We start from the raw sequence: 61,564 nt of genomic DNA, 5'->3' as shown, positions 1-61,564 counted from the left end.
TGTGTGAACTCATGAGCATGACCCCAGCAATGGAAAGACCAAACTACAGTGCAGAAACTTTGCGATGGTGGGTATAAGTTTCACCGGCTGAGCTGGTCACTTTCTCTTTTCAGCTCATTTGGAGGGAGGGGCCTCCTCTTTTGGATTAGCTCATCGAAAATCAAAATAATCTTGAATCTTGAGATCAATTATCATAAGGGTGATCCTGAGATTTTACAAACATCAAGAATTTGCACAGATGTGGAAGAGCTCCTCTCTGTTGTTATCTCCTAGAAAGGTAAAGGTACAATAAAAATGTCAAAACTTGGCATAGAGGAATCCTGAATGTCACTTTCTTTGAAAAATGGCACACTTGGATGCCAAATCCAACCATCTTAGCCGAACATCCTATGTCGCACTTTTTTATTATGTGGCTCGCCGAAGAGCTTAGTCAGCAAAGAAGAATCAAAACAACATCATTTTGCCTCTTATTTGAATTTTAATATAATTGTTAATTAAATTAAATTGAAAACTAAATTTAGAAGAAAAGGGGGAGGAATTGCATAACAGCCCTCACCGTTCTGCAACTCCTCCCCTTTTAAAATTTATATTATTATAAATTTGGTTTTAAATTTAATTTAAGTAATATTTATATTAAAATTGAAATTTGAGATAAAAACGAGTCGTTTTTGGCTTATATAGCCACATTAGCTTGCAAAACGATCTTCTTTACACTTGTGTCGTAGGAAAAATGTCACGTTAGCATTTTGGCCAGGTTTCTCATCGTTGACACTTAACTAATTTATTCTACTTCAATTTAGGCACTTAAGTATATATTTTCAAACTTTTGGCACTCGAATACCCCTCATGCCAAGTTTCAGCGCTCTAAGTATCCTTTTCCCCTCCTAAAAGTCAACGATGATTTTCTTTTTGACAATAAACCCCCGAATGTATACCAAAGAAAGGCATAACCAAATGATGGGATTGGACAGGTTTGTCATTTGTACGGACCAAAATAGATATAAGCACTAAGAATACCACGTTATGAAAAAATGAGATTGGAAAATATTTTTCAAAAAATAATCGCTTACAAAAATAAATGAATAGAAATTTTTTTCATCATCCACAAAAATAGTTAGATATAAATTGTTGTCGATGATGAAAACATTTTCTATTGACTAACTTTTGTAAACGATATGAACAATTATTTTTTGAGAAATGTTTTTCAAATCACTCTGTTTTTGCAAAACGAATGCACCATAAAAATTATTCTATGGGGTAGATCAAGATTTGTGGTTTTAAGCTTCAGCTTATAGTATGAATTGAAAAATCTGCCCAAACACATATCGATATGTCAACAACAACCGCAATTATTCTGAAAAACCAAAGTAAATTGGTATTCTTGACAATTGGGAGTAATATCGAAAAATGAAGGAGAAACAAATTCAACGGGCATAGAGTAAAGGGCATAGGCAAATATTTCGCTCAAGGCACACGCCAAGTGATCGATCGACTGGGTCAGCAGTGATGAAAATAAGTTTCTCTTATTCTTATAATTACCTTGTCCCATAGGTGGATTACATGAAATGAGAGAGCTGATCTCTTACAAACCAAATGCAGGAAACTAATTCCCCCTATAGATCCATAAAGCAAGGAGGAAAACTAATATAGCGAGAACTGAATATATTGCCGAAACAATCAATTGAACGCGTCCCTCAAAACGCTTCACCTCGTCCTCGTACACCTTCATTATTTCCTCATCGTCATCCAGATGAGGGTGATCCACGGTAGCTCTATCCTTAGCTTGGGAATCAGCAATCCCATCTTGGCGAGTTCGGTCCTAAGCAAAGACAAGAGAGATGGGAAAGATCATTCGGCGCAATGGCACTTCTGATTGAAAGACCATTCAAACGGCCGGTCACCATACCATTTCCAATCGGCGGGAGGTCGGTGTAGTGATAGAGCTGACCTCCTCCTGATCCTGAGAGATTTCAGGCAAGAGCCTCTTGAATTCCTCGAGCAAGTCCGGATGGCCGGCGAAAAGACCAGCAACCTATGGACATTAGGAATGATAGATCAAATAATTTTAAACCTACACGGCATGTCTAACTTCATTAAGATTGGTAAACTTTGATATCAAAACAAGAGGTCGCGCGCGCAAGGAAGCCCGTGGAACCGCATTTACCTCATTGTAGACCACCCTAATTGGGTTGTTCCCACGCCAAGCATCCAGAAACGATAGATAAACATTTTCCTCGCTTTGAAAACGTTCCTGTGCCCAAGCAAGACGTAAAAATAAATCATCAGTGAAAAATTTGCATTCAGCCCCATAAGAAAAAGTTGATGCCACCCGATTAGCATAAGCGAAAGGGAGTCTCCGGCCGTTCCTCGATCACCAAAAAAAAAAAAAAAAAAAAAAAAAAAGTTGGTGCCATACCTTGACCTTGATGACGAACCCAATCACCTCTTCGAAACTGACAAGCTTCCTAGGTTCATCCGGTGATATTTTGCATCCGTCCGGCAAGAAAGTATTGAACCCATGAATCAATCTCTCATATCCAGTGAATAATTCCTTTACTCTTGCTACGACCATCATTGCATCGATTCTGCGAGGCACCGAAGAATGGAATGAATAAGGAGAAGTATAAATCATTGATGATCGAATAGTCGCCACAAGGTTCATGATTGTACCTTTGACTCTTGAAATCTTTCATAATTTCCACGAAAGTATTGTACTTTTCCGGTTCATCTCGGAGCGTGTCCTTTAGTTCCCCGAGATATGACATGGCGTCATCAGTTGTCGGTCTCCGCGCGCTACCTTCCGCGTCTCCCTCCACTCCTCCTAGGGGTTGTCCATAGCTTCAGAACCAGAAAAAAGAACGAAGGATCAAATTCAAAATAACATCTTAAAGGGTGCTCTCGTGCAAAACGAACCCACGACAGAGAAAAATGTGAACTTTTAGCTTTCAGCACTATACAGCAGGACTGGCAAAAAAATAATTGAAGATAAAAATAAACTCACTGTTCTTCACGTGAAGGGTGAACAGCAACTCTTGTTCCCTCCATATCTGCATAGAACAAAACCTGAAAAGGCCTTTCTTTTTCCTCAAGCAAAGACTAACACTTAAACAGAAAGCCCCCGAAATTTAAAGAGAAAGCATACCTTGAGCTTTCTCAGAGTGAAAGAAGGAGCAGATCTCTGAGATGAAGAGAAGGACCAAGTGAATGTGATGCTGTTCAATGAGACCTTAGCACAATTTATACGGGTTTTGTCAGCGTGGTTAAGGAAAGTCATGACCATGGATTAAATTTACCATTGGATTCCTAGTAATACTTCATATTTGGCTGGCCTACAGCTTTCGGCTCACATTTTACCTAATTATGATGCATGCAGAGAGATCGCCACTAGACAGTTTGTGCACGACACATTGGTTACATATAAGTAATTACGGCTTTTCTCGTTAATTTGATCATTTTGACAGCTGCATTTATTTATGAAGCCGTAAAATTTCAATAAATGGCTAACTCAAAAATGGAAAATCGGAGGCGATGTGCTGTTATTATTTACGGAACATCTAATACTATTAAGTTATACATAGTAGAACCTTAAATTCGAAAACCGTTAAATTTAAATAAACGGCTTACTCAAGAATGGAGAATCAAAGGTGATGTGCCTTTTATTCTTTATGAAACATCTAATATCGGAGGTGATGTGCTTTTTCAAATTTTTACCACATCATGGTTAATTTTTAAAAATATTTTAAAACACAATATTACTCGTTTCCACATGTAAGATCCTCTAAGCTTCATTTAATCAATAAAGAGGTTCTAACTCCGGCATTTCCTTTTTTCGGCTGTTCGGAACATGCCATTTTCGGGAAAATTCTTAAAGATCCATTCCATTTTTGTCAAGGATATCAAAGAAAAACCCAAAACGCAGCAAAGGAAAGCCAACCTGAGGACACCCAAGATAGATGTTGAAAGATAAATATGGAGAGCCGTGTCTCAATACGAAATGCATCTTGCTGAATGTGGAAGCACCTTAATTATCACCTGGAAAAGATCTCCAATTTGGAAGGTAATCACTTATTGAAAAAAAAAAATCTAAGTTCCTACTCGATTTTCAATATCCATTTAGAAAAGGAAGAGGAAGACCCTGAGTTTGCTTCGAAATGGTCGCATATTATCATATTTAGCAGATGTCAATTCATTTTGCCTTTTTGGAGATTTGGCTTCTCCAAAACGACTTGTCTAGAAAATCCATCTTTGACCAATTTTCACGTCACATTTATGTTATATACAAATCATCCAAGTTGTTTGCCACGTGTGTTTCTATGTCAACAATTTAACAAGAAATTGCTCATGGACCTGGAAGAAAATCCTCCAACTCAGAAGGGAATTCCGCAACTCCTTCTCTTGGAGGATAGGGGACGGCTTTTCTGTGTCTCTCTAGTTTGACAACTGGCACCCTAGGGGTCCTTTGAACCTAATATTCTTGGACTCTCTCATCCATAGCTCCGGACTACATAGGCAAGCGTTGGTGGCTAATCTCTTCTCCACTTCAGGCCAGGCTATCAAGTCGATTTTGGACTCGTGGGAATGCCCCCTCCTGGTCCTTTCTCAAAACCCGAACCATTTTTGCTGGATGGAGAACTTTTCTAGCCTGTTCACTGTAGCGTTGGCTTGGGAGACCATTAGGCAAAAGAAGGCTCCGCTTCATTAGCACGCACTCATTTGAAACAACTCGATTACACCAAGGTACCAAGTCAATCTTTGGCTCATTGCCAAGCGCAGACTTCCTACGCAAGCTCTATTGCTATCCCATGGCAGATTGATTGTGGGGCATGTGCCTTTTGCAATGATACGACGAACTCCATTGATTATCTATTCTTTGGATGCCACATCATTGCTAGCATTGCTTTCTTTTGGGTTACCAAGTGCAATCTATCGTGGTGCAATAGGTCATGGGGGGAGAATCTCTGGTGGGCCATAGATATATAAGTTCAGAATTTTTTGACACGAATTACTTTGGAATTGTAACACAAGTTTACTAGTGTAGGATTTTTTGTATTATTAATCTTTTTTTTAATTAGGCTCCCTTTCATGGCTGATCTTATATTATTGGAGGACAACGTGGTGTTAAACGAATTCGAGTATTTAAAATGTTTTTTCGTCCTTCAATCAATTAATAGTTTCTTAAAATAATGTCGTCGTCATTGAGGTATATATAAGTTCTCTTCAAGATATAAATATAGCTGGGGGAAATATGTATTGCTCCTGTTCTAATCGGATCACTTGTTTTCTTTTCTTTTTTTCCGGTATGAAAAGGTTTATGAAAAGATAGGGCATTTTACAAGCTTAGAAGGCCCTCTAGAAGGGTTATAGATCGTCTACCAAATGGAATTGTCGGTAGCGAGATTTGAAATTGAACTTAATGTGCGAAGGGTTCAATCCTTTCCGAGTCAACCCACTTGATAAAATATTATAAAAATATGATCAGCGCGTGCTACGCCTAACATTACTTGTGATAGTAATGTTTTAGAAGTATTTATAATTCGATGTCAGAAGAAATTATTTTGAGTTAAGGAAACACTTAAATAAGTTAATATATATAAAGTCAAATATAAATAATCAAAATGGAACCTTAGTTTATAAGATATCAAAATTGAATGATCTGAGACAAATACATGGTTAATTCTTTTGCATTTGGTTTACGTAAAAGGATATCGTTCTCTAACAGTGGTTGCTAAATGTGATATCATTAGCTAATACAATATTTAACTACTGGCTGCAACAAATCATGTGCATTTCCTTTGCTTCAAAACTTGGATTCGTTGCCTTTTTTTTTTCTTAGTTATCCAAATTAGGTTCATTATGTTGATCATGAAGTATCGCGCCGCAAAATATATGCGAAAGTCATTTCTTCAGCAGCATGATGTGTCAAAGAACATAAAGAAACTAGAGGCTGCCGATCATTTTGGGTCTTCTGCAAATATGCATAATTTGGTAATCTGCACTTCTTATAAAGATATAGGTTTGAGGATTTGGCCTTTCTTTTTATTTTCATTAATAACCTCGCGACAAGAATTAAAAGTTGAAATTTTTTTTTAACATGAGGTTACTGATGGAGGAGGAAATGTGTACCTTCACTAATCCCGCTCTTAAGTAGTTAACACAACCACCAACCATTGGGCAACAACTAAATGACTGACCGTAATTTGATAAGATGTGGTGGTTTAGAAAGTATACTCTCCACTTGTCAAAGTAAATCACATGGATCAAAAAGTTTCTTTGAAGGCCAGAGAGGAGAGCGCCTTGAGATGAAGACTAATGGTATTTGGAGATTAACGGGCCGTCCCATTTGATGGCCGAGAGGAAGGGCTTGTGGGTTGGGAAAGCATTCCCGTTTCAAATCTCCATTAGTAATAGTAATACCTCAAAAAAGTTTCTTCATGAGGACTGAGTTGTAGTTGTTGGAAACATTTTGTTCCCAAACATTGTCCTCACTCTGAACCTGAGCTTGTCCTCAAAAAGGCTTAAGGGACAAGAAATAGGGGAAGAATTGTCAAGAAGTGAGACTCCCTAATGTCACCTCATGTATTTCTCCCTAGGTAGATAAAAAAGATCCACTTGGGAATGAAGTAAGCCTTCGGCGGTAAAGATAGACAACATGTTAGTATTTGTACTGGCTACCGCAGGGTATGATAATATAGTAGCCTTCTGCGTCTCGAGTGAAGATGTGATTCTCACTGGAGGACCCTTGGAAAGCATTTTGTTCCTAAAGATTGTCCTCACTGAAGTAGATGTCTGTTCCCCTTCGACTCTGAACGATAAGCCTGTTGTGTTAGTGAAGAATGTCCTTTTTTCTTTTTTTCCTAATGGATGTCACGATTGGTTTAAGGCACCGAAGATACATGGGTTTGTGAGAATTTCTTGGCCTCTCTATTTGTTGTTACAATCATGGTTCATGGCTTTGATATATACACGTTAGAAATCTTCGCGACCGACTTCTGGTGATGCACCTCGACCCTCCTCACCGGTCACCCGACTTTTATATGTACTAGAATTGTCTTGCTCCGCCTTCCATTCTCCCCAATTCCATCCCACTTCTAGTGTTGCTTTAGACTTTATAAGAAAAAAATTCTACAGAATGCATTTCAATTATCAAAAGACATTCTTGGGCAACCAATATCATCATCACAAACAACTAAGGGGAAATTACCTAATCAGACATAAACCTATTATACGGATGACAAGCACCCCTAAACCTTTTTATCCTAAATGATGCTATCGATGATAGGGCCCGAACGACTCTCCTAAAAACAACTTCATTTTGAATGCTTTTCCTTCTTTAGTTCATCTTAAACTTTGTGATGAACATTGAAACCCATATTTGGATCTGGAATGTTTTTTTCCCGTTTATTTGTTTTACTAAACCTCGCGTGTTATTATGATTTCTTCTTCTTCTTCTTCTCACATTTGTTTCCGACATTGCGAACTCTCGACAAATCTCTTATGGCCCCCTTCACTCTCTTCTATCTTCAATTTTCCGCTCCTCACCTTGTCGCCACAAATCCCCACCACCCATTGCTTTGGTCTCGACTGACGACCCCTCACCCCCGACTTCCATTCGCACGGCAGTGTTTTACCCTCGGCGTCGTCAAGCCCGAGCCTAAGCCCAGCAGGTGAGGTCAAGCCTCAAATATCAGATATGAGGTCGAGTGAGCCTAGATCTGGGTCGAGCGCCCCCGAGCCTGAGATCCAAGGCTCACCCTTTATACCCGAAAAAAGTATTTGGAATTAGTCTTCCCCACTCGTGAAACAGAACATTTCTTATCTCCTAATTGTCTATTATCAAAATATTCCACTCAATGCACAAGCCAAGTAACTTATTGACTAAAGACATATACAGTACTCATTCTTAGCGTAACATCTGGAGTGATAAAAATGCCTTATTTCATTATCCTTGAAATTCATAAGATGACGATGGCTTACAAACTAATTCAGAACCATAAATGCAGAAGAAAAAGTACTACAGAGAAAACTGAATATATTGATCCAATGTTCTTCCATATAATGTATCCTGTGTAATGATCAATTCATATCAGATCCAGTTGCATCCCGATTGTCCTTTGGCACCTTCTTCATCATGTCCTCACTGTGGTCCAAATTGGCGCAGTCTTGTGTAACTTCATCCTCAGAATAACAGTCCTGTCTCCGCGGTCGGTCCAAAATAAATACAAGAGAGAAAAAAGGAAGAGTATTCTGTGTAACGAAACTATCTAACCGAAAGAAAATAGGAGGCAAAAAGGTCCCTTACCATTTGCAATCGGCATGAGGTCAGTGCGGTCATAGAGCTGAGCTCCTCCTCGAAACCAAAGTTGTCGGGCAAGTACCTCTTGAATTCCTCGACTAAGTCCGGATGGTCGGCAAAAAGGCGAGCAACCTACGGACATTACAAAATCGAAATGATGGACCAAATCCTTAAGCCTCCTCCATTTAGATCAAGATTGGGAAATCTTGTAGTCAAAGAAAGAGATCGTGCATGCGGAAGGAAGCACGTCTAACTGAATTTACCTCACTGTAGGTCACGCCGATGTCCTCCCCGTGCAGGTACCTACTGAGAATGTGATAAAACGCTAAAAAAACATGTTCTTGGTTCCGAAAACATTCCTGCATCCACAAAAGATGCCATTAAACATCATATTGACTCGGTATCACCCTTCCACCCAGAAAAAGGGAAGTCATACCGTACCTTGATCTTGAGGACGAAACCGACGGTTTCTTTGTAAGTGACAGGCTGCTCCCTCACCAGCGGTTCGTCCACCGCTATTCTGGATTCCTCCGGCAAGAAAGCGTTGAACCCACGGATCAATTCGTCATGCCCTTCGAATATTTCCTTCACTCTTTCGATAAGTTCTGCTGTATTGATTCTGCAAGATACCGAAGAAAAAGAAGTTAAATCACTTGAGAATCATGTTGTTTCCGCAAGGTTCTGGATCGTACCTAGTCTGGTGATCTACGAAGCTCTGTATGAACATGTCGTACTTTTCCTGTTGGTCCCGGAGCGCCTGCTTCACCTCCAAGACGTATGAAATAGCCATGGACTCCTCTGGTGTAAAAAACACCCTACCTTCGGCATCTCCCTCCATTCCCCCTCGGGATCGTCCATAGCTTCATATCCAAAGAATGAATGATCGGATTTAAAAAAACATAAATATTTCGAATGATTCCAATAAAAAAATACTTATGATACTACTCTTTCTTATATACTATTTGACATGAATCTATATTAATTTTATTCTATTAAAAATTATTATTTTTTGCTACTAGAAACTGAAAACGGAACGTATAGAAAATTATTTGATTGAATAAATTAAGAGGGCTCTCGTCCAAAACGAAACCACGAAGCGGGGGGGCAAGGTGCAAACTTTTCGGCACCATCCAAGGGGACCGGCAAAAGATCATTTTGAATATGAAAAATGAACTCACCGTTCTCCACGTGGAGGGGGTAGACTAGCACCTCTTTTTCTCTTCATTTCTGCACAAAACGAAAACCGAAAATCTTTTTCTTTTTCCTCAAACAAAGATTATCATCTAAACAGAAAGCCCCCAAATTCAAAGAGAAACCATACCTTGAGCTTCCTCAGAGTGAAAGAAGGAGCAGATCTCTGAGATGAAGAGAAGGAACCAAGAAAATGTGATGCTTTTCAATGAGATCTTAGCTCAATTTATAGGGATTTTGCCAACGTGATTAAGGAAAGTCACGTTGGTGGATTAGGTTTCCCATTAGATTCCTAGTAATATTTCATATTTGGCTAGCCTGCCACTTTTGGCGCACATTTTTACCTAACCACAATGCATGGAGAGAAATTACCACTAGGCGGATCGTGCATGTAACAGAGCATTTGTTACGTAAAAGTAAGCATTTGAGGGTCACCGTTTTTCTCGTTAATTTGATCATTTTAGTAGACACATTTACTTATGAAACCGTTGAGTTTAGTTAGATGGCTTACTTGGAAATTTGATAATCGGAGGTGACGTGCTTTTTATTCTTTACGGAACTTCTAATATCATTAACTCGTACATATTAGAATCTTAAGTTTTGCAAATCGTTAAATTTAAATAAATGGCTTACTCGAAAAATGGATAATCCAAGGGAATGTGTCTTTTATTTTTTACAGAACGTTTGTGCTTTTTCAATTTGTACATATCATGGTTAATTCAAGCTTTTGACAGCATGACATTTTCTGGAGCATTCTCAATGATCCATTACATTGCCTCCCTTTGTTGGAGATGAATATGGAAAGCTAACCAGAGGGCAGCCAAGACAGATTTTAGAGATGAATATGGAAACTCGAATCTCAATTCGAAATGCATCTTGCTGAATGTGGAAGCCTCATAATTATCACGCGGAGAAGATGTCTAATTGGGGAGGTAATCACATTTGGAAATAAATCTTGTCATTATCTACTCAATTTCGATATCCTTCGGAAAAAGGAGCAATACTCTGAATTTTCTTCCAAATGTTCTCATGTTGGATAGATAGGCCACGTACATTTCGTGGACTAAAATTTTTTGCCGTTCTGTTCGGTTTATGTGATTGATATTTCCTATTTTGAAAATCTTACCTGCCATTATATATATAGTGTTTTTAAAGCAAAAATATGTTCAGATTGTAAAGTCTATTTTAAACGGAAGACACTTAGACTATACTTTAGATAGAACACAGTCAGACTTTACACCCAAACGAGACATGAGTTCAAAACATAGCAGATTCATAAGCATGTTTAGAACAAGACAACTTGACAAAACATAACAGAAGCCCCAAACATAATTGACTCAATCTAATTTACTGACAATTGGATATTGAAGACAATAACTTTCTATACGAAAAAGCTTTACTTATAGAAATCAAGATTCTATTTGTATGAGCAATCAAAATCAATTTGGGATTCTACTTCTGTCACTCGACAGGAATCAAATCTTCTAGATATAGATTTGTCCAATTGATAGATTGGAAGATAATCCTCTAGATACTGTCCAACGGCTAGTTTGGAAGTGAATAAATATTTAAGGAGATCAAGGACCAATGAGCAAGTAAGAAATGGAACGTAAAATTTATAATTCCAAAGTCTAAACAAATTTCGATCATACACTTGTCTCTCATGAGCTTAAACATTTGTGATCGTGAGAGAAATACCAAAAGAATAACTTAATAAGATAGTGTAATCTACCACTGACTGTTTGCATTCAAAGTTATAATATCTTGTTGATTACATAGTGGAATCCAGCTAGAAGGTTGTTAGCATGAAAGAGTGAATGTAGACTTGATCTAAGCCGAACCACTATAAATTCCGTGTGCAACATTCTCTTCCCTTAACTCTTCATATTTAAGTCTGTTGCATAGGTTATTTCAGAAATCTGTTCCATCGCATAACAAATTCTGAACGTCTACCAGAAGTCTAGTGGCTCACTTTTCAAACTATGATCCTTATTTAGACTTTGCTCGCAACTTATTTATGCCGCATTCATTTGCCAAGGTTTCTTTTAAATACCTATTCACCCCCTCTAGGTATTCGTACTAGCACTTTCAAATAAGACTCGTATGATAGCTGTAAATGAATAATTTGGGAAATATATTTCTCAAAGTAATTGCTTAAATCACTTACAAAAATAAATGATCGAAAAAAATATGCATCGTCCACAAAAATGTTTAGACATAAATTATTATCCATGATTACAATATTTTACATTGATCAATTATTTTAAGTGATAGAAACAATCATTTTTAGAAAAATGTTTTCCCAATCATTCACTTTCTACTAAATGAAGGGAGCCTAAGTTTAACAAATTAAATTTTGCTTTTGCACATATAAGATTTATACATTATGAACATAGTTACGTTATTAATACAATCCTATTTATTCTTTTACTAATAAATAGTTAAAGTGGTTTCTGAAGTTTTGCTCTTTATTTAACATTCTTAATAACGCCTTATATTTACCCACTATTATATGAAATTACCAATCTTTTTTTCATGTAATTTACCAACTTTTCTCTGATTAACTTTTCTGCTAGTTTTGAATTGTCGACACTCATTTCAGTTACTCACCAGCACTCACTAAAGTACTTTACGTTTACCAACTAATGTATTCAATGATCTCTTTTATTCACTTTTGCTTATCCATCCTTATCTATGATATTTTTTTTGGTCGGTATCCTTATCTATGATTGACTTACCAAATAGTTTGCATTACTTCACTTTCATTTGAATTAGTTACCAACATTTTTTATTATTTTAATTATCAAATTCACTTATTTCTGATAAGAATTTTTTTTAATCTTTTCACAAACTTTTCTTTACGTCTTTTACCCACTAGTGGTAGGGCATAATGTGGTGGAGTTTTAAGAGCGAGAATCGGGAGTGGCAACTCTATGTGTTTATTACGCGAAAAATCAACAATTTAGAAAATAGTTACTTAAAGTGATTGATGGTATATTTCACAAAAATGAATAAACAAAATATTTCTTGACTAGTAATGAAAATATTCTGACACAAATTGTTGCCGATAATGAAAACCTTTTTTTTGTTGACTAATTTTTCAAAGCCATAGAAAGCAATCAAAAGCTTAAGTTAATGAGTTATAAGCCAACCGGGATATATTAATTACTATACGCCACGTCAATTCTCCGATGTGCGATTTCTCTAGCACAACTCACTCACATGTGCATCCCAACACTCTCCCCCTCATGTGTGAGCTAAGTGTTAGGTCTACTCCCTCTTAATCAAGTATCATTCTAGTCTAATTGCATCCTTACAGCCCGCATTGCTATACCACAATACCTACCTGCTCGAAAACCGCAACCAATCAACTCTAATACCATTTGTTGAGATCGCGTAGCAGAAGTCCGATACCTTCACCTGCGGAAATTTCCAAAAGATAGCCCAAATTCGAGTCTGTCAATATATCCGGTTAAACCCACCTTCACTCAAAAGATTAAGCTAATAGGTTATAAATCAACTAGAATACATTAATTACTCTACAGTACATCAATTCTTCAATGTGGAATTTCTCTAATACAACTCACTCACACTTGCATCCTAACACAAACGGATGAGCTAAAGTTCATTACCGATTCTTTCTTTAGGAGATTTGTTCTCTATTCAATGGTTCTTCAAGGACCACTCCATGCTTTAGATGTTCCCATCCAATATTTTTAAAAAAATTTAAGAACATAGCAAAAGAAATCTGCAATAAAAAAAATAATCTACCCATAAACTTTCTCGCATTAACTTAATATTAATTCAGACCATACTACAGTGACAAAAATACCAAAAAGAAAAAAAGAAAAAAAATCTACTCGCTTTTGAAGCTTTGTTTCTTTCATCCATAGCCAATCAGCCTACATACGAGTCCCAGAGCCAAATCCTTGAACTAAGTTGACTATATAGTGTTGTGTGTGAGCTCATGAGCACGACCCCAGCAATGGAAAGACCAAACTACAGTGCAGAAACTTTGCGATGGTGGGTATAAGTTTCACCGGCTGAGCTGGTCACTTTCTCTTTTCAACTCATCTGGAGGGAGGGGCCTCCTCTTTTGGATTAGCTCATCGAAAATCAAAATAATCTTGAATCTTAATTTCAATTATCATAAGGGTGATCCTGAGATTTTACAAACATCAAGAATTTGCACAGGTGTGGAAGAGCCCTTCTCTGTTTTTTCTTTTCTTTTCTTTTCGATGCTGAAAGAGCCCGTCTCTATTGTTATCTCCTAGAAGGATAAAAGTACAACACAAGTGTCAAAACTTGGATACTTAAGTGCCAAACATGTGTCACGGCTAAGAGGTTTCTACAGCTAAAGGGCCGTGCCTTTCCGTGGAGGACCTCCTACAGTCGCTAGGATTCCCAACAAGACTTCTTCCGGAACATTCCAAGGGCGGACGATACGGTAATTGAGCCAAAGTCTAGAACTCTCCTGTCATTAGTGTCGGTAATTGGTAGGTTCGGCGGTGCAATTTGGTCCGCCGGATGAATTATTGATCAATGGATGTAATCTGAGGACCTCTAGTATAAGAAGGGGTGTCATCCCCTAATTTGGATCGATTCAAATATTTCAGTAATACAAAGGCTCATTTCTTTCCAAAGCTTGTCTCTCTAGACACTTTCTCTCTTTACGATCTGGGTCAAGCGAGCGAGTGTGCGATCGATTGAGCAAGGCTTGGCTTATGCAATCCAAAAGAGCCTGAGTCGCCGCACATCACGATCCCAATCAATTGGCCCGTGATACATGAGTGTCACTTTCTTTGAAAAATGGCACACTTGGGTGTCAAGTCCAACGATCTTAACCAAAAATCCTATGTCGTATTTTTTTATTATGTGGCTCATCGAAGAGCTTAGTAAACAACATCGTTTTTCTCTTATTTGAATTTTAATGTAATTATTAATTAAATTAAATTTAAAACTAAATTTAAAAGAAAAGGGGAGGAATTGCATAACAGCCCTCACCGTGCTGCAACTCCTCCCCCTTTTTAAAATTTATATTATTATAAATTTAGTTTTAAATTTAATTTAAGTAATATTTATATTAAAATTGAAATTTGAGGTAAAACGGCATCATTTTTGACTTATATAGCCACGTCGCCTTAAAAACGATCTTCTTTGCACTTGTATCGTAGGAAAAATGTCCCGTTAACATTTTGGCCAGGTTTCTTACTGTTAACACTTAACTAATTCATTCTCCATTTTAGGCACTTAAATATACATTTTCACACTTTTGGCACTCGAATATCCTTTGTGTCCTTTTCCCCTCTTAGAAGTCAACAATGATTTTCTTTTTGACAGAAAACCCCCGAACGTATACCCAAGAAAGGCATAACTAGATGATGGGATTGGACAGGTTTGTCATTTGTACCGACCAAAATAGATTTAAGCACTAAGAATACCTCGTTATGAAAAAAATGAGATTGGAAAACATTTTTCAAAAAATAATCACTTACAAAAATAAATGAATAGGAATTTTTTTCATCATTCACAAAAATAGTTAGATATAGATTGTTGTCGATGATGAAAACATTTTTTATTAACTATAGATTATTGTCGATGATTTTTTTTATTAACTAACTTTTATAAACGATATAAACTATCATTTTTTGAGAAATGTTTTTCAAATCACTCTTTTTTCGCAAAATGAATGCACCCTAAAAATTAGTTTATGGGGTAGATCAAGATTTGTGGTTTCGAGCTTCAGCTTATAGTATGAATTGAAAAACCTGCCCAAATGCATATTGATATGTTGACAACAACCGCAATTATTCTGAAAAACCAAATTAAATTGGTATTCTTGACGATTGGGAGTAATATCGAAAAATGAAGGAGAAACAAATTCAAAGGGCATAGACAAAAGGGCACAGGCAAATATGTCGCTCAAGGCATACGCCAAGTCACCGATCAACTGGGTCAGTAGTGATGAAAATAAATTTGTCTTATTCTTATTATTACCTTGTCCCATAAGCGGATTACATGGAATGAGAAAGCTGATCTCTTACAAACCAAATGCAGGAAACTAATTCCCCCTCTAGATCCGTAAAGCAAGGAGGAAAACTAATACAGCGAGAACTGAATATATTGCTGACACTATCAATTGAACGCGTCCCTCAAAACGCTTCACCTCGTCCTCGTACACTTCCATTATTTCCTCATTGTCATCCAAACGAGGGTGATCCACGGTAGCTCTATCCTTAGCTTGAGGATCAGCAATCCCATCTTGGCGAGTTTGGTCCTACACAAAGACAAGAGAGATGGGAAAGATCATTCGGCGCAATGGCACTTCTGATTGAAAGACCATTCAAACCAATCGGTGGGAGGTTGGTGTGGTGATAGAGCTGACCTCCTCCTGATCCTGAGAGATTTCAGGCAAGAGCCTCTTGAATTCCTCGAGCAGGTCCAGATGGCCAGTAAAAAGACCAGCAACCTATGGACATTAGGAATGATAGATCAAACATTTTTAAACCTACACAGCATGTCTAACTTCATTAAGATTGGTAAACTTTGATTTCAAAACAAGAGGTGGTGCTCGCACAAAAAAGCCTGTGGAACTGCATTTACCTCATCGTAGACCATCCTAATTGGGTTGTTCCCACGCCAAGCATCCAGAAACGATAGATAAACATTTTCCTCGCTCTGGAAACGTTCCTGTGCCCAAACAAGAGTAAAAATAAATCATCAGTGAAAAATTTGCGTTCAGCCCCATAAGAAAAAGTTGGTGCCACCTAATTAGCATAAGTGAAAGGGAGTCTTGGCTGTTCCTCGATCACCAAAAAAAAAAAAAGTTGGTGCCATACCTTGACCTTGATGACAAACCCAATCACCTCTTCGAAACTGACAAACTTCCTAGGTTCATCCGGTGATATTTTGCATCCGTCCGGCAAGAAAGTATTGAACCCATGAATCAATCCCTCGTATCCTGTGAATATTCCTTGACTCTTGTTACGACCATCATTGCATCGATTCTGCGAGGCACCGAAGAATGGAATGAATAAGAAGGAAAGTATAAATCATCGACGATCGAATAGTCGCCACAAGGTTCATGATTGTACCTTTGACTCTTGAAATCTTTCATAATTTCCACGAACGTATTGTACTTTTCCGGTTCATCTCGGAGCGCGTCCTTTAGTTCCCCGAGATATGACATGGCGTCATCAGGTGTCGGTCTCCGCGCGCTACCTTCCGCGTCTCCCTCCACTCCTTGGGGTTGTCCATAGCTTCAGAACCAGAAAAAAGAACGAAGGATCAAATTCAAAATAACATCTTTAAGAGTGCTCTCGTGCAAAACGAACCAACGACAGAGAAAAAAGCAAACTTACAGCACTGTACAACAGGACTGGCAAAAAAATAATTGAAGATAAAAATAAACTCACTGTTCTTCACGTGAAGGGTGAACAGCAACTCTTGTTCCCTCCATATCTGCATAGAACGCATAGAACAAAACCTGAAAAGGCCTTTCTTTTTCCTCAAGCAAAGACTAACACTTAAACAGAAAACCCCCGACATTTAAAGAGAAACCACACCTCGAGCTTTCTCAGAGTGAAAGAAGGAGCAGATCTCTGAGATGAAGAGAAGGACCAAGTGAATGTGATGCTGTTCAATGAGACCTTAGTACAATTAATATGGGTTTTGTCAGCGTGGTTAAGGAAAGTCATGACCATGGATTAAATTTACCATTGGATTCCTAGTAATACTTCATATTTGGCTGGCCTACAGCTTTCGGCTCGCATTTTAACCTAATTATGATGCATGGAGAGAGATCACCACTAGACAGGTTGTGCACGACACATTGGTTACATATAAGTAATTACAGTTTTTCTCGTTAATTTGATCATTTTGACAGCTGCATTTATTTATGAAGCCATAAAATTTCAATAAATGGCTCACTCAAAAATGGAAAATCGGAGGCGATGTGCTGTTATTATTTACGGAACATCTAATACTATTAAGTTATACTACTATTAAGTTATACATACTAGAACCTTAAATTCGAAAACCGTTAAATTTAAATAAACGGCTTACTCGAGAATGGAGAATCAAAGGCGATGTGCCTTTTATTCTTTACGAAACATCTAATATCGGAGGTGATGTGCTCTTTCAAATTTTTACCACATCATGGTTAATTTTTAAAAATATTTTAAAACACAATATTACTCGTTTCCACATGTAAGATCCTCTAAGCTTCATTTAATCAATAAAGAGGTTCTAACTCCAGCATTTCCTTTCTTCAGCTATTTTTTTTTTTTTGTCAGTCCTACTTTATTTCTACACTACACTCATTCTCAGACTTTTGCCCTACCTCTTGAAGGGCGTGGGAGTCGAAACTCACTCCTAAAACTTACAGGTCCCCATCCCATCCCCCTAAGAATGTGGGAATTTGAACCCCTCACCTCCCTCTTCCATGTTGGAAGAATGGCCACTGGGGTGAATCCTAGTGGTTCCTTCAGTTGTTCGGAACATGCCATTTTCGGGAAAAATCTTAAAGATCCATTCCATTTTTGTCAAGGATATCAAAGAAAAACCCAAAACGTAGCAAAGGAAAGCCAACCTGAGGACACCCAAGATAGATGTTGAAAGATAAAAATGGAGAGCCGTGTCTCAATACGAAATGCATCTTGCTGAATGTGGAAGCACCGTAATTATCACATGGAAAAGAACTCCAATTTGGAAGGTAATCACTTATGGAAAAGATATCTAAGTTCCTACTCGATTTTCAATATCCATTTAGAAAAGGAAGAGGAAGACCCTGAGTTTGCCTCGAAATGTTCGCATATTATCATATTTAGCAGATGTCAATTCATTTTGCCTTTTTGGAAATTTGGCTTCTCCAAAACGACTTGTCTAGAAAATCCATCTTTGACCAATTTTCACGTCGCATTTATGTTACATACAAATCATCCAAGTTGTTTGCCACATGTGTTCCTATGTCAACAATTTAACAAGAAATTGCTTGTGGGCCTAGAAGAAAATCCTCCAACTCAAAAGGGAATTTCGCAACTCCTTATCTTGGAGGATAGGAGATGGTCTTTCCGTGTCTCTCTGATTTGACAACTGGCACCATAGGAGTCCTTTGAACCTAATATTCTCGGACTCTCTCATCTACATCTCCAGACTACCTAGGCAAGCGTTGGTGGCTGATCTCTTCTCCACTTCAGGCCAAGCTATCAAGTCAGTTTTGGACTCGTGGGAATGCCCCCTTCCAATCCTTTCTTAGAACCCGGACCGTTTTTGCTGGATGGAGAACTCTTTTGGCCTGTTCATGTAGCGTCGGCTTAAGAGACCATTAGGCGGAAGAAGGCTCTGGTTCATTGGCATGCGCTCATTTGGAACAACTCGATTACACCAAGGTACCAAGTCAATCTTTGGCTCGTTGCCAAGCAGACTTCCTACCCAAGCTATATTGCTATCCCATGGAAGAATTGATTGTGGGGCATGTGCCTTTTGCAATGATACGCCGGACTCCATTAATCATCTATTCTTTGGATGCCACATCACTGTTAGCATTGCTTTCTTTTGGGCTGCCAGGTGCAATCTACCGTGGCGCAATAGGTCATGGGGGGAGAATCTCCGGTGGGCCGTAGCCTTCCTCTCGGGCAAAGAGTTTCATAAATGCATTGCTCGCTTTTCTTTCGGTGCACTCTGTCATATTATATGAAAAAGCAAGAATAGCATTTTTTTTTTAGAGAGCAATCCTTTGCGATCCTAGCTGGGAAGAATCATCTACTTAAAGTGGTCAGAGACAAGGCTATTACCTTCAAGAACGTAGAGGATACAAGGAATAGGAGACTGCAACGCAATTGAGGTATTGATCCAATCATTTTCTCGTCTAGGGAGACTGAATCTCTACAACGTTGTAGCTGATCAGATTGGTGCCCGCGGTTCTTCTGGTGCCGTGGTAGCCCATCTCATCCTTCAAGGTTGCTGACGTCGATTGCAGGGGTCTGCGATTCTCCTGTTCCCTTCCCTGGCCGGTGTGGCGTGTTTGTTTTGGTTGGCAGTTGTTTGCCGTGTTTCTTTTGTGCCTCTGGCTTTGTTAGCTACTGTTTGGCTGCCTTTTACATTGCAGCACCCTTCCCCTCATAGTGGTTCTTTCTTGTTTTGAGAGTAAGTTTCGGTGACGTGATCGCTTTTGTATAGTTGGTTAAAGCTCAATATAATTCTTAATTCTACCAAAAAAAAAAAAAAAAACAAGAATTTACACAAAAGCTAATAGATAGTAAATTTGTCACAGATATATAAGTTCAGAATTTTTTGACACGAATTACTTTGGAATTGTAACACAAGTTTACTAGTGTAGGATTTTTTTGTGGGATTTTTTGTATTATTAATCTGTTTTTTTAATTATGCTCTCTTTCATGGCTGATCTTATATATTGGAGGACAACTTGGTGTTAAACGAATTAGAGTATTTAAAATGTTTTTTCATCCTTCAATTAATTAATAGTTTCTTAAAATAATGTCGTCGTCATTGAGGTATATATAAGTTCTCTTCAAGATATAAATATAGCTGGGGGAAATATGTATTGCTCCTGTTCTAATCGGATCACCTGTTTTCTTTTCTTTTTTCCGGTATGAAAAGGTTTATGAAAAGATAGGGCATTTTACAAGCTTAGAAGGCCTTATAGAAGGTTTATAGATCGTCTACCAAATGGAATTGTCGGTAGCGAGATTTGAAATTGAACTTAATGTGCGAAGGGTTCAATCCTTTCCGAGTCAACCCACTTGATAAAATATTATAAAAATATGATCAGCGCGTGCTATGCCTAACATTACTTGTGATAGTAATGTTTTAGAAGTATTTATAATTCGATGTCAGAAGAAATTATTTTGAGTTAAGGAAACACTTAAATAAGCTAATATATATAAATTCAAATATGAATTAATCAAAATGGAACCTTAGTTTATAAGATATCAAAATTGAATGATCTGAGACAAATACATGGTTAATTCTTTTGCATTTGGTTTACGTAAAAGGATATCGTTCTCTAACAGTGGTTGCTAAATGTGATATCATTAGCTAATACAATATTTATCTACCGGCTGCAACAAATCATGTGCATTTCCTTTGCTTCAAAACCTGGATTCGTTGCCTTTTTTTTTTCTTAGTTATCCAAATTAGGTTCATTATGTTGATCATGAAGTATCGCGCCGCAAAATATATGCGAAAGTCATTTCTTCAGCAGCATGATGTGTCAAAGAACATAAAGAAACTAGAGGCTGCCGATCATTTTGGGTCTTCTGCAAATATGCATAATTTGGTAATCTGCACTTCTTATAAAGATATAGGTTTGAGGATTTGGCCTTTCTTTTTATTTTCATTAATAACCTCGCGACAAGAATTAAAAGTTGAAAATTTTTTAACATGAGGTTACTGATGGAGGAGGAAATGTGTACCTTCACTAATCCCGCTCTTAAGTAGTTAACACAACCACCAACCATTGGGCAACAACTAAATGACTGACCGTAATTTGATAAGATGTGGTGGTTTAGAAAGTATACTCTCCACTTGTCAAAGTAAATCACATGGATCAAAAAGTTTCTTTGAAGGCCAGAGAGGAGAGCGCCTTGAGATGAAGACTAATGGTATTTGGAGATTAACGGGCCGTCCCATTTGATGGCCGAGAGGAAGGGCTTGTGGGTTGGGAAAGCATTCCCGTTTCAAATCTCCATTAGTAATAGTAATACCTCAAAAAAGTTTCTTCATGAGGACTGAGTTGTAGTTGTTGGAAACATTTTGTTCCCAAACATTGTCCTCACTCTGAACCTGAGCTGGTCCTCAAAAAGGCTTAAGGGACAAGAAACAGAGGAAGAATTGTCAAGAAGTGAGACTCCCTAATGTCACCTCCTATATTTCTCCCTAGGTAGATAAAAAAGATCCACTTGGAAATGAAGGAAGCCTTCGTGGTAAAGATAGACAACACATCAGTATGTGTACTGGCTACTGCTGGGTATGATAATATAATAGCCTTCTGCGCCTCGAGTGAAAAGGTGATTTTCACTAGAGGACCCTTGGAAAGCATTTTGTAGATGTATGGGGACTGAGTTGTAGTTGTTGGAAAGCATTTTGTTCCTAAACATTGTCCTCACTGAAGTAGATGTCTGTTCCTCTTGGACTCTGAACGATAAGCCTGTTGTGTTAGTGAAAAATGTCCTTTTTCTTTTTTTCCTAATGGATGTCACGATTGGTTCAAGGCACCGAAGATACATGGGTTTGTGAGAATTTCTTGGCCTCTCTATTTGTTGTTACAATCATGGTTCATGGCTTTGATATATACACGTTAGGAAATCTTCGCGACCGACTTCTGGTGATGCACCTCGACCCTCCTCACCGGTCACCCGACTTTTATATGTACTAGAATTGTCTTGCTCCGCCTTCCATTCTCCCCAATTCCATCCCACTTCTAGTGTTGCTTTAGACTTTATAAGAAAAAAAATTCTACGGAATGCATTTCAATTATCAAAAGACGGCAACCAATATCATCATCACAAACAACTAAGGGGAAATTACCTAATCAGACATAAACCAATTGTACGGATGACAAGCACCCCTAAACCTTTTTATCATCTTCTTATGTAGTCCATTTGACCTAAATTGGCAAAAAATTGATGATGTAGTGGTCTAGTTATTATAGACCTTCCTAAATGATACTATCGATGATATGGCCCGGACGACTCTCCTTAAAACAGCTTCATTTTGAATGTTTTTCCTTCCTTAGTTCATCTTAAACTTTATGATGAACATTGAAACCCATATCCGGATCTGGAATATTTTTTTCCCGTTTATCTGTTTTACTAAACCTCACGTGTTATTGTGATTTCTTCTTCTTCTTCTCACATTTGTTTCCGACATTGCGAACTCTCGACAAATCTCTTATGGCCCCCTTCACTCTCTTCTATCTTCAATTTTCCACTCCTCACCTTGTCGCCACAAATCCCCACCACCCATTGCTTTGGTCTCGACTAACGACCCCTCACCCCCGACTTCCATTCGCACGGCAGTGTTTTATCCTCGGCTCATAGAGCCCGAGCCCAAGCCTGAGCCCGAGCCCGAGCCCGAGCCCAGCAGGTGAGGTCAAGCCTCAAATATCAGATATGAGGTCGAGTGAGCCCTAGATTTGTGTTGAGCCTGAGATCCAAGGCTCACCCTTTATACCCGAAAAAAAGTATTTGGAATTAGTCTTTCCCACTCGTGAAACAGAACAGTTCTTATCTCATAATTGTCTATTATCAAAATATTCCACTCAATGCACAAGCCAAGTAACTTATTGAGTAATGACATATACAGTACTCATTCGTAGCATAACATCTGGAGTGATAAAAATGCCTTATTTCATTATCCTTGAAATTCATCATATGACGATGGCTTACAAACTAATTCAAAACCATAAATGCAGAAGAAAAAGTACTATAGGGAAAACTGAATATATCGATCCAATGTTCTTCCATATAATGTAACCCTGTGTAATGATCAATTCATATCAGATCCAGTTGCATCCCGATTGTCCTTTGGCACCTTCTTCATCATGTCCTCACTGTGGTCCAAATTGGCGCAGTCTTGTGTAACTTCATCCTCAGAATAACAGTCCTGTCTCGGCGGTCGGTCCAAAATAAATAGAAGAGAGAAAAAGGAAGAGTATTCTGTGCAACGAAACTATCTAACCGAAAGAAAATGGGAGGCAAAAAGGTCCCCTTACCATTTGCAATCGGCACGAGGTCAGTGCGGTCATAGAGCTGAGCTCCTCCTCGGAACCAAAGTTGTCTGGCAAGTACCTCTTGAATTCCTCAACTAAGTCCGGATGGCCGGCAAAAAAGGCGAGCAACCTGCGGACATTACGAAATCGAAATGATGGACCAAATCCTTAAGCCTCCTCCATTTAGATCAAGATTGGGAAATCTTGTAGTCAAAGAAAGAGATCGTGCATGCGGAGGGAAGCACGTCTAACTGAATTTACCTCACTGTAGGTCACGCCGATGTCCTCCCCGTGCAGGTACCTACTGAGAATGTGATAAAACGCTAAAAAACATGTTCTTGGTTCCGAAAACATTCCTGCATCCACAAAAGACACTCCATTAAACATCATATTGACTCAGTATTAGCCTTCCACCCAGAAAGACGGAAGTCGTGCCATACCTTGACCTTGAGGACGAAACCGACGGTTTCTTCATAAGTGACAGGCTGCTCCCTCACCAGCGGTTCATCCACCGCTATTCTGGATTCCTCCGGCAAAAAAGCGTTGAACCCACGGATCAATTCGTCACGCCTTCGAATATTTCCTTCACTCTTTCGATGAGTTCTGCTGTATCGATTCTGCAAGACACCGAAGAAAAAGAGGTTAAATCACTTGAGAATCATGTTGTTTCCGCAAGGTTCTGGATCGTACCTAGTCTCGTGATCTTCGAAGCTCTGTACGAACATGTCGTACTTTTCCCGTTGGTCTCGGAGCGCCTGCTTCACCTCCAGGACGTATGAAATAGCCCTGGACTCCTCTGGTGTAAAAAACACCCTACCTTCGGCATCTCCCTCCATTACCCCTCGGGATAGTCCGTAGCTTCATATCCAGGAAAAAGAATGAATGGTCGGATTTAAAAAAAAAAAAACATAAATATTTCGAATGATTCCAATAAGAAATACTTATGATACTACTCTTTCTTATATACCATTTGACATGAATCTTTATTAATTTTATTCTATTAAAAATTATTATTTTTTGCTAGTAGAAACTGAAAACGGAACGTATAGAAAATTATTTGATTGAATAAATTAAGAGGGCTCTCGTCCAAAACGAAACCACGAAGCGGGGGGGAGGGAAGGTGCAAACTTTTCAGCACAATCCAAGGGGACCGGCAAAAGATCATTTTGGATATGAAAAATGAACTCACCGTTCTCCACGTGGAGAGGGTAGAATAGCACCTCTTTTTCTCTTCATTTCTGCACAAAACGAAAACCGAAAATCTTTTTCTTTTTCCTCAAACAAAGATTATCATCTAAACAGAAAGCCCCCAAATTAAAAGAGAAACCATACCTTGAGCTTCCTCAGAGTGAAAGAAGGAGCAGATCTCTGAGATGAAGAGAAGGAACCAAGAAAATGTGATGCTTTTCAATGAGATCTTAGCTCAATTTATAGGGATTTTGCCAACGTGGTTAAGGAAAGTCACGTTGGTGGATTAGGTTTCCCATTAGATTCCTAGTAATATTTCATATTTGGCTAGCCTGCCACTTTTGGCGCACATTTTTACCTAACCACAATGCATGGAGAGAAATTACCACTAGGCGGATCGTGCATGTAACAGAGCATTTGTTACGTAAAAGTAAGCATTTGAGGGTCACCGTTTTTCTCGTTAATTTGATTGTTTTAGTAGACGCATTTACTTATGAAACCGTTGAGTTTAGTTAGATGGCTTACTTGGAAATTTGATAATCGGAGGTGATGTGCTTTTTATTCTTTACGGGACTTCTAATATCATTAACTCGTACATATTAGAATCTTAAGTTTTGCAAATCGTTAAATTTAAATAAATGGCTTACTCGAAAATGGATAATCCAAGGGAATGTGTCTTTTATTTTTTACAGAACGTTTGTGCTTTTTCAATTTTAACATATCATGGTTAATTTAAGCTTTTGACATTATGACATTTTCTGGAGCATTCTCAATGATCCATTACATTGCCTCCCTTTGTTGGAGATGAATATGGAAAGCTAACCAGAGGACAGCCAAGACAGATTTTAGAGATGAATATGGAAACTCGAATCTCAATTCGAAATGCATCTTGCTGAATGTGGAAGCCTCATAATTATCACGCGGAGAAGATGTCTAATTGGGGGAGGTAATCACATTTGGAAATAAATCTAGTCATTATCTACTCAATTTCGATATCCTTCGGAAAAAGGAGCAATACTCTGAATTTTCTTCCAAATGTTCTCATGTTGGATAGATAGGCCACGTACATTTCGTGGACTAAAAATTTTTGCTGTTCTGTTCGGTTTATGTGATTGATATTTCCTATTTTGAAAATCTTACTACCATTATATATATAATGTTTTTAAAGGGAAAATATGTTCAAATTGTAAAGTCTATTTTAAACGGAAGACACTCAGACTGTACTTTAGATAGAACACACTCAGACTTTACACCCAAACGAGACATGAGTTCAGAACATAGCAGATTCAGAAGCATGTTTAGAACAAGACAACTTGACAAAACATAACAGAAGCCCCAAACATAATTGACTCAATCTAATTGGCTGACAATTGGATATTGAAGACAAGAACTTTCTATACGAAAAAGTTTTACTTATAGAAATCAAGATTATGTTTGTATGGGCAATCAAAATCAATTTGGGATTCTACTTCTGTCACTCGACAGCTATCAAATCTTCTAGATATAGATTTGTCCAATGGATAGATTGGAAGATAATCCTCTAGATACTGTCCAACGGCTAGTTTGAAAGTGAATAAATATTTAAGGAGATCAAGGACCAATGAGCAAGTAAGAAATGGAACGTAAAATTTATAATTCCAAAGTCTAAGCAAACTTCGATCATACACTTGTCTCTCGTGAGCTTAAACATTTGTGATCGTGAGAGAAATACCAAAAGAATAACTTAATAAGATAGTGTAATCTACCACTGACTGTTTGCACTCAAAATCATAATCTCTTGTTGATCACATAGTGGAATCCAGCTAGAAAGCTGTTAGCATGAAAGAGTGAACATAGACTTGATCTAAGCCGAACCACTATAAATTCCGTGTGCAACATTCTCTTCCCTTAACTCTTCATATTTAAGTCTGTTGCATAGGTTATTTCAGAAATCTGTTCCATCGCATAACAAATTATGAACGTCTACCAGAAGTCTAGTGGCTCGCTTATCAAACTATGATCCTTATTTAGACTTTGCTCGCAACTTATTTATGCCGCATTCATTTGCCAAGGTTTCTTTTAAACACCTATTCACCCCCTCTAGGTATTCGTACTAGCACTTTCAAATAAGACTCGTATGATAGCTGTAAATGAATAATTTGGGAAATATATTTCTCAAAGTAATTGCTTAAATCACTTACAAAAATAAATGATCGAAATAAATATGCATCGTCAACAAAAAATGTTTCGACATAAATTATTATCCATGATTACAATATTTTACATTGATCAATTATTTTAAGTGATAGAAACAATCATTTTTAGAAAAATGTTTTCCCAATCATTCACTTTCTACTAAATGAAGGAGCCTAAGTTTAACAAATTAAATTTTGCTTTTGCACATATAAGATTTATACATTATGAACATAGTTACGTTATTAATACAATCCTATTTATTCTTTTACTAATAAATAGTTAAAGTGGTTTCTGAAGTTTTGCTCTTTATTTAACATTCTTAATAACGCCTTATATTTACCCACTATTATATGAAATTACCAATCTTTTTTTCATGTAATTTACCAACTTTTCTCTGATTAACTTTTCTGCTAGTTTTGAATTGTCGACACTCATTTCAGTTACTCACCAGCACCCACTAAAGTACTTTACGTTTACCAACTAATGTATTCAATGATCTCTTTTATTCACTTTTGCTTATCCATCCTTATCTATGATATTTTTTTTTTGGTCGGTATCCTTATCTATGATTGACTTACCAAATAGTTTGCATTACTTCACTTTCATTTGAATTAGTTACCAACATTTTTTATTATTTTAATTATCAAATTCACTTATTTCTGATAAGAATTTTTTTTAATCTTTTACAAACTTTTATTTTCGTCTTTTAACCACTAGTGGTAGGGCATAATGTGGTGGAGTTTTAAGAGCGAGAATCGGGAGTGGCAACTCTATGTGTTTATTACGCGAAAAATCAACAATTTAGAAAATAGTTACTTAAAGTGATTGATGGTATATTTCACAAAAATGAATAAACAAAATATTTCTTGACCAGTAATGAAAATTTGCTGACACAAATTGTTGCCGATAATGAAAACCTTTTTTTGTTGACTAATTTTTCAAAGCCATAGAAAGCAATCAAAAGCTTAAGTTAATGAGTTATAAGCCAACCGGGATATATTAATTACTATACGCCACGTCAATTCTCCGATGTGTGATTTCTCTAGCACAACTCACTCACATGTGCATCCCAACACTCTCCCCCTCATGTGTGAGCTAAGTGTTAGGTCTACTCCCTCTTCATCAAGTATCATTCTAGCCTAATTGTATCCTTACAGCCCGCATTGCTATACCACAATACCTACCTGCTCGAAAACCGCAACCAATCAACTCTAATACCATTTGTTGAGATCGTGTAGCAGAAGTCCGATACCTTCTCCTGGGGAAATTTCCAAAAGATAGCCCAAATTCGAGTATGTCAGTATATCCGGTTAAACCCACCTTCACTCAAAAGATTAAGCTAATATGTTATAAATCAACTAGAATACATTAATTACTCTATAGTACATCAATTCTTCAATGTGGAATTTCTCTAATACAACTCACTCACACTTGCATCCTAACACAAACGGATGAGCTAAAGTTCATTACCAATTCTTTCTTTAGGAGATTTGTTCTCTATTCAATGGTTCTTCAAGAACCACTCCATGCTTTAGATGTTCCCATCCAATATTTTTAAAAAAAATTAAGAACATAGCAAAAGAAATCTGCAATAGAAAAAAAATAATCTACCCATAAACTTTCTCGCATTAACTTGATATTTATTCAGACCATACTACAGTGACAAAAATACCAAAAAGAAAAAAAGAAAAAAAATCTACTCGCTTTTGAAGCTTTGTTTCTTTCATCCATAGCCAATCAGCCTACATACGAGTCCCAGAGCCAAATCCTTGAACTAAGTTGACTATATAGTGTTGTGTGTGAGCTCATGAGCACGACCCCAGCAATGGAAAGACCAAACTACAGTGCAGAAACTTTGCGATGATGGGTATAAGTTTCACCGGCTGAGCTGGTCACTTTCTCTTTTCAACTCATCTGGAGGGAGGGGCCTCCTCTTTTGGATTAGCTCATCGAAAATCAAAATAATCTTGAATCTTAAATTCAATTATCATAAGGGCGATCCTGAGATTTTACAAACATCAAGAATTTGCACAGGTGTGGAAGAGCCCCTCTCTGTCTTTTCTTTTCTTTTCTTTTTCGATGCTGAAAGAGCCCCTCTCTGTTGTTATCTTCTAGAAGGGTAAAAGTACAACACAAGTGTCAAAACTTGACATAAAGAGATACTTAAGTGCCAAACATGTGTCACGGCTAAGAGGTTTCTACAGCTAAAGGGCCGTGCCTTTCCGTGGAGGACCTCCTGCAGTCGCTAGGATTCCCAACAAGACTTCTTCCAGAACATTCCAAGGGCGGACGATATGGTAATTGAGCCAAAGTCTGGAACTCTCCTGTCATTAGTGTTGGTAGTTGGTAGGTTCGGCGGTGCAATTTGGTCCGCCGGATGAATTCTTGATCAATGGATGTAATCTGAGGACCTCTGGTATAAGAAGGGGTGCCATCCCCTCATTTGGATCGATTCAAATATTTCAGTAATACAAAGGCTCGAGTGAGCCCTAGATCTGGGTTGAGCCTGAGATCCAAGGCTCGCCCTTTATACCCGAAAAAAGTATTTGGAATTAGTCTTCCCCACTCGTGAAACATAACAGTTCTTATCTCATAATTGTCTATTATCAAAATATTCCACTCAATGCACAAGCCAAGTAACTTATTGAGTAATGACATATATAGTACTCATTCTTAGCATAACATCTGGAGTGAGAAAAATGCCTTATTTCATTATCCTTGAAATTCATCATGACGATGGCTTACAAACTAATTCAGAACCATAAATGCAGAAGAAAAAGTACTATAGGGAAACTGAATATATCGATCCAATGTTCTTCCATATAATGTATCCTGTGTAATGATCAATTCATATCAGATCCAGTTGCATCCCGATTGTCCTTTGGCACCTTCTTCATCATGTCCTCACTGTGGTCCAAATTGGCGCAGTCTTGTGTAACTTCATCCTCAGAATAACAGTCCTGTCTCGGCGGTCGGTCCAAAATAAATAGAAGAGAGAAAAAGGAAGAGTATTCCGTGCAACGAAACTATCTAACCGAAAGAAAATGGGAGGCAAAAAGTCCCCTTACCATTTGCAATCGGCACGAGGTCAGTGCGGTCATAGAGCTGAGCTCCTCCTCGGAACCAAAGTTGTCTGGCAAGTACCTCTTGAATTCCTCAACTAAGTCCGGATGGCCGGCAAAAAGGCGAGCAACCTGCGGACATTACGAAATCGAAATGATGGACCAAATCCTTAAGCCTCCTCCATTTAGATCAAGATTGGGAAATCTTGTAGTCAAAGAAAGAGATCGTGCATGCGGAGGGAAGCACGTCTAACTGAATTTACCTCACTGTAGGTCACGCCGATGTCCTCCCCGTGCAGGTACCTACTGAGAATGTGATAAAACGCTAAAAAAACATGTTCTTGGTTCCGAAAACATTCCTGCATCCACAAAAGACACTCCATTAAACATCATATTGACTCAGTATTAGCCTTCCACCCAGAAAGACGGAAGTCGTGCCATACCTTGACCTTGAGGACGAAACCGACGGTTTCTTCGGAAGTGTCAGGCTGCTCCCTCACCAGCGGTTCGTCCACCGTTATTCTGGATTCCTCCGGCAAAAAAGCGTTGAACCCACGGATCAATTCGTCACGGCCTTCGAATATTTCCTTCACTCTTTCGATGAGTTCTGCTGTATCGATTCTGCAAGACACCGAAGAAAAAGAGGTTAAATCACTTGAGAATCATGTTGTTTCCGCAAGCAACTGGATCATACCTAGTCTCGTGATCTTCGAAGCTCTGTACGAACATGTCGTACTTTTCCCGTTGGTCTCGGAGCGCCTGCTTCACCTCCAGGACGTATGAAATAGCCTTGGACTCCTCTGGTGTAAAAAACACCCTACCTTTGGCATCTCCCTCCATTACCCCTCGGGATAGTCCGTAGCTTCATATTCAGGAAAAAGAATGAATGGTCGGATTTTAAAAAAAAAAACATAAATATTTCGAATGATTCCAATAAGAAATACTTATGATACTACTCTTTCTTATATACTATTTGACATGAATATATATTAATTTTATTCTATTAAAAATTATTATTTTTTGCTAGTAGAAACTGAAAACGGAACGTATAGAAAATTATTTGATTGAATAAATTAAGAGGGCTCTCGTCCAAAACGAAACCACGAAGCGGGGGGGCAAGGTGCAAACTTTTCAGCACTATCCAAGGGGACCGGCAAAAGATCATTTTGAATATGAAAAATGAACTCACCGTTCTCCACGTGGAGGGGGTAGACTAGCGCCTCTTTTTCTCTTCATTTCTGCACAAAACGAAAACCGAAAATCTTTTTCTTTTTCCTCAAACAAAGATTATCATCTAAAACAGAAAGCCCCCAAATTCAAAGAGAAACCATACCTTGAGCTTCCTCAGAGTGAAAGAAGGAGCAGATCTCTGAGATGAAGAGAAGGAACCAAGAAAATGTGATGCTTTTCATTGAGATCTTAGCTCAATTTATAGGGATTTTGCCAACGTGATTAAGGAAAGTCACGTTGGTGGATTAGGTTTCCCATTAGATTCCTAGTAATATTTCATATTTGGCTAGCCTGCCATTTTTGGCGCACATTTTTACCTAACCACAATGCATGGAGAGAAATTACCACTAGGCGGATCGTGCATGTAACAGAGCATTTGAGGGTCACAGTTTTTCTCGTTAATTTGATCGTTTTAGTAGACGCATTTACTTATGAAACCGTTGAGTTTAGTTAGATGGCTTACTTGGAAATTTGATAATCGGAGGTGACGTGCTTTTTATTCTTTAAGGAACTTCTAATATCATTAACTCGTACATTTTAGAATCTTAAATTTTGCAAATCATTAAATTTAAATAAATGGCTTACTCGAAAATGGATAATCCAAGGTAACGTGTCTTTTATTTTTTACAGAACGTTTGTGCTTTTTCAATTTTAACATATCATGGTTAATTTAAGCTTTTGACAGCATGACATTTTCTGGAGCATTCTCAATGATCCATTACATTGCCTCCCTTTGTTGGAGATGAATATGGAAAGCTAACCAGAGGACAGCCAAGACAGATTTTAGAGATGAATATGGAAACTCGAATCTCAATTCGAAATGCATCTTGCTGAATGTGGAAGCCTCATAATTATCACGCGGAGAAGATGTCTAATTTGGGAGGTAATCACATTTGGAAATGAATCTTGTCATTATCTACTCAATTTCGATATCCTTCGGAAAAAGGAGCAATACTCTGAATTTTCTTCCAAATGTTCTCATGTTGGATAGATAGGCCACGTACATTTCGTGGACTAAAAATTTTGCCGTTCTGTTCGGTTTATGTGATTGATATTTTCTATTTTGAAAATCTTACCTGCCGTTTTTAAAATTATATATATATATATATATATATATATATATATATATATATATATATTATGTTTGAAAAGCGAAAAATTGTTATTAATTTTAAGGATGCAATTTGGATCCATTGAATATAATTTATTATTTCAGAAACAAAAGCTAACATAATCTATTGTTTAGGAAGTATATATTTTTTTGGTTAATACCATGAAAAATCACAATTTAGTATACTTGTGTCACGTGTACCCCAAACTAATTGTGGTGTCGTAAAAATCTTAAATCAGTCTACCCGTGACAAACCTAATAAAATCTTATGGCAAAATTAGAACAAAATTAGGGATTTTTATAAATTTCAAACCTTATAGCAACGGCATGGATCTGCACTCATTTGGCTTTTCGTGTGTGTGTATTTTTTTAATAATTTAACTTATTTTTTAATTTAATATAGGGATAAGTGCATTAGAAGTCCTAAAATTTGTCGTACAATTAAGTTTTAAAACTTTTTAAAATGCAATCAAATTTTAAAACTTATTGAATTGGTGCAAAAGTGCTTCTATTAACTCCGCCTAACATAGCTAATAGAGAATACTAACGTGACTTTCTTTATTATTTTATCTCTCCTATATGATGCCAACATGATTAAAACATGAAATAAAAGACTACAACAACGTCATTTTTTGTCAAAATCTCGTTCTTTAACCCACATTTTATTTAAACTGAATTTAAGAAAAGAACACAAAAAAAGAAAAAAATGCATATTCATATACGAAATTCAGTACTTTCAGCAGCATGATGTGTCAAAGAAGATTGAAAAACTAGAGGCTGCCGATCATTTTGATATTCCGAAAAAAAAAATTGCATGTTGTGCTAATCTATACCACTTATTAAGAGATAGGCTTGAGGGTTTGGTCTCTCTTTTTATTTTCATAAATAACCTTGCGATCAGAATTAAAAGTGTAAAAAAGAGTAATAACAAAAGCGGTTAATCAATTAGATACTAAATTCTCCTTTAAAAGAACCAGAAAACGTTTTCCAAAATGTTTTAAGTTTCTTGTTTAATGAAAAATTTATTATTAAAAAGAATTTCTAATTAAAAATTTTGAATTTATTATTATATATTTTCTTTTCTTTCTTCTTCTTTTTTTTTATTGTTTTCTCTTTTCTTTCTTTGCTTATAAATCCTAACTCCTCCTCCCCTCTCTCTTTCTCCTTCGCCCCCTCCCTTTCGTCACCGCCGCCTCCTCCAACCCTAGCCCCTCCTACGCTCCCGTTGGCTTCGCTCCCTCCTCTTCCTCTTCGTCAGTGTCTTCTATACCTTCAATCATTTTTCAAATGCAATCCAAACATCAGAAAATATTTTCAGTCACTTATTATCAAACAAATAAAAATTAACCGTTTTTCTGGAAAAAGGTTTCCCGAAAAATATTTTCCAAAAACGTTACGTTTTCCATAAAACAAACACACCTTAAGTAACACGCGGTTATTGATGACGGAGGCAATGCCTAACTTCACTAATCTTGCGACCAAAAAAAGAAACTTCACTAATTCCACTCTTAAGCCGTGGACACCACCGCCAATCATTAAGCAATGACTAAATGACTGATCGCAATCTGATAAGATGAGTTGGTTTAGAAAGTTCGCTCTCCCCGTGCCACTTCAAGTAAATCGCATGAATGAAGAAGAAGCTTTTTAGAAAGTCAGAGAACCTTCAAATGGAAGTTAATGATATTTGAAGACTAATCGGTGGTTAGTTGTGGAAAAGCATTTTCTTCCAAAACATTGCACTCACTGAAGTAGATGTCTGTTCCCTTGGACACTGCCTGTCACTCGACATTTAAAATCTACCGTCTGAAAAATGAATAAAAACCCCCCATAGAGTGGATATCAATTGTCCGGAGACATTCTTAAGCAGCGAATATCATAGTCACAAACAACTTTAAAAAGATCAAACATGTCATGTTACTGCATAACATTTCAACTAAAGAAAAATTACTCAATCAACCATAAATCTATTGTACAGACGCCAATGTAGCCTTCGACATTTTTCATGATTTTCTAATATAGTCCATCTGATCTAAATCGGTCGAAAATCGTTAACGTGGTGGGTTTGTTATTGCCTAGCATCCTATATGTCACTATTGGCGATCTCACATGGACAGCTCTACTCCAAACGATGTCATTGGAAGTAATTTTTTGAATTTTCTGATTTTTCATTTTTTCTTTATTTTTTTCTTTTGTCGTTGGTCTTTAACTTTACGATGAACATCCGTATTTGGGATTGGACTTTCTTTTTTTTTTTCTGTTCATCTTCTCAACTAAACCTGACGCGTTATTGTGGTTTCTTGTTCTTATCTATATTCGTTTCAGACATTGCACGCTCTCGGTAAATCTTTAATTGGCCACCTTTGCTCTTTTCATCTTCATCTTTTCCACTCTCAATGTCTGCTGCAACCATTTGGTTTCTCTATGTTAAGTTTTAGGTTATTTTAAAAGATATTACAAATTTTCGTAGAATATTTCAAATTGGACTTAGATAACTAGAGACAGCTTGATAGTGTCAAAAGTAATATGCTTATATCATAAAATAATGAAGAATGACTGAAGAGATAAAAGAGATGACAATTTGAATTTATAAGGGTTTAGCTCATATCATGCTTGCGTCCACTCTTTTGGACTAACTAATAAAAACCACCATACTCCAAGCCTTGATCTTTGCTTGGGCTCATTCCTTCTTCAACTATGGCTATGCAGTCACGCCTGGATACGATTCTCTGGTGTTATCCAATTTGCATTTCATATTGTTATCAAATGAAATTGCATAATAGTTGGCTAAATTGTGATAGTGCCGTGGGAAGGAGTTTATGCGGAAAGTAGAACGCCCCTAATCTGAATGGTGAAATGACACCTAACCACTCTTGAGTTGCTGCAACTTTAACTTAGAATAGTTCGTGTTGATTGAGTTTGGGATGTTTATTGAAAATTTGTGATAGTTGGCTACTGCGGATCTTCGATGATGAGGGAGTTAGTTAAGAAATGTAAAGAAGGTTGACCCATTGGAGAAGAAGATGAATAGTTACCTATATGTAATGGAAAAAAATAGAGAAAATTTGAAAAATTAGACAAAAGATACTTTGCTTTGCCACATCACATCATCAGTCATGCTAGTAAGATAGTTGATGATGATCAAATGTTATATTAGTGATTTTCGATTATAATTGACCAAAAAGAACTACATTGGAAAATCATAGAATTGTTTGGGATTATATTAATCAAATTGAAAAGTTTATAACTGAATTGATATTCGCACAATAAGTTTAGAAGTGATCAGCTAATTTTCCCTTCCCACTATATCTAGTTGATTTGGAACCTTCAAAATAAAAAGATAAACTCATGGAGAAAGATACATAAGTCAGGAATGTTTTGAGGTGACTGATATGTAGTAAAATCCAAAATTGAAGGAAAAAAATTTGAACATCCCTACACGGAACCATTGTTTTGTATAATCAACGTCAATTCAGAGGTGTACGGACGACCATTTCGCTCAGTGCACACGCCAAGTAACTTATCGACTATTGACATACATACACTACTCATTCTTAGCATTAGCAAATAACTAATATCCAAGAATAACATCTGGAGTGATGAAAATAAGTCAGTTCAATGTCTTTTTTATTTCATCATCCCAGAAATCTGACAGTCTCTTACAAACTAATTCAAAACCACAAATCAAGAAGGAAAAGTAAAAGCAGGGAAAAGTAAATATATTGATGAAATCTTCTTCCGAAAATTGCATCCCTATGTTTTGATCAACAACTCATATCAGATCCAGTTGCATTCCTATCATCCTTGTGCATCCTCTTCGTCATGTCCTCATTGTGGTCCAAATCGGCACAATCTTTATCTATCTTGATCCTCGGCTTGAGAATTGATCCTCCTGTCTCGATGGGTTCGGTCCAAAACAGAGACAAAGAAAGAGGAAAGACTATTCAGTGCAATGAAAGATCTAACCAAAAAAGACGGAACGCGAGAATGGTGACCTTACCATTTGCCAGCACGAGGGCCCTGGGGCGAGAGTGCTGAACTCCTCCTCCTCCTCCTCCTCTATTGAGCTATAGGGCATGAACCTCTCGAATCCCTGGAATAAGTCCGGATGGTCGGCAAAAAGGCGAGCAACCTACGGGCATCACGAAATCAAAATGATGGACCGAATCCTTTAGCCTCCTCTATTCAGATCGGGATTGGGAGATCTTGTAGTCAAAGCAAGAGATCGTGCATGCGGAAGGAAGTAAGTCAAACTGCATCTACCTCATAGTAGACCGCCCTGGGCTCCTTTCCAAGCCGGTACAGATAGAGAATGTGAAAAAACTCATCACGAACACGTTCCTCATTCCGAAAACGTTCCTATGTCCGCACAAGACATGAAAAAAATAAATAAATAAATAAATATCGTGCCGAATCAGTATTTGCCTTCCTCCCCGAAAGACAGAAGTTGTGCCATACCTTGATTTTGTCTATCAAACGGACGGCTTCCTCGTAAGTGACAGGCTGATCCTCTGCCGGTGGTTCGTACAGTGCTGCTATTTGGCATTCCTCCGGCAAGAAAACGTTGAAGCCATAAACCAATCCGTCATGCCCTTTGAATAATTCCCTTGCTATTGCCACTACCCTTGCTCTATTGACCCTGCGCGAAACCAAAGGAAAGAAGTAAAATCATCGATAGCCCTATCATCGCGACTAGGTTCACGATTGTACCTTCCAGTCTTGAAATCTTTCATGATCTTTAGGAACATCTTGTACTTTTCCGGTTGGTCTGAGAATGAGTCCTTCACTTCCCTGACGTATGACAAAGCATCGTTCATCGCTAGTCTTCGATCCGCTCTACCTCTGCCGGCTCCCACCATTCCTCCTCGGGGTCGTCCGTAGCTTCATATCCAGAAACAAAGAATGAAGGCTCGGATCCAAAATAACATAACCTTCGGTATCGGTTCAAAGCCTATCGGAAGCAATTCTTTTCATCTACAAATATTTCGAATGAACTTGAATAACAAACTTTACGCCTTACCTTAGCTTATTCACGTTCTTTCTTATGTTCTATCTTATATTAATTTATACGCATCTTTATTTCTGTTGACAATTAACAAAATTTTGTCAATAGAATCTGAGACTAGAACGAAAGGGGGAAAACAGCACTAGACAACAGGACTGGCGAAAGATTATTTCGAATACGAAAATGAACTCACCGTTCTCCACGTGAAGGGCGAACGGCGCCTATTTTTCTCCTCATTTCTGCACCAAACGAAACCCTCAAAGCTCTTTCTTTTTCCTCAAACAAAGAATTATCATTCAAACAGAAAGCCCCCAGAGATTCAAAGAGGAAAAACCCACCTCGAGCTTTCTCAGAGTGAAAGAAGGAGCAGATCTCTCTGAGATGAAGAGGAGGGACCAAGAAAATGTGGTGCCTCTCAACGAGGCCTAGGCGCAATTTATATGGGATTTTGTCAACATGGTTAAGGAAAGTCATGTCGATGGATTAGGTATGCCATTGGATTCCTAGTAACATTTCATATTTGGCTAGCTAGTCATTTTTGGCGCGCGATTTTACCTAACCACAATGCATGGGGAGAAATTACCACTAGGAAGGCCGTGTGTACGAGGCATTTGTCATGTGAAAGATTGCATTTTAAAATCACGGTTTTTCTCGTTACTTGATCGTTTCAATGGTTGCATTCATTTATGAAGTCGTTAAATTTAAATAAACGGCTCACTCGAAAATGGAAAATCGCTCGTGACGCGCTCTTTATTCTTTATGGAACTCTTAAGATTGTTAAGTTGTACATATTGGAAACTTCAAATTTTAAAACCGTTAAATTCAAATAAACGGCTTACACGAAAATGGGATAATAGGAGGTGATGTGCCTTTTATTCTTTACGGAACATTTGTGTTTTATGAATTTTTACATATCATGGTTAATTTAAGCTTTTTGTAATAGATAAAGGAATTTTTTTTTTTTTTTTTTTTTTTTTTTTTGGGGGAGCATTCCCCACGATCCATTACATTGTCGTCCTTTGTAGGTGGAATATTGAAGAAAAAACCCAAAACGCAGCAAAGGAAAGCCAGCCTTAGGACAACCAAGACAGATGTCAAAAGACAAATATGGAGAGTCGGATCTCAATACAAAATCCATTTTTGCTGAATGTAGAAGCCTCATAATTATCTCATGGAAGATATCTCTAATTTGGGAGATAATCACATATGGAAAGAAATCAAGTCGTTTTTAAACTCGATTTTGATATTGTTGGATCATAGATAGATACCATATATTTCATGAAACTTAAAAATTTCTGCAGTTGCGTTCGCTTTATGTAATTGACATTCCTATTCTGAAAAATCTTGGATATTGTTTGGTTACATTTACATAAATATCGTCTTAATTTTTTTTTTAAAGTTGTTTTTATATTAATATGCCTTGAATAGAATTAGATATTTCAGAAACAAAAGGTAACATAATCCATTGTTTAGGGAGCATATTCTTTTTGTCTAATTAAGCTATCTTTCTTCGCTGATCCATATTTTTGGATGAAAACTTGGTGTTAATTGAATAAATATTTATTGTATTTAAAACTGTTATTAGTCTTTAATGATTAATATTTGCTTAACAATAATGTCATGGTTGCGGAGGTAAAAGCAAGTATAATTGTCTTCTTTAAGGTGATATCAAGATATAAATAGGCTCTCTATTGTCAAAAAATTAAGCGTTTATATCATTTGAAATAATTAGTTAATGAAAAATATTTTCATTATCGACAACATTTATATTTAAATATTTTCTTGAACGATAAAGATATTTTTTATTCATTCTTTTTTGTAACGATGCTAGTGATCATTTCTTGGAGAATATTTTTTAAATTATTCATTATCCGCTAAAACAAACACATGCATAATTACTTTTTTAATTCGGGGAAGTATGTATGGTTTTTTTAATTCTAACCAATTCACTTTTATTTGAGCCACATGAAAAGGTATGCCTAACATCATAAAAGGTACAATCTGCGCCTGGACAAGCATAACATTATTGGCAATAGTCATGTTTTAGAAATATCTAGAATTTGATGCAAACAAACATTACTTTGACTTAAGAAACATTTAAATAAATAATTTTATCAATTTTGGTGATTATAAAAAAAAAAATCAGATCCTTAGTTCATAAGATGATAAAACTGAATGATCTGAGACACACATTTAGTTAGTTGGATATTTGTCGGAGTAAAATATTGCCTCATGTAGAATAACATATCATTGTGACAAATTTCTATATACGACCTTCCAAGAATCTAATGTTGCTCTTTTTGACTCCTTATATTAACATAATTTCCTAATAACTATCTACCATATTCTTACTTGCCATGCAATTGCTTTCTCAGTTTTAGGTACCAATAATATTTTTACCAATTTTTCAATTTCTTTTACTGTATTAAATTCTTTGACGTCAATTTATTGACACATGTTGTCCCCATCTTCGAGATTCATTTCCGAATTAGCTAGCTACCTTATTCTTGCACCTCGATTGGTATCTTCATTGGAGTAAATTTCTTATCACGGCTTTTGAATATTTCTCAAATCTATTTCATGAAAACATATGCGCTTCTTTTTATGGAAAAAAAATCTAGGAAGACTTTAATTTATTTCCACAAGATTAATTGTAAATTATTGAATTACTTACATTCAAAGACTAAAAGATCAAGATCACTCCATGAGGTTATTAAATAAGTTGAAATGTTCAAACTCATCGATATGGATTATGATTTTTAAGTAAATCTAAACGTATATGGAAATCAAAGACCGAATCGAATACAAAAATGTCATTATCAAAGCTATCTAGTTTTTGTATTAAGTTGTAATGGTGATCATAGAGGACTACAAAAGTAAGAGAATATAAAAAAAAAAAAAAAAATTATAGATCAAACAACCGAGGGTTTCTTGGGTCAAAAGAAAAGTTAATGGATAGAATATATCAATTACCAACAACTAAAAAAATTTCAAAAGCATTAATATAAAAAAAAAGTGTTAATTACATACATAGCACATAATTAAAAAATTGTAACATAAAAATTTTTATGGGAAAATGATAGACTAAAGTCTCAAACTTATTGCACTCATGACAATTCGGTTTTAAACATTTCAGTTTAGCTAATTTAGTCATAATACTTTGAACAATTTGTCAATTTAGTCATCCGACTAATTTTGACTGGAAATAACTCATATGAACTCCAGCCATTTTACATGGCACGATCGACAATAACCTACACAATTGTGATAATTTTTTAAAAAGAATATTATTTCTTCTGTTTTTTCTTTCTTTCTTTTCCTTTTTTTTCTTTTAAGCATGGGGAGGGTCGCTGGCCAGCCCTTATTGTCCACAAGCACGGTTGGCAAGTGTCCCCACCATTGGACTAGGGCTATGATGCCCTAATTGATCAGGGGCCTCACACGGTGGCCAATAACCTTTGTCAGACTTCATAGAAGAAAAAGAAAGAAACAAACAAACAAAATTAAATTAAATATTATAATAAATTATAAACATTATACAAAATTATAAAATATTATCTATGTTAGCGCAGACTATCCTATGTGACATTGTCGACCTCTATGTTCATGATTTCTGGCCAAAAATGATCAAAAATGACTAAATTGATCAATTGTCAAATGATTTAGGACTAAAGTGGCCAAATTGAAAATTTTAGGAATGAATTAACGCAAATATAATAGGTTTAAGAATTTTTTAGTAATTTTCTTAAAATTTTACTTGTAACCTTTGTTTTAACCTTTCGATTGTTTTTCGCTTATTTAATATCCAACGTCTCTAGCCTTTAAAATATACAAAAGGCTAATTAGACTTGAGGAGGTGAGGTCCAGCTCGAAAGAGTCCCAAATTGAAAGCCTATAAAACAGGAAGATGAATCTATCTTAATGGGCCCGAATTGGTTTGTCGGACACATGCCCATAAGTGTGTTTGCGACCACGATAAAATAATAATACAAATGATCAATATGCAATATAATTTTTAATTTACAATATGGTCCATAACTTTTGGCTTAACATGTAATGTCGTCCCCAAACTTTTAAAGTTTTCAATCAGTATGTATTTGAAGTAGTCCCTAAATTATATGAAAATGTCTAAAAGTTCACGAACCACAGTGAATATTGAAATAAAGTTCAACGATCGCAAATTAAAAGTCGACGGATCACATTAAACAAATTAAAAGTCGATAGATCATATTGAACAAATCAAATGTTCATGAATGACACTGCATATTATGCCAAAAATCAGGGACAATTTGTGTTGTTTGGCCTTATTGGATCATGTCTCCTCTCTTACATAAGTGAATACAGCATAACCATTAGATTGTAGGCATATACATTCACATGCACGAGAAAAAAGAAAGAAGCATCTTCCATTTTATTGCTTCATCTCCCTCCATGTCATTTACAGAAACAAGATTTTGCTCTCGGCTTATGTTTTTTTGGCCTCTTTGACTTCGAAAGCGTCTCTTCCAAATGCCCTGATCATTAAAATTAAGGAGGATTTCCGGTTCTTTGGAGGCTAACCAATGAGTAATAAGCTCCCGACGGCCCTTTGGCCAGGAGGGAGGAGTGAGTCCCCCTCTCCACCACCTTCCCCTTGTCGAGCACGGCGATCGTGTCGCAGTTCTGGATGGTGCTCAGCCGGTGCGCCACCACCACGCTGGTCCGACCCACCATCACTCTCTCCAGCGCGTCCTGCACGATCTTCTCGGATTGGCTGTCGAGCGCACTGGTCGCCTCGTCCAGCAACAGGATCGTCGGGTTCTTGAGTATGGCGCGGGCGATCGCGATCCGCTGCTTCTGCCCGCCCGAGAGCTGCACGCCCCTTTCCCCGCACCATGTATCGTAGCCGTCCTTCAATGACGCGATGAAGTCGTGCGCGTTCGCTGCCTTGGCCGCCTCGACGATTTCCACTTCGTCCACGTTTTCTGACGCGCCGTACGCGATGTTCTCTCTTATGGTGCCCGCGAATAACGTGGGCTCCTGGCTGACGAGCGCGATGTGCTTCCTCAGTGATCGCAGGTCATACGACCTTATATCTCTGCCGTCGACTTTCACTACACCTCTGAGCGGATCGTAGAATCTCTCGATCAATCCGATTATCGTCGATTTGCCCGACCCGCTCTGCCCCACCAATGCCGTCGATTTCCCAGCCTCGATTCTGATTGAGAAGTCCTTGAATATCATGACGTCGGGCCTAGCCGGGTAGGCGAAGTCCACGTCGCGAATCTCGACCTGGCCCGTCATCTTTTCGGGCTTGTGCCCTTCCGGGTCTTCGGGCTCGATCCTGGTGTACCGATCCAAGATGGCGAAGACCGAGCCGACGGCCTCTGAGCCCTTAACAAGGTCTGATGTCATGCTTCCGGCATCGGCGATGACTCGGCCCGTGCTCACCAGGATCATGAAGGTCTCGAAGAGCGCCTTCCCCGAGATGTAGCCCTTGGAGACGAGCTTGCCGCCGTACCAGAAGTCCAGGGCCCAGGTACATGAAGTGAGGCTCTGGGAGGCGCCGAGCCCAAGCCCGGCGTACCAGGACTGCTTGATGCTCTGGCGGCGTGGGCCCTCCTGCGCCCGCTCGAGCATCCGGAGGATCCGGCCCTGGGAGGAGAAGGCGGTGATGGTCCGGAGGTTGGAGACGGCCTCGGCGGCGAGCTTGCTGCTCTCGTCCTGGGCCTTGATGGCCTTCTGGGACATGCTCTTGAGGAGGACCTTCTGGACGTAGAAGCAGGCGATGACGATGGGCTGGACGGCGATCATCACCAGGGCCAGCCTCCACGCGATGACCAGACCCATCGTGAATGCTATGGTCACGGCGGAGGCGGTTTGCACGACGAGCGCCATCCGATCACCCACTAGAGATCTCACCTGACCGGAATGAAAGTGTCGGATTAGCAATTTTGCAATGCAAGGGATGTTATGTTATAGAGCGTCCCAAAAGGAAAACGCACGTACCACGCTGGCGTCCTTGGCGAGCCGCGCGCAGACCGTGCCGCTCGAGTTCTCGTCCTGATCGAACCACCCGACCTCGAACGTCAGGACCTTGGACAGCATCCGCTCCCGCAACCGCTTGGTCAGGTACTCGCCCATGTACGCGAAGTTGTAGTGCTGCGACACGTTGATGAGCAGCGAGAACACGGCCAGCCCGAGGAAGCACAGGGAGTAGGTCCGAGTCTTGCGCTTCACCTCGTCGTGGTCCGTCAGGAAGTACACCGAGACCACCGACCCGAGCGCGAAGGCGTAGACTGGCTGGACCGCCCCGAACAGCACCGCGCTCCCGCACCCCATGCAGGCCTGCCTCCACTCCGGCGCGTTCAGCGCCAACAGCCTCCTAAGGGATGGCACCGGGAACTTCTGCTCGTCCATGAAGCCGGCCTGGTCCGCGCCGCCCAGCGAGGCCCGGCCCGGCCCGGCGGCCGAGTTGGCGGAGCTCGACCGGCTCACGTGGGAGAGCCTCCGGCTGCTCGTGTTGTTCGCGTCTGCCGCGGATATGGTCGGCGAGGAGAAGTCCTCGTGGTGGTGGTGGGTTGCGGCATCGTGGCTCTCGGTCTGCTGGAGCCGGACGAGGGAGGCGTAGAGGCTGGAGTCGTCGCCGATGAGCTCCTCGTGGGAGCCGGACTCGAAAATTTGGCCGTCCTTGACGACGGCGATGAGGTTGGCGTTGCGGATGGTGGAGAGGCGGTGGGCGACGATGATGGTGGTGCGGCCGATGGCGGCCTTGTCGAGGGCCTCCTGGACGACCCGCTCCGACTCGGAGTCGAGCGCGCTGGTGGCCTCGTCGAGGAGGAGGATCCTGGGGGACTTGATGATGGCCCTCGCGATGGCGATCCTCTGCTTCTGGCCGCCGGACATTTGCACGCCGCGCTCGCCCACCTGAAAATTTCGCAATTGCACAGTTGGCTAATGCAAATTAACTCACGACGAAGCAAATCTACAGCGATTATTCACTTAATTACGCAACGATGACACGTGGTGATTCGGTGACCTTGTCGGGCACCCATCATCATCAACATGGCTAGCTGCTAATGACTAGACTGGCGATCGGGTGCGCGTTTCAAGACGTTGGCCCCTAGGGGAATGCCACTTGCGGGAGGGCAAGCTTGGTCCGGAACAGAACCGAGGGACCATGTACTTAGAAAAAGCCAAATGGCAAATTGGGTGCGAGGTGTCCGTGTCTAGTCGACTAAACATCATGATCGTGCGCGAGAAAAGGAATCATCGTGCGCCCACCATTGGCGGAGCTGGTGTTGTTTTGGAGTGGTATTGTGACTAATTCAATGCGTGTTTGCCATTTAGGCAATCCTGGGGAACAAAGGACATATTCCTTCAGGACCCAAGGAAGTTTCAACCCGGAAATCATCTCGAGTGTCTTAGTCAAGCGCATCTTCAGTCACTGGTGGGCACTGTTGTCTTCTGCATTCCCGCACACCCTAGAGGAGAACAAGAATCCCGTTGTACTCTCCACTTGCCATTTGGGGTCTCGGTCCCAACATGATCGATGCTCTTATTTTACTCTAAGGGATAAAAGGCAAAATTGCCCTGTGAATCTTTTCAGATTTGCCATTTGCTCCTAACTTTTTTATTTGATAATTTACACTGAACTTTGCACTGTGGACATGCATCCTACACTGTCCAGTTTACCTTTGAGATTGCCCGAGGAAGCTTAGACTGACCGTTTTGATCTACAAAACAGTTTGGAAAGGGTGTCGTGTGGCAATTCGAAGCATGTAAGATGTCAAATTGCAATTTTTATAATGCTTTGCAAACTTAAAACCATATGTTTTTCGAGAGAATATTCCTTTAAAGATCATTCCATGCATCCTAGTTATTTTAATCAAGTCAATCTCCTATTGCACTTTATCAATTTCCAACCGGCGACATCACTGCTAGACATCCGTCCGAATGCACACTTGGTTTACTCGAAAATAGCAAAAATCGACAGGGTCAAATCTAGCAATTCTGTTAAAAAAAAAAAAAAAAATCTAGCAATTAGCTTTTTATTGGGAAATGATATGAAACTCACCTGGGTATCATAGCCTTGAGGAAGCTGAGAGATGAAGTTGTGGGCATTGGAGGCCTTGGCAGCTTCCACAACCTCATCGAATGTCGCATCTTCCTTGCCAAACAGAATGTTCTCTTTAATGGAAGTAGCAAAAAGCGCAGGCTCCTGGCTCACCAGTCCCATCTGCGACCTCAACCACTTCACCTGCAACCTCTCAATGGGCACTCCATCCAGCAGTATCTCCCCGCCGAGCGGGTCGTAGAACCTCTGCAGCAGCGATATCACTGTCGACTTGCCCGACCCACTCCCGCCCACTAGGGCCACCGTCCTGCCCGCCGGGACCCTCAGATTGAAGTCCCGGAAGATCAGAGCGTCGGGCCTCGACGGGTACGCAAACTTGACGTGCCTGAACTCGACTTCGCCCGAGACCGTGTCAATGATCTCGCCCTCTGGGCTGTCGGAGTCGATCTTTGGGACCCGGTTGATCATTTCCATTATGCGCTCACCTGCCGAGCATGCTTCCGAGAAGTACTTCACGTTGGATAGGCCAGATCCTAATGATCTGCATCGACAATCAAGAATTGGAATGAAGAAAATGTCGTCTCTTTTTGGGTTCTTTTTGTCTTGATATGGTTTAGTGCAAATGTCGAATTATTCTACTCAAGTGTTACTTAATTTATGCTTTCCTTTTGAAGGAATGATTATCGCACCAATTAGCCACTTCCCCCTAAATATTCTGTAAGATGTCATCGTTTTTTTTTTTTTTTTTTTTTTTTTTTTATTGGGGGGTGGGGTGAAACAAGTACTACAAGCCTAAATTTTTAAGCTTTAATCATTGAGAGAAAAGCAAAAAGAAGCATTCTTTAGGAGTTGGATGAGTGAGAGATTATTACAGTCCACCGACGGCGATGGCGGCGCCAACTGCAAAAACTGTCCCGCCCTTTGCATCATGGTACATCACCATCCTGCTGCCGTAGTACGACATGAAGGACCAGATCGCGAAGACGACCCCGTTGCTCCCGATGGCCAGGCCCTTCGCTAGCCCCTGCCTCAGGCCCAGCTCGACCGACCCCCGGAGCGCGGCGGAGTACTCAGCAATCGTCTTGTCCTCCCCAACAAAGGCATAGACGGTCCGGATGGACGAGACCGCCTGTTCCGCGACCTCACCAGCTTTGTTGTACTCCTTCCGGATCTTCCTCGCCAGATTCATCAGGGTTCGGCCGTACATGAACCCAGGGATTACCAAGAGGACCACGAACGGGAACCCGACGATAGCCAGCCTCCACAACATCAGAAACGCCACGATGTAGCTTCCAACGAACATCGAGGCATTCATCAGGAAATTCGGCACCTACACGAAACATGACATTCCATCAGCCGTCCCTTACACACCTCAATTTACGGATCAAAAGAACCGTAACCGCCCCGTTGGGCTTCGCTAGTCCGCAATGTTATGTGACTTTGTACTAGTGATTAGTTAGGACATATTAACCTTCTCGGACAAGACATCTTGGATCACGAGGCTATCGTTGGACACGCTGGTGATGACTTCGGACGTGCTGGTCACATGCAGGTCGAAGTAGCCCACATCCTGTCGCAGGACGGCCTTCAAGTACCGGGCTCGCATCCTCGCGGCTTGTCTCTCTCCCGTCCTCGTCCAACAGTATCCCTCTAATCAAATCACATGTTCGAAACACAGATGTTAAGTAAGGAAAAAAGCAATGAAGGGTTAAAACTCAAATTTGAAGAGACGGAGAAATAGGACTGACCCAAGAAACATGCCACGAACGAGCCACACGCCAAGTACAGAAGAGCCACTACGTTCTGTCAAATCGCATAGGGACACAAAACGTAAAAACTCAGCCCCTTTTCATGATAGACAAAATCAAACTCAATGCAACGAAGGGCGGACCTTGTTAATGTCTTGAAGGAACGTGCCCGTCGTGAAAGACGACACGTTGCCGATGTGGTTCATCAATTGGCTGCTGATGAACAAGACCAGCGGAGTTGTGAAGCCATCCCCGACGGCTCCGAGGAAGCCGAGGGCCATCAGTAGCTTGTCGGCGGCGTCGGCATGCATGAAGATGGAGCGGAGAGAGCCGGTCGTCCTCTCCGTCTCCCTCTTCTTCGCTGCCACGGCGCCGTTTTTGTCTTCGTCACTCATTTTCCGACACCGCAATCAGGCGCGCACTAGACGCTCCAGAGAAGAACGACAGTAGGATTCGTTCGCGCAAGATTTCGGTGGTTCCACCTTCGGTTACCTCTAAAATGAGGGCCCCTAAAGACGGGAATGCTCGCGCTGTCGTTTTGTGGCTTTCTTGCAGTCGCTGCTGAGAGGAAGCGAATCGAGAGATGGCATGCATTTATAGATGTCTTAATGTGCAGCGCTAGATAGCGACTTGGACAACTCGTCCTACCCAAATTCACTAGGTAGGGAAAATGCCCGCTCGTTAGGTTTGGAAAAAAAGATTCCACACATGCGATCCATTAAATCACATGAATCCCACAAAAGGTGCACAAATCCAACGAATCATATAAATTTTCAACGCATCATTTTTTGATGACAAATTTATGGTGGACTTGATGGAAGCCGAATTGCTTGGCAAAACGCATGCAAACCCTAATAAGAGTGATGTGGAGTTGAAATTATTATCAATTTGTCCCTCAAATCATGTTTTAGTGAAGTGAAGTTAGGCAATATTCTCAACATTACTCTCGGCGTGTCTAGGACTTTCATATGTTATGACGGCATATAGTGATATGTACACACGCCTAACAAATTAAACTTTCAATCCAATGCCTATGTATAAGATTGAAGGGTCTTTAAATTACAGAGGGTTATGTATGCAAAACAATGATAATTCGAATGAGAGGATCATCTATTGCTATAGAATTTAATTATGAAACTTCATTGAAATAGTGATGTTCCAAATATAAAATTATTTTTTTCCTTTTACCAAATTTTTTTTTTCTGTGGAACGCACAATGTCACCTCAAAAGATATAAAATCGAATACCCACTTAGATTTTTCCATGTTAAAAAAAAATAATTTACTTATCTACACTTTAATGATGCTAATTAAGAAAAAAAATCCTTCGAATAATCTGTGGGGGCCTTGGTCGGGTTGCTGATCCCATGTGTCCGAACCTATTGCTTCGAAAGAGGCGGTTGGACGAACATGGGCAGGAGGAAGAAGATATCATCGTTGACTTTGATCATTCAGCCTCTCTGAAAGCGTCATTAATGACGAAAACGAGCAACATCCATTAAACAATCTAATTAAAAAAAAACAAAATTTAGAGCATCGCGTCATCAATGCTAGTATTGTCAAAATCAAATACTTTTTTCTCGAATTTTATAAGCCAAAAAATAATAATTATCGAGGCTCGAATAAAATACCTTCTTGTCTAATCTATATATATATATTGCAAGGGTAATTTATTTTTTGTGGCGTTGCTGAGGACGACATTGAGGATCTATGCTACACGAAGGTGGTACCGGGGGAGGGGGGGTGGTGGGGAGCTCTCAGATCTTGGCTGTAATATTCTTGAAATTTCACTAAATTATATACTTTAGGGTTTTAAATGTCAAAAATATTTCGTGGCGCCACCTAAATCCGATGCATATATAAAGTTAGGATTATAATAATCGATAGTTAATAAGTCGATATAGATTTTTAACTAGACCTAGTCAAGAATTCTCTCGGCTTTTTAGTTCCAAGATCCTTTTGCCAAGAGCAAGAGGTTAATCGACTTTTTAAATGATCTGGCGAGGTACATGTAGATATATTATCTTATAGACATGTTAACAACTATGCACTCGCCGCATTAATTATATTGAAAACATTGAGAATATTTCCAAAGGGGGGAAGTACCAATCAATCCCGGAAATCCTGAAAACTTCTATGGAGGATTTTTCCTTTTGAGGGGTTTCTTTTAACTGAAGTGCATGGGCATTTGTGATGGACTTGTTCGGATCTTGTTCTAGTGGTGAATTCCTCAGAGTAAGTGCAATCAAACTGTTTGTCACATGTTCTTCTGACCAGGCGTGACGTCGAGAAGTTGAACAGACGGAAAGAGGGGCTCTTCCGAAAGTTTTTCTCTATGGATCTGGCGGATGGCAGCATCTGTTTGTGCCGTAGACAATGAAGGGAGTTTTGATAAGACAAGAGAAGTAGAGGTCACGAGTACCTCAAGATTTAGGAAATGGTAAATTTCACAATTTTATTGTACATTTAGAGCATGTTTGTTTGAATGAGAGAATTTTTCATGAATTAATTTTATGGATTTTTGTAAATTTGATTTGATAAAAATGATTACTCAATCGAAAATCATTAACGGTAAAAAGAAAGTGCACCCATTAAGTTAGGAAAATAATTTTCTCGAAATATATTTTTTTGATCATGAAGTTTTTCCCAAAAAGAACCACGCTTAGATTTTGATTCACTGCTAGTGAAAAAACTTTACAAATCCAAGCCTTCTGTTTTACAATATATACAGAAACATGTTTTTACAGTAATTTCTAATTTTTCTCAACACGCAAAAGTTTTGTTGTTTAGGTTGAGGATTCTTTCTTGAGACAAAGATGGGAATGTGGAGTGGGGTGAGCATGGTTCCTGTCTAAACCGAAAATCGCATCAGAGTGGACGGATTGGTTTTAGGTAGTTCTTGCAAGGAACCAATGGAAACCAGCAATAACTGGTGATTCTAGGTTCCGCACAAGGAATCTTCTCCTAATCTAAAGCTGAAGCATTTAGGATAAAAAATCGCCATTAGAAACAAGATGAACAATTTATGCAGTCAACCAGTAAAGATGACGTACAAGGAAAAATTCTTGGGTTATAAAAAAGATGGTGTGGTGCATGATAAAATTTGTATTTCTCTATTTCTCTATTTTTCTATTTCTCGGAGCAGGTTTGGAACAAAAATCCGTTTGGTAACATAATTTTATTTTTCTATTTCTTGAACAGATTTCTATTCCAGAAATAGATTTAGATCGGAAATCGAAGTTAAAATTTTTAGCTTTTCTATTTATGGAACAGAAATAAGAAATCAAAATTTTTTTTTATCGTTTACTCTCGTCATCGCTTGTCTCTCACTTGCGGCCCATGGGATGCCGGATGCCTGCCGTCGGTTGCCGGCTACCCACCACCGGCCCTGGCCACCAACCGCCAACTGCCAACCACTGGACATCGGTCACCGACCACCACACTCCGGCCGCCCATCGCCAATTGTTAGTCGCTAGATGCCGAACACCCACCGGTCATTGGTTGCTCATCAGCAACCACCGGATATTTGCCGACAACCGTTCGCCACTCACCACCGGCTACCACATGTCTACCACCCGCTGCCGAACTTTGGCCACTAGCCACTCACCGTCGGCCTCCTATTGCTGGACTCTACTTCGGCCACTAGCCACCCGCCACCGGCCTCCTATCGCCAGACTCCGGATGTCAGACGTCAGACGTCGAACTTCAAACATTGGATGCCGATTGCCGATTGTCGGACTCCAGTGTCAGATTTTGGACTTTGGCCACCCACCGTCGGACGCCAAATGTCGGACTTCGAACTTCGGCTACCTGCCGCCAGTCATCGAATGCTGAATGCCGATCACCGAACGTTAGACTTCGGCCACCGAACGCTAGTCGTTGCCGCTCCTAGAAATAGAAATTTTATTCCATTATCAAATGAATTTTCATTTCAAAAATATAAATTTTAAATTGTTATCAAACGCGTTTCTTTACTCAAAACTCACCCATGGAATAGAAATTGATTTATGTCTCGAAATTTTGTCATGCGAATAATAACCATTCTGGCTAAAAAATGATTTCTGGAAGAGAAATATATTTTTCTATTTCCATTTCTATATGAGTTTCTAAGCAAAAATACCCGTTTGATAACGATACAAAATTTCTACTCTAAAAATAGAAATTCGTTTGATAACAACACAAAAATTTCTTCATTTCGGACAACAACAACCGGCGAACGATGGCGGCGGCGGCCGGCGGACGGTGGCGACGATAGCTGGTTCATAACAAGAACGAATAATGAGAAGAATTTTTATTTCATTTCTGTTTGAGAAATAGAAAAGTAGAAATTTTTTACTTCGATTTCTATTACAAATCTATTTTTGGAACAAAAATCTATTTCAGAAATAGAAAAATTGAATAATTTTATTAAACAGATTTCTATTTCAAAAACAAGTCTAAAATAGAAAAATTGTTTAAGGAATCGAAATTTTAGTTTGTCATGCACCCCCTAAGATTATTTATCTGGATGCCACGAATGTCCAACTTCTCTTTAAGTCCTACTGAAGATAAAAAGAAAAAAAAATGCCTACACAATCAATCTCGATCCATCCTGAGAATCGGATCGAGACCGATCGATCCAATCTAGAACTGAGTAAATAGGGTCAGTTGCCAATTCTTATTTCCGGTCTCTCCTAATATGAAGAATTAAGGAATGCCCCTTTCAATTTCTTGATGATCATGGTCCCGTGCTGTTGATTCCTTATAATTAATTTAACCATTGTAAAAGGAAGAGAAAACATAAAAGCCATATTATACCCAAGATGATATATGGTGTATACTATTCTTACATTTTCCTTCAAAACAAAGGAATATCCATAGCAAGAGTAATTGATTTAACCGACTTCAATTCGCCGCTGATGCATCATGGCTCAAAGTTCCAAGAACTTTAAATTATTGAAAAAAGAAAACAGAGCCGAGGAAAAGCGTGCAAGTGGTCTCCCAAGATGCCCGCAGGACACGATGTTGTGCTACAAAAAGATGGACGAGGCCTTGAAGATTGTCCATCAAAGCCACTCCAGGAGTCCTGTCCTGTACAAATAATTGAATTTCAATTACGAGTGTCGCGTGCACTTATGAAAACATCCATTTTCCTTTTTCAACATTATTGAATCCACTATCGTTTTCGTAATTTTGTTATTATAGCACTAATCGAAACGATTTCTGTCCCCTATAGCTTAAAAATCTTTTGGGCACTACTAGCTAACAAGAGCTCGTACAAATATTCGAATTTCAGTAACAAGTATTGTCCGTACTTATCGAGAAATTTGATTCTCTTTTTTGGCACTCAAATGCGCTATTTCTTTTTGTAATGTTTATATTCAACACTAATCAAAACGAGTTTTATCATGACAGCTTAAAAGTTTTTGGAGTTGGCACTAGCTAACAAGAGCTCGTACCATTATTGTACATGCTTTCTATTCAATAATAGGGGTTCGAGGCTTTGTAATACTTTGCCATTTTAGAGGATTTTCATCAGGTCCATCATGTGACGCACTTACTATTAGATAATTAACGCATGAAAGAATTTGATTATAAAAGTAATTTCAAATATACATGTCACTTATTAAATGGCGAATGTATAATTTTTCGGTTTATGCGGATGACGCACCTAACAATAATCGTTTAGAGAGCTGTTATTTTGTTGTTTCTCTTCAATATAAAGAACGAACAACCACTAGGATTCGTTCAAGTGGCCACCCTTCGAACATGGAAGGGGTAGGTGAGGAGTTCAAATCCCTACCTTCTCAGAGGGGGATGGGATGGGGACGCATAAGTTTTAGGAGTGGGTTTCAACTCCCACGACCTGCAAGAGGCAGAGCAAAAATCTGAGAGTGAGTGTAGTGTAGGAATATAATAGAACTGATAAAAAAAAAAAAACGAACACGTTTAAAACCGTAGAGGTTTACAGGTGCTTCAAATGCATATGGTCCGAATGTATCTCAGCCCCTGAGATACATCCCACTCCTTCAAAATCATATGTGATTGGCAATGGCCAAGTTGCCGGCCCGGCAAGTTTGGTTCCATTCTTTATTTAACTTAAAGTTAATATCTTGAAAAACTTCAAACTGATACATCTATAATAAATTTATTCAAAATTAATTTAACTCCAAATTAAAACACCTATGACAAGTTTACTCTCCAATAATTTCTATTAAATTTTACCTTCAATTTGCTAAATTGGATAATTTATGGTAGTTGACGGGCGTATCAGTTTTAGGTTTTACATTTTGCTTGTCGCAAATTTACCAATTTGCAATTTTTTATGGTCAAAACTAATTAATGGTAGATTCGTTACAAATTTACTAATTTGAGATTTTTTATTATGAAAAAATTAGTTTTGGTTCATGTGTATCCATTGGGGTTTTTTGTGATCAAAAATTAATTTGGAGTAACTTTCTCGTATATTTACTAGTTTTGGATTTTTCATAATATTAACCATTTAATCTATAAACTTCTTAACAAATCAAATTTTTTTAAATATGTCATCAATTTAGCCACATACGATCGCAAAATATCTTTGATGCTGACGGGTGAGTCTATAATAATCATAACAACAATAACTCAAAAAAAAAAAAAATACAAGAATGATATTATCTTAATTTACTCGAGGCCCGACAATTACTTAACCATTTTGTTTGGACCACCTCATTATAGAGCGATAGATCGGTTTGATGCAACGAAGCAAAGAGGAAGCCATAAATATTCCTGGGAAGACAGATGACGTCCTTGCATACGAGAACTGCATAATAATTGGATTTAAATAATTCGACAAGGAACAAAAAAATAAAAATAATAATAATAATAATGTTGACTTCATGTCGATATTACAAAAGCCAGCTGTATACGGCGTCAGCTGCTTCGCACGTGAAAACAGTCGGTCAATTGTCATCCACAAAATGTCTTTTTTTCTTCTTTTTTTTAAAATTCTCTCCATAAATTTACGGGGGAAAAAGTTGATCGGATATTTTTATTAATTCGTGCTTCGGAACTCGAAATTGCAGGAGTAAGTTAATGCAACCGCATTATAATATGCCGACTTGATTTAAACCACCCTCTTTTTCTTTCGAATTCAATTTATTTGTTTTAAGAATAAATAACTTCTGAAATTAGTGCACGTTTCGGACATGTCGAATTGGTGGCTTTGAAAATGTGATGCACCAAATGTCACTATCCAATATTCATCTACCAAAATAGAATTATTCAAAGAAAATTATTATAAAAATTTTGCGTGAAATTCTTGTTAAGCAATAAAATAAGAAAATAATATATCGCACTAATTATTCTTATAACATGTACGATCAATATTTTGAAAATTGAAGATTTTTGTATTGAGAACGTCACTATAACATGTTCGAGAATAAAAGCGTAATCTTGAATGGTCAAAGCATTTCATTTAATCTCATATATCCATTAATTCTTTAAACAATTTAACTTTTCGGAATCACATCTTTCTCGATCTATGTATAACCATTTTCGAATACGAAATTCATTTGTGGTTTTCTTTATTTCAAATTTAATAAAAGTCTATGTACAACGAATTGGCTTCTTGCTCTATGCATTGATGTGTTTGAGCGAGGAAGGTCTAGAAGAGGAGGGACTTTGCTCGGCATCTGATCCGTTGCATAAGCATGTCGTCCTTTCAACAATTTGGCAAATTGAATTTCTACGAACCGTCGATCGCTCGGGTCAGCGTTCGGCTCATACGATTACCAAAAAGTCAACCCCCCCTCGAACGTGTATATATTTCGACGTTTAATCGAAGCAATTAAGGTTTCGACCAAAATAAGAAATAAATCAAAGCAATAAAGGTCCACTTTGAAGCCAGAAGTCTATCTGCTTAGGTGCCATGATCAGGCGCAAATCGAGAAGCAGACGTCATAAAAATTACAGAATCTTCGTGACTATGACGTGCATTAATATAAGCTAATTAGTCAATTAGATTACCTAAACGGACCTTCTGGTCTGTAGGGGGACGCTTATGGTAAACTAACATGATCACGTGGTGCTTTTAATTTGGTCGGTCGTGGCGTTTTTTCATTACGAAAGAAATTAATTTACTTACTAAGGAGAGCAGATGAATTGAGGCGACGTCAGTATTCGATTATTCCAGAAAGGTTATAGTCATTTGTGAACTCAAAATCACGTCTGTAGAATGTACTCTCCATATGTTATCTAAAGCATAGCTCAAAATACAAGGGTTTTGGCAATATCTTTTCTATCGACCGTTTTTTTTTTCAGGGGAAAATTAATTACGTTCATATTTCGTTAGGGGATATAGTGCCACTCAAAGGGTAAATTAATTCGGTGTTTCCTCCTCAAATCGATGGGATCCATATTAGAGTTAATACAGAAATCCTAGTAAACCTTGCACACAGGATGATTGTTTGCTAAAAATTGCCTCGTTTGCACACCTAACAAAAGTGTCAACAACTTATCAACTAGTTCCAGGAAATTTAAGGAGAAAATTATCAAAAAATTTCTAAACTTATTGTGTAAATGCCAATTCAATCATAAATATTTTAATTTGGCCAATCTAGTCCTAAATCTTTTAATATTTGCCAATATAGCTCTTCTGACCAATTTTGCCCGATAATCACTAACGTGGACGTTGGCAAGTTTGCAAGACACGGCTAACATGTAAACAATTTTTTGTATTATTTTAATTTTTCTGAATTTTATATAATTTTCTCAATTTTTTTTCTTTGCTTTTTCTATATTTTTCTTCTAAGATCAACGGGGCTAGCAATCTTAGTCGGCCAACTAGGTGAGGGCCACGATGCCCTCAACGGATTAGTAGGAGAAAAAGGAAAATGAAGAAAGAAAAATTAAAAAATATATAATAAATTATAAACAATTCAAAAATTTAATAAATTGGCAGGAAGTAGCTTATTGGTAAATGGTCAAAAAATTTATAACTTAATTGGTAAAATAAAAAAAAAATTATGATTGAATGACATTCATATAATAGGTTTATGACATTTTTTGTTATTATCTTGAAATTTAAGTGACCCTTTGAGTTTTAATACCAATAGTTATTTAAATCTATTATAATTGTATCAATTTAATCCTAAACTTTTTAACGGTGACAATCTAATCATATATCTTTTGATGATATCAATCTAGTCATAAACCGTTTAATGGTGCTAATTTAATCATATATTTTTTTGACTTAGAGCTAATTCAGGTTTTTCCGAATAATTTTGGTTGGGTATTGTTAACATAGATGCCGGTGATTTACATGATATGATTGGCAATAAAGATAAGGGTGAGCCTGACTATGATTGGGCAAAATGCAACATCACCAAAAGCCACAAGGGCGGTCTCATACTAGGCTAGATGAGGCCTAGCCTTGCTAGTGGTTGGTAAGTTCCATCACTGGTGGTCCTATGGGGCAGGGTGAAGAGCTCCAAGCCCATTAGCTACACATAACATGCATAGTTTGCTAACCCCAAAAGAACTCGAAACTTCTCGTTATTCCAGGTGACAATAATACACCCCATCAATCACACAAGTGACACAACCCACATACAATCGCGCATAGGATGCTTGACTAACTAAAGAGAATCAATGATTGGAACCACCTCTAATCGGTACCGCCTTCAGACAGCTCGAGGTGGTGGGGGGTTCAATCAACCTTGTCGTACTCCTCGGCAAAAGGGGGGCGGGGGTTGTTCTAAAAAAGGGGGGTGATCGGAAAAGCACTGAGAAACATCGACAGATAGTTTCATTACAAAAAAAAATCGTTTGCTGTCCCACTGAGCTACAGTAGCTGGCTGTGCATTAGTTGGTGATTAGGAGGTCACTCCATTCATTCGACGGAGTTAATGCTGACTTGACAAACAAATTGTCTCTCTAAATCTCACTCGATGTGTAGGCGCACCAGGAGGTTCGGCACGGTGCAATTCCACGTAATCCAGAAACCAGGAAGTTCGAATGACTCGTGATTCTGTACTAACTAAACCAGTGGGCGAATGATATTTTAAGATCCAATTGCTTATGCACGTTCAATACGCGTGCACGTGGGTGTGTTTTTTTTTTCTTTGTTTCATTTGAGCATTAATGGTTTGCCATAACGAACTTTCATTGTTACAAAGACTAGAGAAGCCTCCTAGTGACTCAATGAGCCGATTCGCCTAATCATATCCGAACCAATTAATCTGGTGGAGAGTTTCTGCTTATTTGACATATGAGATTCACTAAATTGACGAAAAGGAGTGCGATTCATTGGGGAAAAGTATGTGATTCGACCGGATGTCCATATTTTACTTAGATGAATACGGACCGCACCAATAACAAATATTCCTGAAAATCGATGGATCGGATCCCGAAGATCACGCTTTCGAAGTTGGCTTACTTTAATGGAGGTTCACTCTCGCGGAGCCAAAGAACGGACGGGAAAATGCCGAGCATTCGAGTGCTCCAGGGAACGTGTCCGTCCCTGTTCCTTTCTCCTCTCCACAGTGGCTCCATTGACAGGATCCGCAAGGACAAAACCGCATATGGCGAAACATCAATCGCATATCATATGCACTTCCTCCTCCGAGTGCCCCTCTATTGTGTTGGGTCTTTTCAATCAAAGATTCGAAATGCAGCCTTCTGTTCGTGCTGCGATCGTTGCGTCGCTAGCTCCTCCGTGGCCAAAACCCCACGTGTAGTTTTCTTCTTCCATCGCATGAAGTGGGGCCCCACACGAGACCCTCCCTTTCTCGACGCATGATCTCTAGTCCGGGCCGAATTTCGGAACCCACGAATGACATCGTTGTTTTCTTCTTCCATCACACTAGGTGAGCCCCACGAGAGACCCTCCCTTTCTCGACGCATGATCCTTAGTCCAGGCCAAGCTTCGGAACCCGCAAATGACATGGGGACAGGAATACGGGACTAACGGTCATAGTGCGACATGCTCCAACTAGTTGTTGCGCACTAACACGGGGCGATGACGTGGCGCGATCGTGTCGGTCGACCCTTTTATTTCCCTCGTTGACACGAAGTCGAAGCACATCCCCCGAGCGTGCCCCAAAAAGTCCCGAATCCAATTGATGCTGGGACAACTTAGTCCATCTCCTTACCTTCGCATTCAAGTGACAAAGGGAATATAAAACCAAAGTTCAATTTTTTCTCTGTTGGTCGTGGAGGGTTAGGCAATCCATGGGCAAGGATGACCTCATGTCCCAAAGTTCAAATTGCTGTAGAAGCAAATTTGGGTGCCTTGTTCCATCGCACCACGTAGGGGAACACGAAAAGATCGCAAGGAGATTAGGGGGACACGAAATGATCATAATCTACGAGCTTGATGGGGACTCGATTGAGAAGATTAATTGGGATGTTTACTCATAATTCTGCTGCTTAGCTGTCGTTAAATTAGTCTTCCGCGATCATTACGGATTGCATTATGATGTTGCTTTCGTACTGATTTTAAGACAAATTAGGAGACGCAATTTCATGGCCCCCATCTCCCCGTATTAGGAACGCTGTTTAATCGACTTAATCTTGTCGAAAGATGATTGGGTCTGTTGTTCGGTTTGATTAAGGATTTTAGCCAGCTTCTTTTGTGTATTGGACAAAAAAGAATAACCTTCAAGAGACATCCGTCGGATAATTTTGAGGGTCCGATCCATCTCGCGATGACCAAGCCCTCAAAAGAGATATTACGAGCAACCGTGCAATGTGGTGATTATTTTGGGGATGGCTTCGACTCGTGAACCATTTGAGAGAGCCTCTCTTAGATTAGGGATGTCACGACTCCCACTTGAAGAATTAACTTTCATGTCAATACTAGCTGATGAACTAATGTATGCGTGCCCCCTCCACTAATTTAAAAATTTGACAGGAATTGCATATTGTCCAAATTCTCTTGTCCCGATGGTCATTCTCCTCCCTCATTGGATCGAATATGGTCTAGTCCATCCATAGGCCACATATCAATCGGAGGGGATCCTGTTTTAATACCATTTTGTAACAACTCAGCTTGGTTCTCACGAGCCAAATCACCAAAATGAGTACTTTAAGTAATTGCAGAAGGTAAAGACCATTTTGTAGCAAGTGTTGATTGGTGAATAGTTCAACAAGGTCTTTCCCATCTGATGTGAGATTTGATATGTTACAAACTCTTTGGTTATATTAATTAATGTATAATAACTTGACTCGGTCCACGAGGACCAAACGATCAAAAGTAGTACGCTAAATGATCGTACAAGGTGGTACTCATCTGATGATGGTATTGATCGCTCAATAGGTTATACCACTACCAACTAGTGATACTCCCCCATTCAATGTGCATCTCGATCTAATTGTGTCCCCTACTATCTTTAAAGTCCGTCAAGAATCACATCTCGTTCGAGTCCTTTTAGATCATCCGTCACTCTCCACTCCTGTCGAATTGAGTATAGGCTTAGTCTATCCACAACCATAAATCTAAGACAAGGAAGGTTACTTGATGTCATCTATAATAATCCGACTTATTTCACGTGAGCCAAATCACAAAAGCAAGTATTTTAATGACGCAAATAATAAAATTTCTACTTTTTTATTTCTCTATTTTTCTATTCTTCGGAACATGTTTAGAATAAAAATCCATTTAATAACGCAATTTAATTTTTTTATTTATAGAACAGATTTATATTCTAGAAATAATTTATATTCTAGAAATAGATTTGAAAAAAAAAAATCATAAGTTAAAATTTTTAACTTTTCAATTTCTAAAATAGAAATTAAGATAAAAAATCAATTTTTTTATTTTAAAAATTTTGTCATACGCACTCTAAGCAATTGCTTAAGGTTTCGACCATCTAACAGAAAATGTTTGAAACATGAATCGGCATCTCTCCCATTCGGCCCGGTATTCGGGATGTGACGTTAAGATGCTGGTGAAACTGCGGTCGAGATTTGAATGAACATTATGGGACTCGAAGCGTGATGCTGATGTGATGGAGACAGTTTAAGTTTTTCCCATTTTTTTTTTAATGTGTTTTGGGTCATAAAAGTGAAAAAGGAGCGCATTCGCGACGTCGCTTGCCATTTTTAGCTCAATCTGGGCCCACCAAACACCAAGCTAAGTGGAGGAGGAAGAGGGAGCTTTGAGGGAAATACTCCCAGCCGGAGAATATGCCTCCTGTCAAGGCCCAGGGACTAGAACGAAGGGCGGAAGCAAGACCGGACCTGAACCGATCGCCGTGACTCATGACGCGAGACCCACGTCCACTCGTAATTTGATAAAAGGATATATGTAATAGAAGTCTTAAAAATTATCAGGAAAATGTGATTGAGTTCTAATATTTATAATAAATGTAGTCAAGTTTTAAAATTTATCAAATTCGTCTAATTGAGTTTTAAAGTTAACACCGTTAAATTTACTAACGGAAAATGCTAATATACCATTTTAAATAATTTTTTATTTTCCATGTGGTTTTTTTAAATTTTTTATTAAAAATATTTAAAAATTAGGTTTAAAAACTAAAAAAAAAAAGCTAAAATTTATTTTAAAAAATGTAACTATTAAAAAAAAGTAAATGGCATCGACGGGCACTTCCATTGCCGCTGCCCATCATTGGAGGGGTCGGCGATGGTAGCCAACCCTCGCCCAACCAAAGCGAGGCCTCACTGGCCCTAGGCTCGGGCTCAGGTGCCTAGGCAAGGCATGCTAGCCCTCACGAGAGGCAGGCGACCATCACCCTGGGTGAGGCCTCGTCAACGCTCACTTGGGGCTGGGGAGGGTCACCTAGATCCAAGGGAAGGGGCCTTGCCCAGATCTTGGCAAACCTCGCCAACCCCAGGCGAGGGCTGACAAGGCCTCGCCCAAGGGAGGCAATGGTCACCGGCCCCTTGTGAGAGCCAGCAAGGCCTCGCCCTACGTGAGCGATGGTCGTCGACCCCTCGTGAGGGCTGACGTGCCCAAATCTAGGCGCCCTTGCCCGACTTGGCGAGGGTGGCAAGCCCTTGTTAGGAGCCGACAAGGCCTTGCCCTGGTTGGTGAGGGCCAACCACCCTTGCCTAGGGTCGGCATCCGTCACTAGCCCCTCCAGCAATGGGCAGTGGCGATGGAAGCTTCCAATAGTGCCCTTTTTTTTTTTTTTTTGAATAGTTATGTTTTAAAATAAATTTTAAGTTTTCCTTTTTAGTTTTTAAATCTAATTTTAATAGGAAAAAATAATTTAAAAAACCATGTGGAAAATAAAATTCATTTAAAATGTCATGTCATCATTTTCCATTAATAAGTTGCATGGTGTTAAATTGAAGACTCAATTGAATCAATTTGACAAATTTTAGGACTTGGTTGTACTTTTTGTAAGATTTATGACTCAATTGCATTTTTTTGATAAGTTTTAGGATTTTTATTACACATATCCTTTTGATAAATTATATGTACTGGAATAATAAAAAAATAAATTCTTTTTAGTCTAAGATTCCATGAAGTCGCATGAAAAAGAAACCTACTATTGTCTTGGACAATTTGCTATCAAAAGGGAATCTACACGTGAGCACTAAGTAGCATTGACACACGATATGACATGCCGACACGTCATTTTTCTAAAAATAAGAAATTCCAATGCGTTGGAACACGTTGTGTATTTAATGTATATTTATATATATGATAAATTATTATTTTTATCGAATTAATTTGATTAAAATTCATAAATAAATAAATGAATAAATAAAAAGAGTCTAAAATGAATTTACACTAAAAATCATGAGTCATGTGATGTAAGAGTCAGAAGAGAATATAAAATGATGTTCTT

General features: G+C 38.8%; 4 protein-coding genes across 4 annotated transcripts; all 4 read right to left on the bottom strand.

Annotated features, from left to right (window-relative positions):
* Positions 1-1,603: 1,603 nt before the first annotated feature.
* Positions 1,604-3,045, bottom strand: LOC108955604 (paired amphipathic helix protein Sin3-like 2). The gene is made up of 6 exons (XM_018863626.2): positions 3,002-3,045; positions 2,671-2,838; positions 2,417-2,585; positions 2,165-2,251; positions 1,907-2,032; positions 1,604-1,819 (listed from the first exon to the last, which is right to left on the bottom strand). Exons 1-6 carry the CDS (start codon positions 3,043-3,045, stop codon positions 1,604-1,606), a joined length of 810 nt encoding a protein of 269 aa, XP_018719171.2.
* Positions 3,046-7,950: 4,905 nt separating this feature from the next.
* On the bottom strand, positions 7,951-9,143 carry LOC104422577 (paired amphipathic helix protein Sin3-like 2). Its single transcript, XM_010034941.2, has 5 exons — positions 8,986-9,143; positions 8,735-8,912; positions 8,557-8,652; positions 8,300-8,425; positions 7,951-8,190 (listed from the first exon to the last, which is right to left on the bottom strand). Exons 1-5 carry the CDS (start codon positions 9,129-9,131, stop codon positions 8,074-8,076), a joined length of 663 nt encoding a protein of 220 aa, XP_010033243.2. The 5' UTR covers positions 9,132-9,143; the 3' UTR covers positions 7,951-8,073.
* A 26,600-nt stretch (positions 9,144-35,743) lies between these two features.
* Positions 35,744-36,796, bottom strand: LOC104423886 (paired amphipathic helix protein Sin3-like 1). The gene is made up of 5 exons (XM_010036323.1): positions 36,690-36,796; positions 36,438-36,618; positions 36,243-36,338; positions 35,980-36,111; positions 35,744-35,875 (listed from the first exon to the last, which is right to left on the bottom strand). Exons 1-5 carry the CDS (start codon positions 36,794-36,796, stop codon positions 35,744-35,746), a joined length of 648 nt encoding a protein of 215 aa, XP_010034625.1.
* Positions 36,797-41,230: 4,434 nt separating this feature from the next.
* LOC104422576 (ABC transporter B family member 15) lies at positions 41,231-47,366 on the bottom strand. Its single transcript, XM_010034940.3, has 7 exons — positions 46,932-47,366; positions 46,789-46,843; positions 46,512-46,690; positions 45,913-46,370; positions 45,041-45,581; positions 42,973-43,890; positions 41,231-42,885 (listed from the first exon to the last, which is right to left on the bottom strand). The coding sequence occupies exons 1-7, from the start codon at positions 47,181-47,183 to the stop codon at positions 41,512-41,514; spliced, it is 3,777 nt and encodes a 1,258-aa protein (XP_010033242.2). The 5' UTR covers positions 47,184-47,366; the 3' UTR covers positions 41,231-41,511.
* Positions 47,367-61,564: the final 14,198 nt, after the last annotated feature.

Source organism: Eucalyptus grandis, chromosome 10, assembly GCF_016545825.1.
Source record: "Eucalyptus grandis isolate ANBG69807.140 chromosome 10, ASM1654582v1, whole genome shotgun sequence".
NCBI lineage: Eukaryota > Viridiplantae > Streptophyta > Magnoliopsida > Myrtales > Myrtaceae > Eucalyptus > Eucalyptus grandis.
This window is presented reverse-complemented; position numbering and strand designations above follow the sequence as displayed.

Excerpts from the sequence above, each read along its gene's own strand:
- LOC104422577 (XM_010034941.2), bottom strand. The coding sequence starts at position 9,131 with ATGGAGGGAGATGCCGAAGGTAGGGTGTTTTTTACACCAGAGGAGTCC. Across the intron at positions 8,913-8,985 it reads TTCGTAGATCACCAGACTAG|AATCAATACAGCAGAACTTA; the intron begins GTACGATCCAGA and ends GGTATCTTGCAG. Across the intron at positions 8,653-8,734 it reads GTTTCGTCCTCAAGATCAAG|GAATGTTTTCGGAACCAAGA; the intron begins GTACGGTATGAC and ends TTGTGGATGCAG.
- LOC108955604 (XM_018863626.2), bottom strand. The coding sequence starts at position 3,045 with ATGGAGGGAACAAGAGTTGCTGTTCACCCTTCACGTGAAGAACA. Across the intron at positions 2,586-2,670 it reads AAAGATTTCAAGAGTCAAAG|AATCGATGCAATGATGGTCG; the intron begins GTACAATCATGA and ends GGTGCCTCGCAG. Across the intron at positions 2,033-2,164 it reads TTAGGGTGGTCTACAATGAG|GTTGCTGGTCTTTTCGCCGG; the intron begins GTAAATGCGGTT and ends TAATGTCCATAG.
- LOC104423886 (XM_010036323.1), bottom strand. The coding sequence starts at position 36,796 with ATGAACGATGCTTTGTCATACGTCAGGGAAGTGAAGGACTCATTCTCA. Across the intron at positions 36,112-36,242 it reads CCAGGGCGGTCTACTATGAG|GTTGCTCGCCTTTTTGCCGA; the intron begins GTAGATGCAGTT and ends TGATGCCCGTAG. Across the intron at positions 35,876-35,979 it reads GGCCCTCGTGCTGGCAAATG|ACAGGAGGATCAATTCTCAA; the intron begins GTAAGGTCACCA and ends GAACCCATCGAG.
- LOC104422576 (XM_010034940.3), bottom strand. The coding sequence starts at position 47,183 with ATGAGTGACGAAGACAAAAACGGCGCCGTGGCAGCGAAGAAGAGGGAG. Across the intron at positions 46,844-46,931 it reads TCCTTCAAGACATTAACAAG|AACGTAGTGGCTCTTCTGTA; the intron begins GTCCGCCCTTCG and ends GCGATTTGACAG. Across the intron at positions 42,886-42,972 it reads TCGCCAAGGACGCCAGCGTG|GTGAGATCTCTAGTGGGTGA; the intron begins GTACGTGCGTTT and ends CATTCCGGTCAG.